This window comes from Glycine max, chromosome 12 (genome assembly GCF_000004515.6).
Source record: "Glycine max cultivar Williams 82 chromosome 12, Glycine_max_v4.0, whole genome shotgun sequence".
Classification (NCBI taxonomy): Eukaryota; Viridiplantae; Streptophyta; class Magnoliopsida; order Fabales; family Fabaceae; genus Glycine; species Glycine max.
This window is the reverse complement of record NC_038248.2, coordinates 23,351,028-23,423,116: the sequence shown is the minus strand read 5'-3', so window position 1 is coordinate 23,423,116 and position 72,089 is coordinate 23,351,028. Positions and strand designations below refer to the sequence as shown.

Below are 72,089 nucleotides of genomic sequence, written 5' to 3'. Positions count from 1 at the left end.
AGGCTTTGTGTCTTTTGTCTTTGAATTTATAATACAAGGATCTTTCTTCATCTGTTCCTGGTCTCTACCCATTCTCATTCATTTGCATGTTTACTTCTTTTTCTGAAACGGCAGATTCGATGACGAGTCCCCCGAAGGTACTAATACCTGGGACCCGTCTATCAACTTCGAGCAAGAAATGAACCAAATGGAAGATGAAGGAGATGAGGATGTGGGATTTCCTTCGGAACTAGAAAGAATGGTCGCCCATGAGGACCAAGAAATGGGGCCTCATCAAGAAGAAACAGAGCTAGTAGACTTAGGAATTGGCAGTGGAAAGAGGGAAGTAAAGATAGGTACAGGCATTACAGCACCTATCCGTGAAGAATTAATAATCCTGCTAAAAGACTACCAAGACATCTTTGCTTGGTCATACCAAGATATGCCCGGTTTGAGTTCTGACATTGTGCAGCACCGATTGCCTCTAAATCCCGGGTGTTCCCCAGTAAAACAGAAATTGAGGAGGATGAAACCCGAAACGTCCTTGAAGATAAAAGAAGAAGTGAAGAAGCAGTTTGACGCTGGATTTCTGGCCGTCGCTCGGTATCCAGAATGGGTTGCCAACATCGTACCAGTTCCTAAAAAGGGTGGGAAAGTACGAATGTGTGTAGATTACCGGGACCTGAATCGGGCCAGTCCCAAGGACAATTTTCCGTTACCACACATCGATATCCTCGTAGATAACACGGCCAATTTCGCTTTATTTTCCTTCATGGATGGTTTCTCTGGTTACAATCAGATAAAGATGGCGCCCGAGGATATGGAAAAGACTACTTTCGTCACCCTGTGGGGAACGTTCTGTTACAAGGTGATGTCCTTTGGACTCAAGAACGCCGGGGCAACTTATCAACGGGCCATGGTAGCTTTGTTCCATGATATGATGCATCAAGAGATCGAGGTCTACGTGGACGACATAATTGCTAAATCTAAATCTGAGGAAGAACACCTTGTCAACCTGCGGAAGTTGTTCGAAAGGCTTAAGAAATATCAATTAAGGTTGAACCCCGCTAAGTGTACCTTTGGGGTCAAATCAGGGAAATTGCTTGGTTTCGTTGTAAGCCAGAAAGGGATAGAGGTAGACCCCGAAAAAGTGAAGGCTATCCTTGAGATGCCAGAACCCCGTACAGAGAGGCAAGTCCGAGGTTTCCTGGGGCGCTTGAATTATATTGCCAGATTCATATCGCAGCTCACCGCCATTTGTGAGCCGTTGTTTAAACTCTTGCGCAAAAACCAAACTGATCGGTGGAATGAGGATTGCCAAGAGGCTTTTGGAAGGATCAAAAAGTGCCTAATGAATCCTCCTGTGCTTATGCCACCAGTACCTGGAAGGCCTCTCATTTTGTACATGACAATCTTGGACGAGTCAATGGGGTGTATGCTGGGGCAACATGACGAATCTGGGAAGAAAGAGCGCGCTGTTTACTACCTAAGTAAGAAGTTCACGACCTGTGAGATGAATTACTCCTTGCTCGAAAGAACGTGTTGTGCTTTAGTATGGGCGTCCCATCGCCTAAGGCAGTACATGCTGAGCCATACTACCTGGTTGATATCCAAAATGGACCCGGTTAAGTACATCTTTGAAAAGCCAGCTCTCACAGGACGAATCGCCCGGTGGCAAGTCTTGCTATCTGAGTTTGATATAGTCTACGTCACCCAAAAGGCGATAAAAGGAAGCGCTTTGGCAGATTATTTGGCTCAACAGCCTCTTAACGACTACCAGCCCATGCATCCGGAATTCCCGGATGAGGACATCATGGCCTTGTTCGAGGAAAAGTTGGACGAAGATCGGGACAAATGGACTGTATGGTTTGACGGAGCGTCAAACATTCTAGGTCATGGCGTTGGGGCAGTGTTGATCTCTCCGGACAATCAATGTGTACCTTTCACAGCCAGGCTAGGATTCGACTGCACCAACAACATGGCCGAATATGAAGCATGTGCCCTAGCCGTCCAGGCAGCAATTGACTCCGATGTCAAACTACTCAAGGTGTACGGCGACTCAGCGTTGGTAATCCATCAGCTGAGAGGGGAATGGGAAACTAGAGATCCCAAGCTGATACCCTACAAAGCCTACATCAAGGAATTGGCTAAGACTTTCGATGAGATCTCCTTCCATCATGTTCCCCGCGAGGAAAATCAAATGGCGGATGCACTTGCTACGTTGGCATCTATGTTCCAGCTAACACCGCACGGGGACCTACCCTACATTGAATTTCAGTGTCGTGGCAAACCCGCACATTGTTGCCAAGTGGAAGAGGAACGGGACGGAAAGCCCTGGTATTACGACATCAAGCGATATGTCGAAGGCAAAGAATACCCGCCAGAGATTGCCGACAACGATAAAAGGACATTGAGGAGGTTGGCAGCCAGTTTCTTCATGAGCGGAGGCACACTGTATAAGAGAAATCACGACATGACACTCCTGCGATGTGTGGATGCTAAGGAGGCAAATCACATGATCGAGGAAGTCCATGAGGGCTCGTTTGGAACGCACGCCAACGGGCATGCTATGGCCAGGAAGATCTTAAGAGCAGGTTATTACTGGCTTACCATGGAAAGTGATTGTTGTGTCCATGTGAGGAAGTGCCACAAATGTCAAGCATTCGCAGATAATGTTAATGCCCCACCACATCCTCTGAATGTCATGTCCGCCCCTTGGCCTTTCTCCATGTGGGGAATAGATGTCATCGGGGCCATTGAGCCCAAGGCCTCGAATGGTCATCGCTTCATCCTCGTAGCAATAGATTATTTCACCAAGTGGGTCGAGGCGGCTTCATATACCAATGTCACGAGGAATGTGGTGGTCAGGTTCATTAAGAAGGAGATCATCTGCCGATATGGTTTGCCAAGGAAGATTATCACGGATAACGGCACCAACCTGAATAACAAGATGATGGGGGAAATGTGCGAGGAGTTTAAAATCCAGCATCACAATTCCACGCCCTACCGGCCAAAGATGAATGGAGCCGTGGAAGCAGCCAATAAGAATATCAAAAAGATTATCCAAAAGATGACCGTGTCATACAAGGATTGGCACGAAATGCTCCCATTCGCGTTACACGGTTACCGGACTTCAGTACGAACGTCAACTGGGGAAACGCCGTTCTCATTGGTATATGGGATGGAGGCTGTGTTACCGTTTGAGGTAGAAGTCCCGTCATTAAGGATCTTGGCAGAATCCGGGTTAAAGGAATCAGAGTGGGCTCAAACACGCTACGATCAGCTCAACCTCATTGAGGGTAAGCGCTTAACGGCCATGAGTCATGGGCGCTTATACCAGCAAAGAATGAAGAGTGCATTCGACAAGAAAGTACGCTTACGCAAGTTCCATGAGGGAGACCTTGTGCTAAAGAAAATGTCCCATGCTGTCAAGGACCATCGAGGGAAATGGGCCCCGAACTACGAAGGGCCTTTTGTCGTGAAGAGGGCTTTTTCCGGAGGAGCTTTGGTGCTTACCAACATGGATGGCGAAGAGCTACCTTCACCCGTGAACTCTGATGTCGTCAAACAATATTATGCTTAGAAGCTGGGGCAATTAAGGATGTCGCTGCATGTTCTTTATCTTTGGGCGTTTTCTGGATTTCCCCCAGGGATTTCCTGTCTGTTGTATCTCTCGTTACAATCTTTCAAAGAAATGAACGTGGATTCGAGGCTTTTAGTCCTCACGTTAGTTTCACACCTTGCATTAATCTGTGATCACCTGAGCCCTTCCGCTCAGTTCATGGGATCCCCCAAGCGCTTAATTAGAATTGAACCTGAACCAACTTTCCCTAAATTTTCTGCGTTTGAAAACATTCATGCATACGCATACGCATACGCATGTATATTGTTGTGGTAAAACAGGGGCAGGATCACCTTGGGCTACCTTCTGGAATGGAGACAAAACATGAACGGCAGAAACCAATCAAGGTAGGGTAATGATGCGGTCAAGATTGGCCATACCTGGTTGTTTATTAATTGCAGGTACTTAAGGATGAACGCAACCGGGGATGGGGTCACGACCGACCGATCGTTGCCCTTCTCTGTGCGAAAAAAGCAGGGAATGTCGCTGCAAGGCAGCCCCGTATCCTTTCTATTTTGCAGCTTTCTTTTACTATTTGTTTGTTTTAAAAAGGAAAAGAGTAATAATAAGATAAGTAATCAACGCCTGATTTTAACCTAAGTAAGTTCAAGTTAGGCAAAATGCTAATCCATGAGAAGGGAGGGGACATGGTTAATGTTCCCCTCAAAAAAAAAAAAAAAAAAAAAAAAAGTGCAGGTTAGCTCGCCTGGGCGAGCTGGGCTCGCCTGGGCGAGCCACCTCTGCACCAAAATATAAAAATGACGAAAGGGGGGGACGTTTTTTCATTCAAAAAACTTCCTTTCCCCCTTTCAAAAGCCATACCCACGGGATTTACGAGTTTGCAGTCCTAGGGTCATCATTTTTCGCATTTTTTGATTCCGTTTCGCGCTTTTGTTCATCACCATCAAGTAAGTATTCCATCCCTAAGCTTTCTAGCTTTTCATTGGTGTATTTTGATCTCCTTTTGGTGCTCTAAATTGTGGGAATGTACTCAAATATGTGGGGCAATTTTGATTTGTTTTCTTGCTTGATTAGGTTGAATTAGGGGTTTGTATGAGATGGCCCTAGGCCTATAATGCATTTTGAAGTAATGGGGCATGCCACATTGTCCCCGTTCTCTTGCTATTGACGCCTAAACGCGCGCCCACCAAGTGTTCGGTGAAATGCCTCAATGGCATTAGCGCGTGATTTTTGTAGGGAAACAACCCATGGGGCGATTTGGTTTGCACATATTTTTGGGACATGCATTCATTTTCGAAAGAGCTAGAGTAATTGCCCCACATATGTCCTAGGCCTAGGAACCAAAGTTTTTATGCAAAAGTACACAAAAGGAGGTGCATATTGGGTAAAGTTACCCTCTTTTGGGCCAGCAATCAGCTATGGGCCATACTATAATATTTTCCCTACGCCTAGATGTCTAGGAATTGTGCTCGTCATGAATGCGTAGGTTTAGAATAGGTAGCAAGATACCTTTGGCAATTTGCACTTTGGGTATGAATAGCGAAATACTTGAATGTATGTATATATAATTTTTGGTAGTCAAAATGTCTCACAAAAAAAATATATATAAATATGTTGAATGTTGTATGAAAAAAACATATTCCAAAATATATATATATAATTTGAATACAATTTTAGTCAGCAAAGGAAAATATGCTTAAATTTGCATGCGGCTTTAGGTAGCAAAAACTTGAAAAAAAGGGCATGAAATGTAGCACCTTATTGTGTAGATAGTCAAGATTCATCATGAAGTTTGTGTATGTATAGGTATTAGAAATACCAAGATGTACACATGTGCAATTTTTGGTACCCCAAAATGCTTGGAGTATGCATGTATGTGAATTTAGCCAAGGAGATGTGTGTGATGTAAGTAACAAATACACCTTGGAAGTACGTGTAAATAATCTAGGTAACAAAGCTGCCTTGATTGTATATGGGTGCATTTTTTCGGTTAATAGAATGTCTTCCGCAAGTGAACGTTCGTAAGGAAACATGCGCATAAGCTTGCTCTAAATTTACATTGATGTTTGTATTTATGGGAGGAGGTTATATGCCATTTTTGCTTTAAGAGTAATGTCCCACTAAAACTAACTTTCCAAATGATTGCCTTCGCAGGAATGGCACCGAGGAAGCTTGCCTCAAAGAGGTCCAGGAAGGACAAGGCGGCCGAAGGAACTAGTTCCGCCCCGGAGTACGACAGTCACCGCTTTAGGAGCGTTGTACACCAGCAGCGTTTCGAAGCCATCAAGGGATGGTCGTTTCTCCGGGAGCGACGCGTCCAGCTCAGGGACGACGAGTATACTGATTTCCAGGAGGAAATAGGGCGCCGGCGGTGGGCACCACTGGTTACTCCCATGGCCAAATTTGATCCAGAAATAGTCCTTGAGTTTTACGCCAATGCTTGGCCAACAGAGGAAGGCGTGCGTGACATGAGATCCTGGGTTAGGGGTCAGTGGATCCCGTTTGATGCCGACGCTATCAGCCAGCTCCTGGGATATCCGATGGTATTGGAAGAGGGCCAGGAATGCGAGTATGGCCAGAGGAGGAACCGGTCTGATGGGTTCGATGAGGAGGCCATCGCCCAGCTGTTATGTATACCGGGGCAGGATTTTGCCCGGACTGCTGCAGGGAGGCGAGTGCGAATCATGCGCACCAATATGACCACCCTGACCCAGATATGGATGACGTTGCTCCTCAGCAACATCCTACCCACCGATCATAATTCCGACCTCCCCATGCCTAAGTGCCAGCTGGTGTACGCCATCCTGACACGGATGAGCATCCATGTGGCTCAGTTGATCGCTGATGCCATATATATTTTTGCAGGTATGGCGCCCACTAGGCACCCTTTGGACCCAGATAAGTCCAACAGGGCCCTGGGATTCCCCGCACTGATCACAGGACTCTGCCAGTCGTTCGGAGTCCCCGTTGCACCTACCAAGGTGATTCGGCCGCCCATCACCCGGGCTTTTATTGAGAAGTACTGTACCCAGAGACAGGCTCAGGGTGATGCTCCACAGGCCGCAGGCGCGCCCCCACCACCTCATCAGGCTGGCCAGGCTGGGGCATTTGACATGGAGCAGTATTTACGGCATTTGGTTCGCCAGCAGGCAGCCAACCACCGAGCACATGTACGGACCCATGATTGTCTGTACCAGATGAGCCTTAGCATGCAGAGCCAGGGCTTCGCTCCTTTTTCATGCCCTACTCCAGACCAGTTCAGGGCAGAGGTTGCATGGCCCGGAGATTGGCCCGAGGCCCAAGCGGGAGAGGCACCCCCAGAAGCTCCCGGCGATGGAGAAGAAGCCCACGAGGATGAGGAGATGGCTGATTTGCTTGACTTCTTGGGAGGGAGTGGAGACACGTGACTGGGAGATCCCCAGATTCATGTTTTCTTTCATATTTCTTTTGTCATTTTTTTTTTTTATTATTCTATGTTATTGTTTTGACTTGAGAGACTAACGTTTGATTGTCATTTGTACAGCGCATGCATTTTTGTTTAGATTGGTGCGTTAGTATTTATATATCATTACTATCGATGATGTTTGAAATTTTGGAATCGTGTAGAGTTCTTCGTTTAGGAACATCGTCCAAAGTATATATGTAAAATAAACAAAAAATCATGATAAAAATAAAAATAGGGAAGGAAAGAAAATGAAATAGAAAAGGAAAGAAAATGAAATAGAAAAGAAAAGAAAATGAAATAGAAAAGAAAAGAAAGGAAAAAGGTAGAAAAAAGGAAAAAATAGGTTGTCTAGCTAAAAAACAACATGCTTTTGAAAAGAGACGATTTCCAACTTTTCTTTGAAAAAAATTCATTGATCATAACCAATTTTTGGAAAATGTGTCTACACCTGAAGGGTGAATGCTGTGAAATTTCCCCGGACGCCCGAAATGGACTCGGATGAATGCACAAATTGATAAAAGAACATATTTTGAAAACATTGGGTTGATTAAAATAGAGGAAACGAATCCTGAGCCCTAGCATCACATGACCATAAAAATTTGACACTTGAGTGTCCGCATAGGTGCATGCATGACCAGTTTTGCATAAAGTTTCCAAATCATCATTTTTGCATTTGTGTCATGGAAATAATGTGGGGCATCCCTTTTATCCTTGAACCAAACCAAACCCTGACATGTATCATGTCTAGCCATTCTACAAGCTTTGAGCCAAAATCCTGACTCACCATAAACCTTGACCCAGGGTGAGAATGCCAATCCTTACCCTCGGAAGCAAAAAAAGAATAGAGGGGAAATTTCCAATCAAAGAAAAAGAGAAGGAAAATTTCCAATGAAAGCAAAAAAAGAAATGAAGGAAAATTCCCCAATCAAAGAGTGGGAGAAAGCAAAAAAAAGGAAAAGAAGGAAAATTCCCCAATCAAAGAGTGGGAGAAAGCAAAAAGAAAAGAAAGGAAAATTCCCAATCAAAGAATGGGAGAAAGTAAAAAAGGAAGAAGAAGAAGGAAAGAAAGCTCCTGATCAAGGATCGAAAGAAAACAGAAGAAATGTGCAGAGAGGTCTTTGGACCGGACAATATCTGAACAATACAGAATTGTCACCAAATGAACAAAAAAGGAGGGAAAGGAAACCACGACCTAAAATGGTCTCCTCCCTTTAATTACCAACCAAAATTCCGTGCGCTAGCGACCCTTTTTTCTCGCCCCGCACTAAACAAAAAAAACAGAAAAAGAAGAAGCCAGGAAAATCAAAAGCCAAAAACACACAAAAGCCGAAAGAAGAAACCACCAAAAGAACCCATTCCCAAGGGAAGCCCTATTGATCCATGATCACGCATGTAATTTTTGATTTGATAGGAAATAATTTGCAAAGTCAAGTCATGACATATCTATGGTTCGGAATTAGGATGAAACACTTACCTGTGCGAGATTGATACACTTTGAGTGGATTTCTTCTATTTTTGTCGAACCCAGTGTTTCCTCTAAATGGTCATTTAGAAACGAAATGCTAACATCCAAGATCTCATTTATGGTTATGGGGGATCCCATCAGCAGACTCTCCTTCCCTGGTAGGCGCATTGTTTGTCACTCAAAAAGGCATATGCTGCTCTAAATCAGTTGGAATATTTGTCTCTCTGCTAAAGCATGTTTGCATTTTAGTGGAGAAAACAACGAGACTTTTTCAAGTCTCACAAGTTATCCAGAACTACGTAGGTCTGAGTTCCTCATTGGAGGATACGTAGGAGCAAGAGCCTCGCTTTTGTCGACCACACCGCCTTTTGTTGCCATAACTCAAGAGCCGGTAGCCCGCGGAGACACCTTACGGTTATCCGCACCTCGTCATTCAGTAACCCCAAGTGTGATTGACGAGCAGAGGCCAATGTGGTCATCTGCGCCCTTTCCGGAGATGTCAGCATTTTCCGATGGAGACTTTTCAAGTCTCACAAGTTATCCAGAACTACGTAGGTCTGAGTTCCTCATTGGAGGATACGTAGGAGCAAGAGCTTTGCTTTTGTCGGCCGCCCCATAATCTTTGTCATACTGACCCTGAGGTCATGTGACGCGCACCCTTTTTGTCATCCAGAGGCGGCGGGCCCGATGACAAGCAGAGACCAAGTTTGGTCATTCTGCACCCATGATACGCGGAGATACCTTACGGTTATCCGCACCCTTTTGTCATCCAGAGGCGGCGGGCCCGATGACAAGCAGAGACCAAGTTTGGTCATTCTGCACCCATGATACGCGGAGATACCTTACGGTTATCCGCACCCTTTTGTCATCCAGAGGCGGCGGGCCCGATGACAAGCAGAGACCAAGTTTGGTCATTCTGCACCCATGATACGCGGAGATACCTTACGGTTATCCGCACCCTTTTGTCATCCAGAGGCGGCGGGCCCGATGACAAGCAGAGACCAAGTTTGGTCATTCTGCACCCATGATACGCGGAGATACCTTACGGTTATCCGCACCCTTTTGTCATCCAGAGGCGGCGGGCCCGATGACAAGCAGAGACCAAGTTTGGTCATTCTGCACCCATGATACGCGGAGATACCTTATGGTTATTCGCACCCATTCTTTTGCTATCTGTAAGACAGAACGCTTGATAGCATGCAGGGGCTGACACAGCCTTCTGCACCTTTTGTTCCTCCGGGAACAACAAAGTCATTTACATGCGGAAATTTCATGGTCGCCCGCGACTCTCGTCAACCGAGAGGAGCGAAATTAGTGTCATACACTGATTTTCGGGGACCTTTGCTTGATGACATGCGACCATTCTTTGGTCCTTGTGAGGTGCTTGGCACCCATCATTAGGCAATTTGTGAAATTTTGGGAACAACAAGTCATTTGCATGTGGAGATTTTATGGTCACCCGCGACTCTCGCCAAGTCGAGAGGAACGAAATTAGTGTCTTATCTTTACTTTCCTTTTATCTCCAATAAAAGACAAGTAAAGAGGGGCAACTGTCATACCCTAATTTCGTCCGGGGACCTTTGCTCGATGACGTGCGACCATTCTTTGGTCCTCGTGAGGTGCTTGGCACCCATCATTAGGCAATTTATGAAATTCCAGGACATGCCGAAAAACCAAAAAATGTTGATGCACAATCCGTAAGTTTCCGTGACACATCGGAAATCAAATGGAAGCATCGTTGCATAATTAAGTGAGGTTCCGTAACATTCCGTAAGTCAAAAAGGGGATGATTATGTAATCCGCAAGGTTCCGTAACATTACGGAAAGAAAACAAGTATCGTTGCGAAATTCGTAAGTTTCCGTAACTTTACGAAAAAAGAATCACCAAAAAACAGCAGAGGGGGGTGTACTTAGTAAAAATGGGGGTGCAAATAGCACCCAGGCCCATTTGGGCCCTCCAGAAGATTCCTCCAGAAGGCGGTTGCTTCTGGAGGAAGCAACCCTGCTCGCCTGGGCGAGCTGGGCGGCAACCACCTCCCCTATTTTGCTATAAATAGGGGAGGAATGCAAGAAGAAAAGGGTCCAGCCCCTTAGGCACTTCTCTCTCTTTCGAATTTGCTTGGAAAAATTGTTTCCGTGAAGAAAATCTAAGCCGAGGCGCTTCCGAAACGTTTCCGTAACGTTTTCCGTGAGGAATCTCGCAAAGGTTTCAACCGTTCTTCGACGTTCTTCATTCGTTCTTCATCGTTCTTCGATCTTCAACGGGTAAGTACCTCGAACCAAGCTTTTCGATTCATTCTATGTACCCGTAGTGGTCCACATTGTGTTTCGTGCATTTTTATTCTCGTTTTGTTTACTTTTTATACCCCCTCTTGACGTGCTTAAGCCGTTTTACTTAAGTCATTTCTCGCTTAACTTAAAAATAAAATAAATTTCCACCGAACGTTTGAATTGTATTATCCATTAACTTCGGTTAAAATAAATTCCGACCGTTCGGTCGTGCCGTAACCACGTTGGAAATCAAAAAGAGGTAAAAAATAATATAATAATCAAAAAGATATCTTTTTAGTAAAATAAAGCGGAAAATCAATCGGACGTTTTCTCTTTGGGATTTCTCATTCTTAATCGAATTGATTAATAACTAAAGTGAAGCTAAGGCTAAAATCAACTCGCCTAGTCAAGCTCGTCCACAAAAATAGGCTTTTGAAGTTTGTCATTTCAATTTCTCACTAAGTAAAATGGATCATTTTTAAGGTCCAACGCCTTAAAATGATCACCACTTAAATAAAAAAGAATCACTTGATAAGCAAGAACTACGTAGGTCTGAGTTCCTCATTGAGGATACGTAGGAGCAAAAGCCCCGCTTTTGTCGACCACCCCAAGAGATCGTTAATGGTCCAATGCCTTAACGTTTCTCTCCTTTCAAAAACAAGAGATCGTTAATGGTCCAATGCCTTAACGTTTCTCCCCTTTTAAAATCAAAAGACCGTTTAATGGTCCAACACCTTAAATGACCTTTTGTTCAAAAAAAACATATTTTGCAAAAAGACAAAAATAATTTAAACCAAACACTTTGTTCCAAAAGAACTACGTAGGTCTGATTTTCTCATCCCAAATTGAGGAATACGTAGGAGCAAAGGGAAAAACCCTTGTCGACCACAAAAAAGGAAAAAATATAAAAAGGGTATAAAGGATATAAGAACATAAAAGGGAACATAAAAATCAAAGTCATGTTTGCACATTCGATTAAAGGCTGCCGTCCCTTGGGACGGGCGTGTGGGGTGCTAATACCTTCCCCGTGTGTAAATACAACTCCCGAACCTTTCACTAAAAAGTTCGTAGATCGCGTCTTTTCCGGTTTTTCCGACGTTTTCCTCAAATAAACGTTGGTGGCGACTCCGCGCGTATTCCTTTCGTGGAACACGCATCCCGCGAGTCACGCGTCGCCCTCCCGCCGAAGGGTAGGTTGCGACAAGAGGTTTAGAGGTTTATTGAGAAAGACTCCCACCCATGGGTTCTCTGAGCCAAATCAATTGAATATGTTTATAGATGGGCTGAGACCACAAACCAAGCAACTGTTCGATGCTTCACTAGGGGGAAAAATAAAGTTGAAAACCCATGAAGAGGCAACTGAGCTAATTGAGAATATGTCAGCCAGCAATCATGCCATTCTGCATGACAGAGTTCATCAATCCACAAAGAAAAGCTTGTTAGAACTATCATCACATGACGCTTTATTGGCACAGAATAAGTTGCTTTCTAGGCAACTTGAGATTTTAATAGAAACACTTGGTAAGTTGCCAACTAAACTTTCTATTGGTCAACCTACACATTCTTCTGTTTTTCAGGTTACAGGTTGTACCATCTGTGGTGAGGCTCATGAAACAGGCCAATGTATTCCCATTGAAGAAAACACTCAAGAAGTTCACTATATGGGAAATCAATAGAGACAAGGATATACTCAAGGAGGATTTTCAGGCTTCCAGTAGGGTCCTTATAACCAACAAGGACAGTGGAGATCACACCCTGACAATCAATTCATCAAGGACCAGGGTGGACCTTCCTACAGGCCAATTCAACAAGGGCCTAACATCTTTCAGAGGACTACTGAGCCGGACGAGACTTTGAATCAGTTTATGTAAGTAATAATGTCAAATCATAAAAGCACTAAGTCAGCACTGAAAAACCTTGAGGTCCAGGTGGGACAACTGACCAAGCAAATAGCTGACAAGTCATCCAACAGTTTTGTGCCAAATACAGAAAAGAATCCCAAGGAGGAATGTAAAGCTGTGACGACAAGGAGTAAGAGGTTTGTGGAGGCGGAGAATGAGGATAGTGTTGTATCCAAGAAGAAAGTTGCTGAAAAGAAAGGTACTGATGAAAAGAAAGATGATGTGAGAGGTGAAAGAAATCAGGAAAAAGAAAAACAAATAATGATCAAGAAAAGAAATTAAATGACCAAGAAAAAGAAAAAGAAGTAGAAAAAGAAAAGAAAATGAAAAAAATGAAAAAAGAAGAAAAAAATGAGAATGAAGAGAGGAGTAGAAGTGAACAAGCTAGAGAGAAGAAAAAGAGAAAAAGTTGTGAATGAAGGTGCGAAAGTACCATATCATGTGGTACTTTCCAAGATGGAGAAGGATCGCCATTTGGCGAGATTTTTAGATATTTTCAAGAAACTAGAAATAACCATGCCCTTTGGAGAAGCTAGAGCTGGGCTTTGAAGATCAGAAAATTGATTTTTATTTATTTGTTGAAGACAAGCCTGCTCCAGAACAAAATGTTTGCTTATTAGTAATGGAAGTGGGTAAGGAGGTTCTAGAAGTAAACACCAAAACGTGATCACCCATTGAGGTAAAAGCGTCAAGCTAATGACGTTAAAAAAGCGCTTCCTGGGAGGCAACCCAGTTCTAATTTATGCCTTCCTATTCTTTTATGCATTGCTTAATGTGGAACTTGCTTCATAATCAGTACATTGGGGTATATCAGCTTATTTTTGAATGATAGATATAAGGGTTTCAATTTCTTGAGGAAGGGACTGAAAAATAACTCAGAAATTTTTTCTGAAAAACAGTCCTTTCGCTAAGCACAAGCCTCACGCTAAGCGCATCTTTGGTCATGCACTAAGCTGAGAGTCTCTAGCACTTAGCGCTCAACCCTTGCATCTCAGGCTGATTTGGCCCGCTAAGCTAGCCAAGGCTGAGCTAAGCCTCTTTCAATTCAATCTGAATTCAGCTAAGCGATGGCCTGATTGCTAAGCGCATTGTATTCAATGGCTAAGCATGACATGTCATCACTAAGCTCAATTCTTTGTAGCCTAAACTGGTTTTCATCGAGCTAATCGTGCCACTCATGCCAGCTAAGCCCAAATCCTTGCGGCAATGTCGACGCTAAGCGATCCCTCAACCGCTAAGCGCCTATCCCTCTGTAATCAAGATGCATTATTTTAGCTAAGTCGGCCTAGAACCAAGCTTAGCGAGAGTTGGAGGTATTTTGATCTGTAGAACTCGCTAAATGGCCCATCTGCGTGCTAAGCCAAGCCCTTTATGTGTTCAAAAAAGAATTTTGAATTTTGAATTTCAAACATGGGTTAAGCGCACGACTGCTAAGCGAAGCACTTTGAGAAACCAAATTTTCTCTCTGGCTCACTTAGAGCTTTGGCTCGCTAAGAGAGAGGCTCGAAAATTGCTTAAGTGAGTGTAACATCAGTTACACTCACATTTGCCCAGATTTCGCAAACAATTTCCCTGCAATCTCTCTCTCCCATAATTTGTGCACCTTGCATTTGTGCTTTCTATTTGCATTGTCTACTTATCTTCACAAAGCATCAATGATACAAGTAAGTTCCTTACTCCCTTTATTCTTTTATTTTGTTGAACCTTAGGGTAGAAAACCATAGATTTTAGCTTTCAATCTTTAGGTTTTTCATGATATTTGATTTGGTAAAAATTAGGACTTTGTGAATGATTATACTATGTAGATAGTTTTCACTAGTTTGCATGTTTGATCTGCCTTTTAGAGGCTTGAAAAATGGAAGAAAACGAACTGTGTTTTCTGCATTTTTTCTAGAAAACGAACTGTGTTGCGCTAAGCGAGTTCATCAAAATTCATTGAATATATGCGTTTCCAGAAAAGCTCACTAAGCGCGCCTACCGGGCTAAGCAAGTCCATCTTGTGAGGATGAACACTCATCCTCCTGTTGAGATACCTGTGGCTAAACGAGGCTGAATCGCTAAGCCCAGGTAACTTAGTCAAAAAAAAATTTGTTGAAAGCCCCGCACTAAGCCGAGTCTCTCTTAGCTAAGCTCATTTCATTGCGGCAGCCATTGGGCTAAGCGAGGCTTGCTCACTAAGCCCCCATACTTAGTGAATTTTCTGAATCTCATGGTGCCGCTAAGCGCAACCCTATTGAGCTTAGTGCACATCTGTTGCGGCAATCATTAGGCTTAGCGGGCAAATGCCAGCTAAACCAATTTTGCAGAAGCAGAATTTTTTGCAACATCCGCTAAGCAGCCCCACGTGTCGCTAAGTGGTAGTGTGTATTTTGTGAAGGCAAGCTAAGCGGACCATGTCTTGCTAAGCCGCCAATGCCTTTTTTCAGTTTTATTTTTCAGTTTTTGAATTTGAATAACTTGTGTCCTAATTAACTGTTTGGTCCCTTTATTTGCAGATGACCGCTAGGAAATGCAAGAGTATCGATTCAAGACCCACGGTTCAATATGATACAAGGATATTTCACTCCTTAGATGCATGGAACCGATACACGGATAATGTATTGGGGAGAAACATCTTGCAAGAGAGGAAGGTGGAGCTCTACCACACTGAGTTTGATGATTTTAAGACTGAGTTGAAAAGGTGTAATCTCCATAAACGCCTTACCAATTTGGTTGATGGGAGCATAGATGTGGCTTTGGTGAAAGAGTTCTATGCAAACTTATACAACTCCGAGGGTCCTTCACCAAAGCAAGCCAGGGTCAGAGGCCATCTAGTGAAGATTAATGCTGACAGCCTCAACACATTCCTAGAGACACCTGTGGTGTTGGCAGAGGGTGAGACTTTGTCCACATACTCCAGATACTGCAGGTTGCTTCAAATCCTAGGGAGATTGAGGCTGCTCTATGCATACCAGGCCGAGGGTTCATCTTGAACCCTAAGGGCCATCTTGGGAGGATCCTGAGGAAGGACTTGACGACTTTAGCCCAGGTGTGGAGTGTTCTCTCATACTCCAACCTAGCCCCCACATCTCACACCTCTAACCTGACAGTGGACAGAGCTAGGTTGATCTTTGGCCTAGTCTCTCACATGGATATGAACATAGGAGCTCTCATTTCTGGCCAGATGACTTTTATAGCCCAATCTAACTCTTCTAGACTTGTGTTTCCTGCTCTGATCACCGCCCTATGTCGAGTGTCAATCGATGAATACGACTAACTTTTGTGTATAAAACTTGTGTAAATTGTATCAAACTCCTCCAATTCATGGTTATTTTGTAGTGTTATAATTTCTTTTGAGTAAAGATAGGTAAGAAATACTTAGTACTTCCATTTTGTGTGTTTAATAATCATTTTCTCTTAATTTCAGGTTAATTAGGCAAGTTTTGAAGTGTTGATTTTCACCCTCTCGCTAAGCCAACAAATTGGCTTAGCGAGCCAACCGCTGAGCGCAATAATCCTCGGCTAAGCGCGAGGAAGAATCTGGAAGAAGGATGAGTTGTGCATGTTCCTTGAGCGAAGGGTCATCCTGCTAAGCGCACTGCTTCAATCCATCCGCTGAGTGAGAAAAGCCGCGCTAAGCCGAAATTCACTAATGCGCGCTAAGCAGTTCAGAATTGCACTAAGCGCACGAGCATGAACAAAGCCACATATTTAAGCCTGAAATCAGATTTTGGAAGGGAGTTTGCCCTTTTCTTGAAGCTTCTGCATGTCTCAAGAGTTCTAGAGAGAGAAAGGTCCAAGTTCCAGAGAGTTTAAGAGATTTTGGTGTGTGAAGATTTGCAAAGAAAAAAGCTAGAAGAGGAAGCCGTCCTGAGAGCTTGAGATGAGTTTGTGAGTGATACAGAGGTCCTAGAGGTGGAGAAGACATCCCCACTACTTGTATTTCTGTAATCTTTCCTCTTTCTCATCTCTTTGTTGTAAAGGAAACTTCCCAATTATGGAAAGCTAAATCCTCTGTTGGATCTTCCTTGTAGGTACTTGATGTAAATATCTTTTTTATCTATTTAATGATGTTTTGTGTGTTCACTGTGCTATCAGAACTTCATTCTACCATGCTTTTGCCTTGATCACGTGGATGCATGTGTTTTTAGGATCATTCAATAGTGGAAACTGGTCTAATTCTTAGAACTTGATAAGACGGGGCTAGTTTGTCGTATTATCACAAGGGATCGGGATACGGTAACCTAGTTGTTGTATGTTTGTCTTAATGCGGTCCTGGCCGAGTTTAGTCCAACAAGAGGACTTTGCGGACGATGTTTGATCAGGATTAGGCTAGACTATCATAAGGAATCGGGGTTTAGCATTTCAGGAGACACCATAGAACACATAAGCATTGTTAAGTAGAGAATATCCTTTTAACATCAGGCACCCATTAGGAAGTGTCATACCCTAATTTCGTCTGGGGACCATTGCTTGATAGCATGCGACCCTCGCTTGACTACTTTGAGGTACTTAACACCCATCGTTAGGCAATCAATGGAGTTCCGCGACATGTCGGAAGTCGAAGGGAAGCATTGTTGCGCAATCTGTAGAGTTCCGCAACATCCAGAGTCAAAGAAGGGATTGTTGCGTAGTCCGTAAAGTTTCATAACATTACGAAATACGTAATTCACGAAGTTCCGTAACGTTACAGAAAAAGATTAAGCAAAAAAAGAAAAAGGGGTGCATTTAGTAAACGGGGGTGTGCAAATAGCAATCAGGCCCACTTGGGCCTTCCAGGATGTTCCAACAAAAGGCGGTGCCTTCTGGTGGAAGCAACCCAGCTCGCCTGGGCAAGCTGGGTGGTAACCACCTCCCTCTTTTCCCCTATAAATAGGGGAAGGAGGGCAGAACAAATTCGTTCAACGCTCCTGGTATCTGAGATTCACTTAAAATTGTTTCCGTCAAGAAGATCCAAGCCGAGGCACTTCGGTAACGCTTCCGAGACATTTCCGTTAGCGATTTTGTGAAGATTTTCCACCGTTCTTCATCGTTCTTCGTTCATTCTTCATCGATCTTCGGTTTTCAACCGCGTTTTGTCATCACCAAAAAAACCATTTTGAGGTCCAACGCCTTGAAATGGTCTTCTTTGCTTTTATCAAACGTAGATATAACTTTGTCACCTCTTTCAAAAAACCAAGAGATCATTAAGGGTCCAATGCCCTAATGTTTTCTCTCCTTTCAATAAGTCAAAAGATCATTTAATGGTCCAACGCCTTAAATGGCCCTTTTGTTCAAATCAGAATATATCTTGCAAAAAGATAAAAACAACTTAACCAACGTTTAGTTCTCAAAGGACTACGTAGGTTTGATTTCCTTATCACAATTGAGGAATACGTAAGAGCAAGGGAATCCCCCTTGTCGACCACAAAAAAACAAAAAAAAAGCATAAAAAGACATAAAGAACGTAAAAAAGGAAAATAAAAATTGAAGCCATATTTACACACTTGATTAAAAGTTGTTGTCCCTTGTGACGGACGCATGGGGTGCTAATACCTTCCCCGTGCATAAATACAACTCCCGAACCTTTCACACTTAAAGTTCGTAGACCACGTCTTTTCCGTTTTTAGTGTTAGGCCAATCAATCAGTGTGCTATACTTACCATGACTTCCCTTTTGTTTTTTTTCTTTGTCTTTTTCCTTATGTTCTTATATATGTAAACTCTTTTGATGCTTTTTAGTGTGTGTTTTAAAATGTGTGCATGAGGTAGATATTTATTCATTTGATGCACACAAACAACAACACTATTTGCACACACGGTGAGTTGAAAAGGGGCCCTATACCCGGGTCCGTGGGAAGATAAGGAGTAGAGGTGAATCTGTGGTCATGCTAGGTCTCCGACTTGGTTGATAACAGTGAACCCTCATCTAGAGTTTTTTTCTTTGATAACATATTGTTGCTAGTAGTCCCTATTGCCGCAATATGCTCTTCAAAGGGGATGATACCTCTGGAGACCATCAAAAGAGATATGACCACCTTGGGAATTATCGCTAAAAGCCCTTTTAGTTTCCTTCCATGTAGGTCCCTAAAATAGGGGCATGGAGCAAACACGCTACGTGCCATTTTTAACACTGCCATGCATGTAGTCCTAAATGTCATGTATGCCTTTGCTTATGTTTGTTTGTGGATACTGTCGTGCTATGTACATCCCCGTGTTGTGCCTTTCGCATATGTATCATGCACGGATTCTGTCTTGATCCCTTCAATTTTTTCAAACTGACGGAGAGTCCGTACCACCTTCTTAAATACATACGTCGGGCGCCATGCTGCCCAAATGTGTATCTAAGAAGGGGACGATTTCCCGGGCTCCCGTATTCACAAATTGCATCTGTGTCATATGCATTTCTTCATGCATTCATCCACCCATAATAGATGTCGGGGTTTTGATTCGCACTGGGTTTTGTTTCACTTTAGTAAAACATGGGATCGAGCCAAGCGCCTTCGCTTAAAAAGAGGTTCTATCAAGTCAAGGTCAAGAGCCTAAGAATCACCAGTCTAAAAGAGTTAGGGCAGTTGATGGGTCAGCTTCAGCGACAAGCATTTCGCAAAGCTTACGGTAAAATCTGGGACCTAGCCATGGCATAAGTCTCCACAGAGGCCATTGCCTCCCTCGCCCTGTCTTATGACCAGCCGTTGAGGTGCTTCACTTTTGGGGACTTCCAGCTATCACCCATGGTGGAAGAATTTGAAGAGATCCTAGGATGCCCTCTAGGGGGTAGGAAACCATACCTCTTCTTAGGATTCTATCCCTCTTTAGCTAAAATTTCTAAGATAGTCCAAATCTCGGCGCAAGAATTAGACCACAGAAAGCAAGTCGAAAATGGGGTGGTTGGAGTACCGAGAAGATGTTTGGAGGCAAAGGCAAGGATCTTAGCAGGTAGAGGCGAATGGGCCCCGCTCATAGACATCCTTGCACTTTTGATCTTCGGAGGAGTCCTCTTTCCAAATGTGGATGGTTGGTGGACCTAGCAGCGATCGACGCTTTTCTTGCCTATCACGACCCCAAGGAAAGCTCGGTTGTCGCTATACTAGCCGATCTATATGACACCTTCGACCGAAGATGTGAGAAGAGCAGTGCAAGGATTGTTTGCTGTACTCTGGCCCTCTATGTATGGTTGGTTTCACACCTTTTTTGCCAAGAGGTGAGGCATGACTGCCCCCTAGAAAGCCACCGTTCATGCACAGAGAAAAGAGGGGCAAATTAGGACCGACTCTTAGCAAGCAAAGAAGGAGCATTTGTCAACTGGTTCCCTCGTTGGAAAGAAGGAAAAACCGGGGTTCTTATTTTGTGCAGAGGATTTCCAAATGTTCCCTTGATGGGGACAAGGGGTTGCATCAGTTACAATCCCATTCTTGCTATAAGACAACTTGGCTACCCTATGAGAGGGGCACCACTAGAGGAAGAGCTCACACTTACTATTGCATGGGGTTTCAATAACACCAATGTGAAGGTGCTTCAAAAGGTCCGCAAGGCGTGGGAGATGGTGCAAAAGAAGGACAAGGAACTCAGAGGCAATAACAACGGGCCCATCAGCGGCTACCATAAGTGGTTGAAAGCCCGCATGCAAGGTTTGGATTGGCCCGAGTTTGAGAACCACTAAAGGGGTGGAAGTTGAGGCTTCGGAGGAAGATGAAGAGGTGCAGGCCCTTAGGGCAGAACTCGAGCAAGCTCAATCAGTCAAAGAAAGGTTCAAATCAGCAGCTCTTAAGATCCGAAAAGGAGAATGCCGAACTGAGAGACGTAAATACAGCTACCACCAAGACCTTGGAACAAGAGACCAAAAGGGCTCGTAGGGAAGAACACGGCCGAAACAAACTCTGAGGGGCTCTGTGGGGCAGTAACAGCGAGCTTGAGCTCCGGAGAGAGGAAAGGGACCAATCACGAGTAGACAGTTTGATCTTTAAGGATGAGCTAAAGGTTTGCCTAAGGTCCAAGAAAAGCTTGTCTCAGCGTTTATGCGAGACAGAGACCAACATGTTAGCCATCATCAGCAAGTACCAAGAAGAATTAAATCTAGCCATGACCCATGAGCACAAAGTGGCAGACGAGTATGCCCGAGTGTACACGGAAAAGGAGGCTAGGGGAAGGGTGATCGACTCGTTACATCAAGAGGCAACAATGTGGATGGACCGATTTGCTCTTACTTTGAACGGGAGTCAAGAACTTCCCTGATTACTAGCTAAGGCCAAAGCAATGGCGGACACCTACTCTGCCCCCGAGGAGATCAATAGACTTCTCAGCTATTGTCAGCATATGATAGACTTAATGGCGTATATAATTAGGAACTACTAGGAATTTTGTATTGTCACTCAGATCTTGACTAGTTATAACTTTCTGAATAAAATGAGTTTATCCCACGTTTTTACTCCAAAAGTCAGTGCGATTCAAATCACTCCCACATTTTATCTCTAGCATGCATTCATTTTTCTTTACGTACTCCTCACATTTGGTTTTTTAGGACAAATGCCATAACTAAACACGCCCAAAGGCATCCCTATCGCACCAGATCCAAATCTAGGACGATGGGTGAACAAGAGGAGATATAGGAACAGATGAAAGCCGACATGTCGGCTTTGAAAGAACAAATGGCTCCCATGATGGATGGCATGCTAGGAATGAGGCAACTTATGGAGAATAACGTGGCCACCACTGTCGTTGTTAGTTCGGCTGCTGAAGCAGACCTAACTCTCCTAGCTACCGCACACCATCCTCACCCAAACGTGGCAGAACGAGAAAGAAGCACACTGGGGCACCTCAGCAACCTCCATCGGGGATACAACCGAGTGGCTTACCCTTATGGATTACCACCTAATTACACGCCACCAGTCATGCGTGATGTCGCGGATCATGTCCCTTCCCCCATCCTTGAAGTGGAGCCTCCTTGACAGTCCGATGAGGTTCACGAGGATCGTAGAGAGTATGCCCAAGGAGACATCGATTTCTACCCCCGGTCCCCGTCGAGGGGCCGACGCCCAACACGCTACCTCAGCCCAACCTCACGGGAGAACCTCGAAGCCTCCCGGCACAGCCAGTACTCTTGTCCGCAGAAGGACCACCCCCGGCAGCGGAAGAAAAAAGGAAACTCGATCTCATCGAAGAGAGATTGAGAGCAGTTGAAGGCTTTGGCAACTATTCGTTTGCAAACATCGTCATCCCCCCAAAATTCAAGGTGCTTGATTTCGATAGGTACAAAGGGACGACTTGTCCTAAGAACCATTTCAAGATGTATTGTCGCAAGATGGGAGCATATTCTAGGGATGAAAAGTTGTTGATGCACTTTTTCCAAGATAGCTTGGCTGCAGCTGCGATCGTCTGGTACTCTAATCTGGAAGCTTCCTGCATCCGCACTTGGAAGGATCTGATTACTGCCTTCCTTAGGAAATATCAGTACAATTCTGATATGGCTCCCGACCGGACTCAGTTGTTGAACATGGTTAAAAAGGAAAGCGAGTCCTTTAAGAAGTATGCTTAGCGTTGGAGAGACCTCACAGCCCAAGTGGCCCCTCCCATGGTTGAAAGGGAAATGATTACCATGATGGTAGATACCTTGCCAGTGTTTTACTAGGAGAAATTTGTGGGCTACATGCCCTCCAACTTTGCAGACTTGGTATTCGCCGGGGAAAGAATCATAGTGGGTTTGAAGAGAAGGAAGTTCGATTACATCTCCTCCACAAATACCAACGCTAGGAGGATCGGAGCAACTGGGGCAAAAAGGAAGGAAGGAGATACTCATGTCGTCACTTCAGCACCCGCATGGATCAAACCATCACAGACCTCTCATGGTACCCATCAGTACGCACAACATCACCCAAGCTTCTCAGCTCGCGCCGGGGACCCGTCCAATTCGGCACCCGTACAAGCTAGGGCGCCTGCACCCATCCAGAGGGAGACCCCCCAAGCTACAGCTCTAACCCCGACTCGCCCGGCTGGCAATGCCCACTTTGGCGTCAGTTCCAACGCGATAAGGAACTTTCCTCCAAGGCGAATCCAAGACTTCACCATGATCCCCATGACGTATGAAGACCTCTTACCTCGTCGCCAACCAGATGGTTGTGATATCTCTCGGAAAGATTTACCAGCCTCCTTTCCCAAAGTGGTATAACCCTGACGCAACCGAACAGTGCATGGCATTGAAACGCAAGGTCCAAAGTTTGATAGAAGCCGGATGGATGACGTTTCTAGAGGACCAGCCAAACATAAAGACAAACCCGCTTGCCAATCATGGAAGGGGAGCGGTTAATGTCGTCTAGTCGGATAAGCTGCACAGGTCCAAACCTTTGAGAGACATGACGACTCCCAGAAGGTTTATCTACGAGGCCCTACAAAAGGGGGGCGTAATTCCCCCCAGTGGGCACAAGGAAGATTCCTGTTTGATGCATCCCAACGAGCAACATAACATGGAAGCATGTTTAGCAGTAGAAGACCTGTTGCAATAGGTAATAGACCAAGGCCGTTTGGAAATCGGCAATGAGGGGGGTGAAGAGCCGCACATATGCATGCAGTGCACAGATAAGGCGGGTCTTAGAAAGCTTAAACCTTTGGTGATATATTTCACCAGAGACGCAACTCCTCAAACGCCCCAGTACCCCTCAGTAGTTAGGCCTGTTCCATTCCCTTACAAAAACAGTCACGCAGTTTTGTGGAGTTATGTGCCTCCAAGCGAAAGGGAGGAAGAAGACACCAACATCAGCTCGTTTTCGGCCAAGATAACCAATATCACGGGGCCGAGCGGTGTAACCCGCAGTGGTTGCGTGTTCGCACCCCCCGATCTGCTAGCACCACCCGCAAATGTTAAAGGGAAGGCGAAGGTAGCGGAAGAACAAAGTGACAAAGTGATCCCCACTCCGAGCGAGGATATTCTAGTAAAAAGTCTTTCGCGTAAAAAGGATGGTTGTGGTAAGAAAGAAGTATCGCTAGAGGAGGCAAATGAATTCCTCCACATTATTCAGCAAAGCGAGTTCAAGGTCATTGAGCAACTCAACAAAACCCCGGACAGAGTCTCTCTCTTGGAACTACTCATGAGCTCTGAGCCTCATCGGGCTTTGCTAGTGAAGGTTTTGAACGAAGCTCATGTAGCCCAAGACATCTCCATAGAAGGCTTTGGAGGACTCGTCAATAACATCACCGCCAACAATTATCTCGCCTTCGCTGAAGAAGAAATCCCCGCCGAGGGGAGGGGGCATAACAGGGCTTTGCATGTGTTAGTCAAATGCATGGACCACGTCGTGGCCAAGATACTCATCGATAACAGATTCAGTTTAAACGTAATGCCCAAAAGCACATTGGAGAAATTTCCATTTAACGCTTCCCATCTAAGGCCAAGTTCCATGGTGGTCCATGCCTTCGACGGCATCTGCTGAGAGGTGAGGGGAGAGATCGACCTCCCTGTGTAGATAGGCCCCCATACCTGTCAGGTTACGTTCCAAGTAATGGATATTAACTTGGCTTACAGTTGTCTTTGGGGATGCCCGTGGATCCACTCGGTGGGAGTCGTTCCCTCTACACTTCACCAAAAACTGAAGTTCGTAGTGGAAGGGCATTTGGTCATTGGATCGGGGGAGGAGGACATCTTGGTAAGTTGCTTGTCCTCTATGCCATATGTGGAAGCCGCGGAGGAGTCATTGGAAACGGCCTTCCAATCCTTTGAGGTAGTAAGCATTGCCTCCGTAGATTCCCTCTCTGGGTAGTCTTGCCTATCCGATATAGCAATGATGGTGGCCCGGGTAAAGTTGGGGTATGGCTACGAGCCCGAAATGGGTTTAGGCAAGAACAGCGGCGACAGAACCAGTCTGGTAAGCACCAGAGGAAACCACGGGAAGTTTGGATTAGGCTATAAACCCACGCAAGCAGACATAAGGAAAAGTGTCGCGGAAAGGAAGGGCAAAGGCCAAAGTTCGCAATTGGGTCGACAAGTCGAAGGGGTCCCGCCCTGCCACATCAGTAGAAGCTTTACAGGTGCGGGTCTAGGACACGAAGGCCAAGTCATCACGATATGCGAGGATGACTCCCCGAGCAAGTTGGATTTGGTATGACCATGCCCTCCTGGTTTCTGACTAGGAAATTGGCGAGTGGAGGAGCGCCCAGACATTTACGCGACAAGCATAATGTAACCCTTTGTGGCTTTTAAACTCTACGGTGGGGCCTAGGCTTTAGAGTTTCCTTTTGTTATGGCATTATGTCTTTTGTTCTTGAATTTATAAATATAAAGATCTTTCTTCATCTGTTCCTGCACCTCTACCCATTCTCATTCATTTGCATGTTTATTTCTTTACGCTTAAAACACTAGATCCAACAACGAGTCCCTCGAAGGTACTAATACCTGGGACCCGGCCATCGATTCAAGCAAGAAGCGGGTCAGACAGAGAGTGAAGAGGACGAGGATGTGGGACTTCCCCCAGAGTTGGAGAAGATAGTCACTCAGGAGGACCGAGAGATGGGGCCTCACCAAGAAGAGACTGAACTAGTAGACTTAGGAACCGGCAGTGGGAAAAAGGAAGTAAAGATAGGCACGGGTATGACCGCACCCATCCGTGAAGAATTGATGGCCCTACTAAAAAACTACCAAGACATCTTTGCCTGGTCATACCAAGATATGCCCGGTTTAAGTTCTGACATCATACAATACATATTACCTCTAAATCCTGAGTGTTCCCCGGTAAAACAAAAACTGAGGAGGATGAAGCCCGAGACATCCTTGAAAATAAAAGAAGAGGTAAAGAAACAATTTGACGCAGGTTTTTTGGCTGTCGCTCGATACCCGGAATGGGTTGCCAACATTGTACCAGCCCCTAAGAAGGATGGGAAGGTGCGAATGTGTGTGGATTATCGGGAATCGAGCCAGTCCCAAGGACAATTTTCCTCTGCCGCACATCGATATCCTCGTGGATAATACGGCGAATTTCGCTTTGTTTTCCTTCATGGATGGGTTCTCCGGTTACAATCAGATAAAAATGGCACCAGAGGATATGGAAAAGACTACCTTCATCACCATGTGGGGGACATTCTGTTATAAGGTGATGTCCTTTGGACTCAAGAACGTCGGGGCAACTTATCAACGGGCTATGGTGGCTTTGTTCCATGATATGATGCATCGAGAAATTGAGGTCTATGTAGACGACATGATTGCCAAGTCTAAACCGAGGAGGAACACCTTGTCAACTTGCGAAAGTTGTTCGAAAGGCTTAGGAAATTTCGATTGAGGTTAAACCCCGATAAGTGCACCTTCGGGGTCAAGTCAGGGAAATTACTGGGTTTCATCGTAAGCCAGAAAGGGATAGAGGTGGACCCCGAAAAGGTGAAATCCATCCTTGAGATGCCAGAACTGCGCACCGAGAGGCAGGTCCGAGGCTTCCTAGGGCGTTTGTACTACATTGCCAGATTCATATCACAGCTTACCACTATCTGTGAACCGTTGTTCAAACTCTTACAAAACAACCAATCCATCCGCTGGAACGAGGATTGTCAAGAGGCGTTCAGAAGGATCAAACAGTGCCTCATGAACCCTCCCGTGCTTATGCCCCCGGTGCTCGAAAGACCTCTCATCTTGTATATGACAATTTTGGACGAGTTAATCGGGTGTATGCTGGGGCAACATGACGTGTCCGAGAAAAGAGAATGCGTTTTCTACAACTTGAGTAAGAAGTTCACGGTCTGTGAAATGAACTACTCCCTGCTAGAAAGAACGTGTTGTGCTTTAGTCTGGGTGTCCCACCGTCTAAGACAATACATGTTGAGCCATACCACCTGGCTAATATCCAAAATGGACCTGGTCAAGTACATCTTTGAGAAGTCTGCTCTCACAGGGCGGATCGCTCGGTGGCAGGTGTTGCTATCCAAGTTCGATATAATCTACGTCACCCAGAAGGCGATAAAGGGAAGCACCTTGGCGAATTATTTGGCTCAGCAGCCTCTCAACGACTATCAACCCATGCATCCCGAGTTCCCGGATGAGGACATCATGGCCTTGTTAGAGGAAAAACTAGACAAGGACTGGGACAAGTGGATCGTGTGGTTTGATGGAGCGCCAAACGCTCTAGGCCATGGCGTTGGGGCAGCATTGGTCTCTCCGGACAATCAATGTATACCTTTCATAGTCAGGCTGGGGTTCGACTGCACCAACAACATGGCTGAGTATGAAGCGTGCGCCCTGGCTGTCCAGGCAGCAATTGACTTCAATATCAAACTACTCAAGGTGTACGGGGACTCAGCACTGGTGATTCACCAGCTGAGAGGGGCATGGGAGACTAGAGACCACAAGCTGATACCCTACCAAGCCTATATCAAGGAATTAGCTGGTTTCTTTGATGAGATCTCCTTCCATCATGTTCCCCAAAAGAAAAATCAAATGGCAGATGCGCTTGCCACTTTAGCGTCCATGTTCCAGCTAACACCGCACGGGGACCTACCATACATTGAGTTCAGGTGTCGTGGCAAACCCGCACATTGCTGTCTGGTGGAAGAGGAACGGGATGGTAAGCCTTGGTATTTCGATATCAAGCGGCACGTTGAAAGCAAAGAGTAGCCACCGAAGGCTTCCGACAACGACAAAAGGACATTGAGGAGATTGGCGGTCGGCTTCTTCATGAGCGGAAGCATACTATACAAGAGAAACCATGACATGGTTCTGCTACACTGCGTGAATGCTAAAGAAGCTGAAAACATGCTGGGGGAGGTCCATGAGGGCTCTTTTGGTACGCACGCTAATGGGCACGCCATGGCTAGAAAGATCTTAAGGGCGGGTTACTATTTACTCACCATGGAAAGCCATTGTTGTCTCCATGTGAGGAAATGTCACAAATGCCAGACATTCACAGACAATGTCAATGCTCCGCCCTTGCCTCTGAATGTCTTTGCCGCACCGTGGCCGTTTTCCATGTGGGGAATAGATGTGATTGGGGCCATAGAGCCCAAAGCTAAAAATGGACATCGTTTCATCCTAGTAGCGATCGATTACTTCACTAAGTGGGTCGAAGCCGTGTCATACGCTAGCGTTACCAGGAGTGTGGTGGTCAGGTTCAATAAGAGGGAAATCATCTGCCGATATGGTTTGCTGAGGAAGATTATCACGGACAATGGCACCAACTTGAATAACAAGATGATGGGGGAGATGTGCAAGGAGTTTAAGATCCAACATCACAATTCCACACCCTACCGACCGAAGATGAACGAAGCCGTGGAGGCAGCCAATAAGAATATCAAGAAGATTATCCAGAAGATGACCATGTCATACAAAGATTGGCACGAAATGCTCCCATTCGCGTTACACAGTTACCGAACCTCAGTGCGCATGTCAATCGGGGCAACGCTGTTCTCATTGGTATATGGAATGGAAGTTGTGCTACCATTTGAGGTGGAAGTCCCGTCATTAAGAATCTTGGCAGAATCCGGATTAAAGGAATCGGAATAGGCCCAAGCACGTTTCGATCAGCTTAATCTCATAGAAGGCAAGTGTTTGGTCGACATGAGTCATGGGCGTTTATACCAGAAACGAGTGAAGAATGCTTTTGACAAGAAGGTACGCACGCGCCGGTTCAGCGAAGGGGACTTGGTGCTAAAGAAAGTCTCCCAAGCTCTGAAAGACAATAGAGGGAAGTGGGCCCCAAACTACGAAGGGCCTTTCATTGTAAAAAGGGCTTTCTCCGGAGGGGCCCTAGTGCTCACCAATATGGATGGCGAAGAGCTACCTTCACCCGTGAACTCCGATGTTGTCAAGCGATACTACGCTTAAGGACTTGGGGCATTTGAGGAAGTCACTGCATGTTCTTTTATTTTTGTGTGTTCTTCTTGGTTTCCCCCAAGGATTCCTATCATCTGTAATTTTCTCATCTGTATATACAAGCCAATTGACCAAAAAGCTTACCTTGAATTATAATTGTATCCTTTGCACCCTTTGTGAGCTGAATTAGATTTTCAAAATTGAACCCTGAACTTGAATGAATACCTCCAGATACCTTGTTTAGATTCTAGGAGAGCAGATAGTTCAAGGCAAATTACCCCAAAATTTGGGGGAGTTGATTGGGATGTAAAGTAAAAGGTAAAGCATCAGCACAGACGATAAATAAGTTGTGTGTTAAAAAAAAAAAGAGCAATCAAAGAAAATGTGTGTTGTTGTAATAAGGTCAAAGACAAATTAAAGTGAAAGGCTGGTAAGAAAGCTAATTGTATTGAAAGAAATATTTGGATGAGTCTAGGATTTGTGCTCTCTTAGAATCTAAGCGTTTGAATCCTAGAAAAACCAATTATTTTTGTAGCCAAACCTCACTACAAGCCTATAAAAGTCCTTCTGATTCTATTTATGCATTTCTGACTTGATGACATGAGATGAAGTTCAAAGATTGGACCTCTTGCTAGTTGTTATTAATGAATAGCTTAAACACTTGTGCTTGAGTGAAACATAAACCGTGAAACTATGGTTTAAGCTGCTTTCCTTGATATCTGTCTTATGCCTAACTTCATCTAATTGTATAGGTTACATTTTATTCTTATCTTTGAATAACTGCATGCTTTGTGAAAGACAAGTGATGAGGGCATTTTGCTTCATTCTTTTATCATGCAATCAATAACTTTTGCGCATACACCTTTGTACATAGTCACTACATGTTTTTGTCACTTGGAGGACCAGTGAGTTGTTCTTTATTTGCTTGAGGACAAGCAAAACTGTAAATTTGGGGGAGTTGTTAGTCGATGAATACGACTAACTTTTGTGTATAAAACCTGTGTAAAGTGTATCAAACTCCTCCAATTTATGGTTATTTTGTAGTGTTGTAATTACTTTTTGATTAAAGATAGGTAATAAATATTTAGTACTCCCATTTTGTGTATTTAATAATCATTTCCTCTCAATTGGTTAATTAGGCAAGTTTATGAAGTGCTGATTTTTATCTGCTCGCTAAGCCAATCTGTTGGCTTAGCGAGCCATCCGCTGAGCGCACCATTCCCTTGGCTAAGCGCGAGGAAGAATCTGAAAGAAGGATGAGTTGTGCATGTTCGCTGAGCGAGGGTTCATCCCGCTAAACGCACTGCTTGAGTCCATCCACTAAGTCAGAAGACGCGCACTAAGCCGAAATTCACTAATGTGCGCTAAGCGGTTCAAAGTTGCACTAAGCGTGCAAGCTCCAAAAAGGCCACCTATTTAAGCCTGAAATCAGAAATAGGAGAGGATTTTGGCCATTTTCTCGAAGAGCTTCTGCATGTGAGAGATTCTAAAGAGAGAAGGGTCTGAATCCCGAGAGTTTTGAGAGATTTTGTTGTGCGAAGACCTGTAGAGAATGGAGCTTGAAGAGGAAGTCGTCCTGAGAGCTTGAGATGAGTTTGTGAGTGATTGTGAGGTTCTAAAGGTGGAGGAGACATCCTCACCGCTTGTATTTCTTCAATCCTTCATTTTTTTTCTTCTCTTTGTTGTAAAGGAAGCTTCTAGTTATGAAGAGCTAAATCCTATGTTGGTTCTTCTTTCTAGGTACTTGATGTAAATACCTGTATATCTATTTAATGATGTTTTATGTGTTCTCTGTGCTATCAATATGTCATTTCAATGTGTTTTTGCCTTAATCACATAGATGCATGCTTTGTTAGGATCATTCAACAGTGGAAACTGGTCTGATTCTTAGAACTTGATAGGACATGGCTAGTTTATCGTATTATCACGAGGGATCGGGGTACGGTAACCTAGTTGTTTGTATGTTTGTCGTAATGTGGTATTGTTAGGTAGAGAATACATATCATGAGGATTAGGCTAGACTATCATGAGGAATCAGGAGGATTAGGCTAGACTATCATGAGGATTAGGCTAGACTATCATGAGGAATCAGGATTAGTCCACCAAGATGAATCTGAGGATGATGCTTGATCAAGATTAGGCTAGACTATCATGAGGAATCAAGGTTTAGCTTTTCAGGAGACACCATAGAACACATGTGCATTGTTAGGTAGAGAATATCCTTTAACATCAGGCACCTAATAGGAAGACCAACGTGTTGTCTACTTGTCTTTACACAGCATTACTCATGTGATTTTCCTTTTAATAGTTAGTTTACATACTTGTTCATAGTCAACACATCTCCTTTCATACTAGACACCTATTCACTTAATATAGCTTTACCAAGTAACACAAGTTTTCCAAGAGTTTGATACTCAGTTCTTACCATTTTATACTACTTGCGTGATCCGGTGCACTTGCCGGTTTGAACAAGTTTTTGGCGCCATTGCTGAGGAACACATAAAACATCATTCAATAGATATACAGGACGTGTAGCCCTCTTAAGTCAAGAACGTGTAGTCCTCTGAAGTCGAGGACGTGTAGCCCTCCAAAGGCGAGGACGTGTAGCCCTCTGAAGACGAGGGCGTGCAGCCTTCTAAAGGCGAGGACGTGTAGCCCTCTGAAGTCAAGGACGAGTAGTCCTCTGAAGGCAAGGGCGTCCAGCCCTCTTAAGGCGAGGACGTGCAATCCTCTGAAGTCAATAGGTACTAGTACCCATGGGTCCACCCTTATGAGAAAGCAAGAGATTGACTCATCGAGAGGGCCGGTCATCCCAAAATCAAATGATTGGACAGTAGATGTAGGAAATCTATGCAGTTAACATGATTTGTAGGGATGCAGATGCATGCAACCTTTGTCTTGAAATGTGGTAAATGCGGACTTTGTATGCAACAATGCAATGTCATGGAAAGTTGTACAATGTTCATGATATTCTTTCCCTATTTTGTGATTTTGATTTGATTTGATTTTTTTTAAAAGAGGTGATAATTCATGCAACCTCATCCTATCTTTTGCAAATCTCTTTGGGAACTCCCTCAGAGTGTATGTCCTGTTTGATTTACTCACTTGACAATTTTGGAGTGACGGCAATGGATCCGTTTAATCAATCCACTGAAATCCCAAGGTTTGTCACTCCCCCTTTGTTTTGTTTAAAAACATCGATGGGTGAGAACTTTTGACCTGCCCCTAGGTTCGCCTAAGGCTCATGCACGGTGCCCCTTATTTCCCTAGTGTAGGGCTTTGAGGTATCAATCGTTTTTTTTTCACAACCTTGTAGCAAGGAAGAATGAAAGAAGCAGTTGATTCTCAAAAAGGATTTTCAATGACGAGAAACAGTTGAAGGATTTTTCAGTTGACGGATTAAGTCAAATGACTCCTATTCTTGATAACTCACTTCTCTCTCAGAAAGACAAACTTTTAGGAATGATAAAATGAGGTCACATGAATGTCTATATTTTTACTTGAAAACACAGTCAATCAAATGCTTTTTTCCTTTTTCTTTTTTGAACTTTTCTGCTTTACTCATTGTTTACGGCACCCTCACAAATGTGTAGCATGTGTAATTTCTTATTGAACGGTCTTGGAAGTCCAAGCTTAGGAGCGCAGATCGCTTGAGCAAACAAACCAATGGCTTGCCCTCACATTCCAGTGGAAGTTGAATAAGCAAAGATGTAATTGTGAGAGGATAAGAGAGACAAGGATGTCAAACTTATCCATATTATTTAGCATTGTAACTGTGGTTTACAATAATGGCATAAACTTGAAAATCCTAATGAGTCATTAGAGACATCTAGCAACAACCTTCAAATTGCCCCATGTTTGGCATCTCTTGTGAATGTCAGGATTCACAAGCGATTCTCCTCAAATTTCAGCCAGCCCGCATCAATTAGACCTTGCACCTTATGCTTCAGAGTCCTACAATGCTCAATGGAATGCCCCGAGGCCCCTCCATGATAAGCACATATTGCGTTCGAGTCGTATCCTCGAAAATATGGAGGTTGAGGAACCTTGGCTGGGGTTATGGCAACCATTGAATTATCGAGTAGATATAGGAGCAAGTCAGCATAGGACACCGGAATTGGGGTGAATTCTACAGGCTTTTTCGCTGCCAAATTCATTTCTTGATTGGTGTTTTGGTTTGCTCTTGGCATTGGATGTGCGGCCAGCAAACTTTGTGGATGATTTAGGGATGGCCTTTGTGGATGACTGGGTGGTGGGTAATGAGAAGGGCCGATATTGGCTGAGCGATGACATTGTTGGGCTAGTGGGAAGTTTGGCCATGTAGGAATGGCAGCCACAACATGGGTTCGTTTCTCATTCTCATCCTCTTCATTCGCCCCAATTTTATCATTCATCAAAGCAGGACAATCAAATTTGCCTCTTTTCAGACCCGCTTCGATCCTTTCCCCGGCGAAGACCAAATCCGCAAAGCTTGAAGGTGCGTACCCCACCATTTTTTCATAGTAAAACACTGGTAATGTGTCTACTATTATTGTGATCATCTCTTTCTCCGTCATCGGAGGTGCCACTTTAGCTGCCAGGTCTCTCCACCTTTGGGCGTATTCTTTGAAAGATTCATGCTCCATTTAGCATATGTTTTGTAGTTGCATCCTATTCAGAGCCATATCAGAATTGTACTGATACCGCCTAACGAAGGCAACCATTAGGTCCTTCCAAGAATGGACTCGGGAAGGTTCCAAGTTAGTGTACCAGGTAACAGCTACCCCAATAAGACTTTCTTGGAAGAAATGTATTAGCAGTTCCTCATCTTTTGCGTATGTCCCCATCTTTCGACAATACATCTTTAGATGGTTCTTGGGGCAAGTAGTCCCCTTGTACTTGTCAAAGTCCGGCACCTTGAACTTGGGAGGGGTGATGATATTGGGTACTAGGAACAACTCTTCTAGGTTAGCAAAGGCATAATCTCTGCCTCCTTCAATGGCCCTGAGCCTTTCCTCTAGATGATCCAACTTTCCCATTTCTTCCAAAGCATGAGGGTTTTTACCCGCTGTGGAATGCATGGGGTGTGGTTGTGGGTGATACTGAGGGCCCTCCAAAGTTTTTTGCAGGGGTATACCACCAACTGCTTGCCCTTCAGTGGCATATCCGAGGCAAGGCTCAAAGTCAGCTAGATTGTGGTGGGGCATTTCATGTGTCTCCCCCATGGGTTGAGAGACATGTGCATGATCAGATTGAGGTTGTTGGCTCTCAATGAGTATAGGAGTGGAATTATTGACATTCTCATTGGTTGGAGTATAGTTCGGAGGCAAACCATATGGCGGGAAAACCTGCTTGTTCTGGACTAGCACAAAATGGGGGTCACCTGTATCCGCGGTTGGATGATTTATTAGGTTGAGGCCAGATGAGGGAGTCGGGTCCACCCCAGAAATAGCGCTGACAATGGCAACTGCAACCGCATTGACCTCCATTATTTTCTTCATGCTCATTATGGCCTCCATCATTGTGACCATCTGTTCTTTCATGGCCTCCATGTCGACCTTCATCCGCTCTTGCACCTCGTCTACTTCAGCCATTACTCCAGCTCTAGCATGCATTCGGTAAGGGTGTCATAAAGTGCATTCTTCCCTTTTGATAACAATGATTAAATTTTGGTTTTCAAGGAAAGAATGCAATGAGCAATGCAACCAATGAAAAGCATGGATGTATACGAATGATGCATTGTTCGAGCTTTATCGTGACTTTCTTTGTTTTGCAGAGAAAAATGCAAGGATCATGCATGAGCGAACATGAAAATAAAAGGTGTGCAAAAAACATGTTAGATGCAAATGCATGGTGAAGAAATGACTTATTCAAAATGCAATGCATGAAATGATAAGTGACAAATGCAGGAACGATATGTCCATTACGATGCCATGAAGAGATGCATATGCGATGCATGATATGAATGCATTTATGGACACGAGATCCTGGAAAATCATCTCTTCTTACTTGTGCATTTGGGGGCGCAGTGCCCCATGTGTGCAGTTAAGAAGGTGATATGGACCTTTCGGCTTCCTGTGAGAAAAGACGAGACCAACATAAAACGCGTGTGTGACGACATGATGCAGACGCGCAAAAGCTCAACACAAGGATGTACACAGTATGGCAATATACACAAATAATCATACAGCAAAGGCGTACATGACATTTAGGTTATATGCATGGCAGTGTTTAAAAGCACGGAGCGTGTTTGCTTCGTGCCCTTATTTTAGGGACCTAAACGGGAGGAACTAAAAGGCTTTTAGTGATAATTCCCAAGGTGGTCATATCTCCCTAAACGGTTTCTAGAGATATTATTCCCTTGATATCAACACTGTGGCGGTAGGGACTACCAGCGAAAATATATCATCGAAGAGAAAAACTCTAGATGAGGTTTCACTGTCATCAAGCAAGTCAGAGACTTAGAATGGCCACAGATTTACCTCCACTTCCTATGTTCCCATGGACTCAGGTGTACGACCCCCCCCCCCCCTTTTTTTTTTCAACTCCTCGTGTGTGCAAATAGTGTTGGTGTTTGTGTGCATCAAATGAATAAATATCTATCTCATGCATACATTTCAAAAACACACTAAAAAGCATCAAAGAGTTATATACAAGAACGTAAGAGAAATAAAAGGAAACCGACAAAAGAGGAAGTCATGATATTGCACGAGACTAGAAGGCCTAACTATCTAAAAAACAGTCCCCAGTGGAGTCGCCAACTGTAGCAACCTACCCTTCGGCGGGAGGGCGACGCGGGGCTCACGGGTGCGTCTTCCAAGGAAGGAATGCGTGCGGAGTTGCCACCAACGTTTATTCGAGGAAAACGTCAGAAAAACCGAAACGTGTGGTCTACGAACTTTAAGTATGAAAGGTTCAGGAGTTGTTTTTACGCACGGGGAAGGTATTAGCACCCCACGCGTTCGTCACAAAGGACGGCAACCTTTAATCAAATGTGCAATATGACTTTCAAAACTACGTATTTTCCCATTTTTTCTATTTTTATGTTGTTTTTGCTTTTTATGGCCATTTTTGTATTTTTTATCTTTTTGTGGTCGACAAGGGTGTTTCCCTTGCTCCTATGTATTCCTCAATTGCAATGAGGAAATCAGACCTGTGTAGTTCTTTCAGAAGTAAACACTTGTTAAGTTGTTTTTATCTTTTTTTGCAAGATAAATTTTAATTGAACAAAAGTCATTTAAGGCGTTGGACCATTAAATGATTTTTTGATTTTGAAAGGAGAGAAACGTTAAGGCATTGGACCATTAACAATCTCTTGCTTTTGAAAGGAGAGAAACGTTAAGGCATTAATGATCTCTTGGTTTTTTTAAAGGAGTGAAACGTTAAGGCATTGGACCATTAACGATCTCTTGGTTGTGAAAGAAGAGAAACGTTAAGGCATTGGACCATTAACGATCTCTTGGTTTGTTTGAAAAGGGGTGGTCGATAAAAGCAGGGCTTTTGCTCCTACGTATCCTCAATTTGTGGTAAGGAACTCAGACCTACGTAGTTCTTGCAAAAGCAATAAAGTTATGTGTTGATTTTAAGCTTTGAATGGTCCATTTTAACCAATAAAAGCAAAGAGGGTCATTTTAAGGCGTTGGACCTTAAAACGGTTTTGAGTGACTTTTGCGGATAAAGCTTGATTTGTGAGTTGATTTTAGCCTTAGTTTTACTTTGATTATTAGTCAATTCATTCAAGGAAACTTTCAAAAAAAAACATCCGATTGATTTTTATTTTATTTTATTATTATTTTTTCTAGATATTTTGATTATTTTATTATTATTTTTTCAAAGATATTTTGATTATTTTATTATATTTTTTTCAAAGATATTTTGATTATTTTATTATTAATTTTGCCTTTTTTATTTAACTTAGCTTACAGCGTGAACGATTGGTTGGATTTTATTTTAATAGTGATTAAACAAGATTACAACACAAATGATCGATTGAAATTCATTTTGTCAGTTAATTGGCAAGATAACGGCTTAAATAAACGGTAAAAAGCTCGTTAAAAACGGAAGAAAAGAAAATCGAAAGTGAATGAGATGAAGATGAAAGCAAACAAAACAAGAAATTAATTGAAAGTCTCAGATTCGAACACTTACCGGTTGAAGACCGAAGAACGGACGAAGAACGATGGAAAATCTTCATGGATTTGTTCACGGAAACGTCTCGGAAGCGTTACGGAAGCACCTCGGCTTGAAATGCATAGCATAGGGGTTAGGGATCCTTGAAATGCATAGCATACGGGAGGTGCTTGCCGCCCAGAGGCTTCTTGAGGAAGATTTCTGAGCGCACCCTTAATTACTAAGTTCACCCCCCTTTTCGTACTTTACGGAAAAGTTAAGAAAGCCTTACAGAAGCGTTTCGGACTTGATTTTCCTCTATTTTCTCTTCCCTTTCACCAATATTAAGTGAAATATGCTTACCCAATGTTTTTAGAAATTTTACGGAAGCATTACGGAAGCCCTGGATGCCCCGGATGCCATTTTTTAACAAAATGGATGTGGTTGCCGCCCAAAGGCTTCTTGAGGAAGATTCCGGAGTGCACCCCATACTTGATAAGTTCACCCCACCTTCCAATGTATTGTAGATGAAGTTTCTTGAGTGCACCCCCCATGTTTGATAAGTTCACCCCCTGCTTTTGTGTTTTTTGGCTGTTTTCTTTTCGAAACGTCCTAGAACTTTACGGATTCCATGGCAATGGGTATTAAAAATTTTGAAGTGGTGAAATGAAGGTATGGTCCCCGAACAAAATTAGGATATGATAGTTTATTTACACACACCCCACTTTGCTAAATACAGTCCTATTTTCGTGTTTTTGGCCGGTTTCTCCCCGAAACATCCTGAAACTTTATGGATTCCTTGGCGATGGGTGTTAAACATTTTAAAGTGGTCAAACAAAGATCGCATGTCGACAAACAATGGTGTTCGGACGAAATTAGGGTATGACACATGTTTACATGGATAAGTATCATTTCAACAAGTAAATTAAAAAAAATGGATCTCACAGCATGACAAAATAATTTATGAATCGAATTTCCATAGTTCAAAATATGAAATACAGCCTCAACAATCAGCTTAGCTTTGGTCTTCAATTGCTAAATTATATTAGTCATGTATTAATACTTCAATTATTTTGCATTTGTGTGGTATAAGCACAAAAATTTTAAAACAACTTAATACAACGGCTAAATTTATATGTAATTTGTATATGGAAGCTTAAATTCAATGTAATATATCAAATATCAAATGAAATAACAACAAGATCATGGTACTTGTATTCCATGCAAGATTTCTGGCATTGGAAATTCAGCAAAATGTGCAATATCAACAAACCAATCCTCCTCGACCTTTTTAGTAGCACCCTCAGTTTGTAAATAGAGAAAGTTTATAACAAGAAATGGTATTCTATATAGCTGCAATACAAATGTATCGAAAAAGCTTGTTTTTGAAACAGGATTAGTAGTCTCAGATGCAACACAACAATAAAATATAAAATCATTCTTTCCTAAAATTGAATCGTATAAAAATTATAGTTTGTTGTAGTCTACAATTAATCAGTTTGCCCATGCATTGCACAGGCACTAATAATAATTTAAATAATAATTTAAAATTCTAATCTAAATAATAATTTAAAATTCACAATATAAAATCATGGACTAAGATGACATGCATGATAAGATTTTTTATTTTTATAATAATCAGTTTAAAATGACATGCAGTGCTAATAAAGTTAATCCAGAAAGAAACCCTTCACATTTCATTGCACCATATATGTCAAAATGGCCCGCATAGAGCACTTAATTATCATTTTAGTTCTTTGGTCTTCAAGGAAATCTCAATGTCATTCGCCTCTAATTATGAGTTTCACAGTGTGCGAGAAGAGTGACTACTTTTCACTCATTTGGACAAGAGAGAAAAAAATACTGGTTCTAATTGCTCTACATTTTGCTATCACATTTGATTGCTTGGAGCCAGGTGTTAGGAAGATTGAAAGTTTAACCCCACACCATTGGCAACCATATGAATAAGTTAATTAGGACTCAATAATTAGCATTAATTAGTGGTCCATAGATCTAATATGTTATTATTTAGCCTAATTAACTAGCTATTTTCCCCCCTCCCTTAATCAGGCTGGACATACTATTAGACAACAAATAAGTAGTTATATCATTGAAATGATAACTTTTCAAGCACTTGACTTCTTGATTCAGAAACTACTCACAAGATATTATGCATTTCCAGTTAACATCTCTATAATTTATATTACAGTCAATTTACATATCAAGCACAAGCCAAAGCTTCCCATCATATATCCTTTGGTCTCCTTGTGAAATATGGCAGCAAAAAGTCCCATCTTATGACCAAAGTAAAGCACCAAAGGCATGGGTATGCCTAAACATATCCTAATTTTGCAAAGTTCACCTATTTCTCTTCAATTACTTTTGTTTGATTCTATTACACATCACAGATAATTCAACTAAAAAGTAATCCAAATTCATGGTCATGGAGAGTAAAAGTACAAGTACACAAACAACTTGAATTGAACTGATTATGGATACATTCAACCAAAGAAGTTATTCATTTAGGAAAAAATGAAAACTTAGTATTTAGTGTATTCATTTTCTATTAGATCAATAGCTTGCTGGGGCAATAAGCCCAGGAACAGAACTTGTACAATGCAGAAATTCCTATTCTAACTCCATGAAAATTAAAAGAACTTGCAAATCAAACATGTACTTACATCATTTAGTGGCATGTTGTTGCAGTAAGAACCAAAGTTAGGTGAAATTTGCAACTAAATAATAAGATAGTAGTTCATACAGAGAAGAGTAATTTTGTGAGAGGAGACAACAAAATTGAAGGAAATCATTATTGAATCAAGACAACTTACATCATCTTAGAAATCTACTTAGCCACTAACTAAAATATAAATACATCACATTGTAAAACTAAAAATTCATAACATAATCAAATATTAATTAAATAGATGTTTGAGTATATCTAAATTATGCAAAGCATGCATTCTTACAGCCTCAGAGAAAAAAAACATATCATAATACCTTCAAAAACATATTAGATCTATGAGCTATGCGAGATTATGATTATTTTATAAGATTAGCAACAACAATTATTTAGGCTAATTAACTAGCCATGTAAAGGACGACCTCGTCAATAGCAGGAAATTTGCTCCTTAATTTCTAGTAACAACTTATTTGTTGTTCCCTTAAGCTTGAGCAATGTAATTTTGTCACAAATAACATTCAAGAAACCCTTCTATTTCCTCCACTCTACTTGAATCCCATTGTTTACATCCCCTTCTATTTCTTCATCGTGTTTTGTATGATTGACCCAACATACTTAAACCATGTGACTTGTGGTAAGGTATGGTTTCTACTTTTCACCTGTACGTTATGATTGATGCACTTGCTAAAGTTACATTCCATATAATCCATCCTACTATTACTTAAGCCATTTGCTTCCATAGCTTGTCTCCACATCTAACTTGCCATTTATTTCCTTTCTTGACTTTCTGCTGGACTTCCCCTGTGGTTACTTTTTGTTCCACTTTTTCTTCCTACAAATATATTCAAGGGAAATCTGGTTTTTCGGAAAGCACACCGGATCGTCAAGTATTTAAAAATTAAAACAGATGAATTCGAGTATCAAACTCAGGGAAACTAGTCTAAGACCGGGTTAAATTCAGAAATAAGGCATTGTTGAAAGAAACATTGATAATTGATGATTTAAAACATAATTAAACTAGGTCTAGGATAAAAACAGTAAAAATGCAAGTAAGTAAAATTAAGAGCAGTAGGTAGAAGTGTTGGGTCTTTCTAACAGACCAGCTGATGCATATAAGGATGTTTCTCTAATCAATCATGCTTTTGTGTTCTATGTTGTAGCCTAAATTACTAAACCTCGATCCCAAGTTGGACTGAATCAATCCAAGCTTCGTCCTCAGATTCCTCTTATTGGACTAGGCTCAATTTAGACAGCCCTCCTAGGTTTAGACTAACTTAAACTAAGCTTCATCCTCAGATCCCTCTTGTTGCACTAGACTTAGCTTAAATAGCTTACAAAAGTTTAGGCTAATTTAGCCTAAGCTTTGTCCTCAGATCCCTCTTGTTGGACTAGACTTAGACCAAACAACATTATTGTAACAACATACTTAAAACCAAAACTTAATCTGCAGATCCCTCTTGTAAGACTAAGTTTCAATTCTGCTTCATTCAAGTTCTAAGGAAACAATACATTTCCCAATGTTAAAATCACCTAACTAGGCACACAAATGGTTGATCAGACCAAGAGCATACAAAATTTAAGCACTGGAAGAAGCATTGAACACAAGAAACAAAATCAATTAGATATGAAAATAATTACATCGACTGTTCATTAGAAATCCCCAACAAGGGTATTTAGCCAACCATTACAGACGAAACCCTAACAATAATAAGCTTACAATACCTAGGAATTTTATTGATATGATTTTTAAAGTAAATACAAGAATTAAGAAACTTACCTAAGAATTAGCAAATTAAAAATCATACTATATATGAAGGCATGTATTAACTATAGCTTGGCAGAGAGGATTCAGGAACATTTTTGTTTACTCCAATTCTTTGGTAGCAATCAACCTGTTGACAAATGTGTTACACATTCTTGCTTATCGCTGATACAAGAAATTCATAGTGTTCATAACTATGAAGGCAGAATATATTGGAGATACATTTTGAGGGAATCAAATCAAGTTGTTGATCTTCTTGCAGATCATGAGATGTATTTGGCTACTCGTTTTCATATTTTTGAATTTGCTCCGCAACTCATTTGTAATGCTCTAATAGTAGATTTTGCTGGTATTTGCTTTCCCTCCTAGAGTTTTCTAGATTTGCTTGTTAATAATAATATTCATTCAACAAAAAAAATATTAAAAAATATATTACTCCTTATTGTGCATGAACAAAATAGTTAGACCGACTTTTTGTTAAAAGTTTCAACAAACACCCATTTCAATTATTCAATTAATATCACTCCGAACTATTGAAGATTAAATTAAATTAAAGCTAATTCCCTTTAAAATACCAAAATAATATTGTTCTCTATAATTAAAAGAAAAAAAAAACTAAGGAACTATTTGATTATTTTCCATTCTTTTTTGTTATTCAAAACTATTTTGTAAAATTATTACCTTCAAAAAAATTTCTAACAGAGAATATTTTTGTTTTTTGCATGGTAACACTTTTAAAAATAGTTCTCAAACAAGCCCTAAATCCACGTCTATTTTCTTTCAAAAAAATGAAATTACTATCTATTCACCCATGAAAATGTCAAAGCAAGGGAGATCTTCTGATTGCACCTTCTGAACATTTCTTTGCGGTAAAGATTGTAGCAGCCATTGCACTTTTCTCCTCAACAATACATAATTTAAAATTAAAACGCTTCAAACAAACTACTAAAATATACATGGCACAACTTGATTTCTTAATGGAATGACTATATGAACAAACAATTATCAACTAGCCCGGCCATTTCATGTGCAGGCTCCCCAACATAACCAATGAAACACATAAGCCAGATTAAAAATGAGCAGGGATCTTATGCCCTCCTATGGATTAAACATATTCATCTGCAATTATATACAGTATTTCAAGATAAAGGGCAGACATTATTCAAGAGAATATAATCTATGATGAGTTCAATATAACATGAAACATATGTTTTAAGCCTGTATAAACTAAATGCAATTAATATAAGCCTTTATCAAGTCTCAACATTTGGTTGATCAAGGAATTGCTGCAGCAGCAACAAGCATTTCATCGGACGCATTTCCCACTGCTGCCACCATTTCACCTGACATATTTCCCACTGCTGTCAGCTTTACACCGGATGGATTTCCCACTGTTTTTAGCATTTCATTGGACGAATTTCCCACAGCAGTTAATGGAAAGACTTTGTCACAATCCTTAGCTCCAACTTGTGTAAACTCATTAACAAGCATATTCACAAATGCAGCTAAAGATGTCCTAAACTGGACTGAGCTGCTACTGCCACCTTGATCAACATCTTGTGCCCCACCTTTGACCACACAACCAACTTGAGCACCATCAATGTATGCCTTGCATGCCACCAGAATATCATGAGCTCGGCTGCAAAAGTTCCCAGCAACAAAGTCCTTGAAATTCTGAAACCAAAAAAAAAAAAACACCTAAATGGTCAATTTTTTTTACCCCAAAAGAACAGAAGTTACAAATAATTTACAAAAATACATACACACACAAATAAAGAAATTCACGGCTTCCTATTTACTATTCATTTATTTCCAAGGATTTGCATGATAAATTAATACTTCATTCATAACAGCAGTAAATATATCTTACCACATAATTATAAGAAAATCTTAGGTGAAAAACTGAGGAGAGTAGAAGGATATAAGATAAACTAGAGTGTCAACATACAGATGACAAGAAACATTTAGCATGCAATTTTGAATTGATACATATCATACACTGATGCTCCATATTCTTTCCAAATAACCATGGAATAAACTGATGCAATGCATGAAATATGGCTTCACTACATGATAAGATATTCCAACAGTGTGCAATAAGGTATGAGTGAATATGACAAAGAACACTATTTCAAACAATATACTTTGTTTGGTAGTTCAAGAATCAAACCTTTGGAGGCCTTCTCATTATGTATATCATTGTCCTCAATGATAGGATGAATGTGTCCTCATTGTACTTCAAAGAACTAATTTCACCATATTGTGAATTGCTTAAATGTGCATATCCAGGCTCATTAAAGAAAGGCTTCGCAACCAAGATTAGACCCTGTATAAAGACCAGAACCTGTAAAATTGTTGAAACACCTGGAATCCACTGCTCATTTTGATGGCCGGTCCAGGTGTTAAGAAGACTAAGACAAACTTTTCCACTACTATATAAATTTGGGTTGAGCCTAAGCCCGCCAGAATGGTAGTGAACTTGCTGCATTAAAAAATGACCCTTGAGTTAGACTTGAAAAAAAAAAGCATAGTGAACATGAAAATAATTAATGTTCAATTCAGATATAGTATCCTCAACCACATACTGGAGGTACATGCGAATAGCCACTCGGGAAGAAAACATCAAAAAAGAAAAGGCCATCATGATAAGGTGTTCCCTCTGCTCCAATAATCACGGCCCTTAGAAGATCTATTCTCGATTCATAAACTCTGACAAATATTGAATCTGTTCAAGATAAAATTAGGTCTCAAAGCAACAAGGGATTTCTCGAAAAGCCTGTTGCACATTGCTCATTATGATATTCAAAACATAATTTACAGCCATTTCTAACTTCTAGTTTCAGACCAAGTATCTTGACTCCACAAAGGGAATGATTCATGAACATTGTTTCATATGGATATATATTAAAAATAATGCATCCATAGCTAGTCTTTTGGTAGTATCCCCTTAGCATATTAATAACAATCATGGATACAATCATACAGTACAGATCTATTGGCTTGAAAAAGAAATCAATTTAATCAAATACAAAAAGTGAGACGGATAAGGAAAATATTTTAGCCAATTTATAACATGAATACTAATCAAACTAACTCTCACCTGGTAAATCCTTCTCCAATGACTTCCACTCTCCCTGGATTCTTTTAGCCCAATGCTTTGAATGTTATTCAGGAAATAAATTAACAGTAAACCTAAATAATTAAGATCAAAACTGGAGGAAAAAAACTGCATTAAAAGGTTACCTGTTCCATGGAAGAGTTGGCATGAACAAAGTGATGGTCTGAAACGTCTTCAATAACGTCAAATTGTTTAAAGCTTCGAAATTTCCTCAAAATTTCCCCTCTAGCTTCATCAGATATTGTAGCAATAGTATTATTGGCAGTTGCCTCATTATTTCCATCTCCCACAGAATTATAAACCCAAGAGTTATGAATCAATGGCCCAGGTGGGACATGAAAATGATGAGCAAAGGGAGCTGTATAATTATAATCATATGGATAATAATAATTATAATTAGGGAATGCCTGCAAATTATAAGCATTCGTCGACCACATCTGATTAATAGATTTAGATCCTGGATGATGATATGCAGGTCCAACAAAATTTGAATGATATGGATTGTAAATTGTCATCATTGAAACTCTAGCTTGTCCTCAATTTGGTGCCCCACCTGCAAGCGGTGTCCCGCCTACACCACTTGCAGGTGACAGTCCCCAATGTGGTGTTCCACTTATATGTGACAATCCCCATTCTGGTGCCCCACCTGCAGGTGGTGTCACGTCTACACCACTTGCATGTAACAGTCCCCAATGTTGTGTTCCACCTACATGTGATAATTCCCATTTTGGTGTCCCACCCCCAGCAGGTGGCAGTCCCCAATGTGATGTTCCACCTATATGCGGTAATCCCCATTCTGGTGCCCCACTCCTTACAGGTTGTAGTCCCCAATGTGGTGTTCCACCTACATGCGACAATCCCCATTCTGATGTTCCACCCCCTGCAGGCGGTAGTCCCCATTGTGGTGTCTCAAGAGGAGTCCCACCTATACCACCTGCAGGTGGTAGTCCCCAATGTGATGTTCCACCTATATGCGATAATCCCCATTTTGGTGCCCTACTCCCTGCAGGTTGTAGTCCCCAATGTGGTGTTCCACCTACATGCGACAATCTCCATTTTGGTGTTCCGCCCCCTGCAGGCGACAGTCCCCATTGTGGTGTCTCAAGCGGAGTCCCGCTTGCACCACCTGCAGGAAGCAGTCCCCAATATGGTATTCCACCCACATGTGAAAATTCCCATTCTGGTGCCCCACCAACAAACAACAATCCCTTATCCGGTGCCCCATCTGCAGGTGGCAGTCCCCAATGTGGTGTTCCACCTGCAAGCGGCAGTTTCTTGGCCTCAAAATTGTTTACAAATTCATGGTTAGAAGAATAACAAATGTTAGGCTTCTTCTCACTCTCAAAAGATTTAGATGACCCCATTTCCCATGGCAACTTTAACTTCCGCCTCCTTTGTTGTGAGCCATTTGATTTCTTCTTACTCAGGGGAGTTTGAGAGTATTGTACTCCAGAAGGGTCCTTAATAGTAGGCTCTAATGAAAATGAAGGCTGAGATGTCATATAATCTTTTGAAAAAAAATCAAAGCAATTGTCATCATTTTCTTCATCATTTGAGCTCTCAGAACTAGAACTATGACCATAAGTCCATCTAGATTTACCCATCACATCCTCACACACTTCCTGAAAATGATTTTAGGCAAAATGTTACAGTCTTTTAATATGATCGAAAAGATAAAATCAACAATCTGTATGAAACAATAGATCGTTTACCATGTTTTGATGGGTGGTCTGAATCGCTTTCCCCTTGCCAACTTTCTGACCAAATAATATTAACTTGGTAGAATCATTGTCTTTGTCTGTGTTGATCACCCCATGATGAAAAATGGCCTACAAAAGTATAATACAATTAATATACAAGTCTGAGCAAGAAAAACATAAAGCTCCCGGAGACATCATTTGAAATGTAATGATGTAATCCAATCAATTGAGTTAATCTGAATTATCTCCCAGCCAAAATTAAGAAAGCAAGCAGCACTTATCAAAATTATGTTGAAGACCAAAAACCATTAATAAGCAATTCAACAAAACAACACATTCCCAGCAATGATACAATTGGAGAAGAAACACTACACGATTAGAAATTACAAACACGAGATATTAACAACTAATTAGTGTTAAGCCTACTTAGTGTTACCAACTTAAAACAACCCAATTTTAAATATAATTTTATTTTGTAAAATTAATTGACATGCTTGTCAATTCTTGAATTGTTGAGGATCCAAACCACTTTATTCCTTCCAACAATAGCATAATTCTGTCAAAATTCTTGCGATTTTTGTTTTTCGGACACATAACCAAAAATAAACTTGAAAAGATATGATCACGACTACAATGATATGATACCCAATCATAGCTAACTCGCCAACCAATGTACCAAAAATTCCGAAACTTGGTAACAACAGTGTAATCATTTTAAAAGATCCGAAGTTAATATATCAAAAGGATATTAAATAATTTTTTTAAAAAAATGGAAAAAATACAAGTGTTTTCTTAACTTATTTTTTTGGTTAAATTAATTTTTTTTTATCATGTAATTGATTGCTTAGTTTCAATTTGATACTCTAATTTTTTCAGGTTCATCAATTTGATCCTTTAATTTTTAAAATCAATTCAATTTAGTATTGTCGTCAAAATTAAACCACATAGCGGCGACTTTAAAACTTCACAAAATACAATTTCTTAATACTGTAGAACTAAATTGAATTAATTTTAAAAATTAAAGGACAAAATTAAACCCAAATAAAAAAATTAATTTAAGGAGAAAAATCTAATTTAAACTTTTTTTTTAGACCAAATTAATCCTCTCATCGATTTATTACACTAAGTTGACGACTTGCATGGACATGTCACATGTTTGCCACAACCCAAATCAACACTGTTAGTGTAAAATCTAACGAAATGACCAATTTAGTCTATCAGATACAATTTAAAAGACCAGTGCAAATTTGTTTTATGAAACTAGAAAAAAGTGAGGGACAAAAATGCAACTTTGAATTTTTTTTTTACAATGTTGCAATGAAAATGCTATCCCCTTAGTGAATTTCCGATCACTTTTAATCCCTCACCTAAAAACACCAACCCAGAAAATTAAGCTCATAACTTGCAAATCCTGAAACCTCAAACTCCACAAATGCATGCCATGATGACATAAAAAAAGCCTTTAAAAAAACAAAAAATTAACCAAAATCCAAATTGATCAATCAAAACACAATCATCCCCCAGACCACAAATTAAAACAAAAAAAAAAAACAAAAGGTTTAAAAACAAAAAAAATCAATCAAAACTCAACTTGAAAAAAGAAAATATTGAATTAAAAAAAGATTAATGAGGTGAGGATAGTGAGATATATACCTCTTTTTGTTTAATTGAATTACAAGTGTTGTTATTGTTTGCAGTCGGAGGTGGAATCTCAATGACGTTCGGATCCATTTCCTAGTGAGAATTGCTTCCATTGAAACAAATTGTACTCCTGCAAAAAAAATAGCATTTCAATGCAGAGATTGAAAGAGTTTTAGAATTGGAGAGAGTGAAACAAAGAGAAAGCAAGTAATCACTTAAAATGTTGTTGGAGCTCGATGGGCAAAGTCATGGCAAAGAAGAAGAAGAAGAAGAAGAAGAAACAAAGAGAATGGTGCGTTTTAGAGAGCAAAAGAAAACGAGAGAGTGCAAGAGAAAGTGAAGAAGCAATGAGGGAGATTTTTATGGTAGGGGGTCACGGCTTGTCATGAACACCATCATGGCTTGCAACGATGCCATTTGAGTGTGTATTTCTTTTCTCGCTTTGTTTCGTCTTGTTTTCTAAAAGGACAGTGTTTTGGGTTAAATTTATGTAGCTACCACTAGGGTTTGAATGAGGTCATAAGGGTGTGTCAGTGAGAGACGTTTCTCTACATTTGAGTTTAGCTGCACTTGTCTTGCATTTGCCAATAAAACAAAAAAATTGCTTTGTTTGGTAGTCTAGTTATTATATTGGTTAAATAAGTATTTTAGTTCTCTAATTTATTATTTAGGTTCAATTTTGTACTCTTATTTTTTGTTTAATTTGGTTATTTAATTTTTAAAATTGATTCATTTTTTAGAAAATATATATTTTGTAACGGTTTTAAACCATTTAGTGACGGTTTTGAACCATTACAAAATGTGATATATAATTTACACCGAAGAACCAAACTTAATCCATTTAAAAAATTAAAAGATCAAATTAAATCTAAAAAGTTAAATGATCAAATTCAACCTAAATAATAAAATAGAGAAACAAAATACTAATTTAACCTATTATATTTAACAGTATTTATTATACTGTGTGGAATGATAATAAATGTGAAATTTGAGAAGTAAATTACCGACTGCTTGCATTAACTAATATATGATGTAATAATAAATAAATACTTTTGACTCTAATTATAATAATAGTTTTGTTAAATACTTAAAAGAAAATAATTTTATCTTTTATAATAATTATATTATCATAGTATGATAATTTTATTTGGTTGATTAGAATTACTACTTCCTTAACTACTTTTATATACTCATAAAAAATAGTACTTGATGGCTAAAAACATGACATTCGTTATATTTAATGTAATATTAATGCATTTGTATATTGAATAAATATATATTACATATTAATATGTGATTAGTTTTATATTTAAATTTTATATGCAAAAAATTCTTGATGGAGACATGATTTTACCATGTTATAAATGTTTAAAATTTGAATATTTTTCATAATATATATATATATATATATATATATATATATATAATGAAAAGTAAAATTTAAACTTAAGAATTAGGCCGACCTTAATATTATATCTCATAAAATATATTTATGATACTAAATGAAAAACAATGTAATTATTGTATTTTGAAAATCTGTTCAAAGATGTATATTAATAACATTCCATTTATTGTTATAAAGGATCGATATTGATGTGAAAACAGTAATGGTTGATAAATATTTAATTTATATTATTAATTATTTCTAATTAGTCAAGTATTTGATAATTAATCATTTTTGTATTTGAAATTAATTAACATTTGGTATTTTTTATATATCAGTTGCCATTTTCTATTGTAAACGTTTTGAAAAATTGTTACACTTTGTAAGTGGCTCATGAGTTGTGACTCTTGGCTCAACAAAATCTAATCTTTCCGAAATAACTATCCTAATGCAGCAACTTTTTTTTTTTCAAAAAGAAAGACCGACTTAAATAAATATTTAGACAGTTCTATTGGTTTCAAAAATTGTATTCTTGCATTATCTTCCACCTCTAGATAACTACTATAAAGAGTTTTAGGCTGTTTTTTTTTAAAAAAAAGAAATTAAAAAAATGCTTTAAATGTTTTCAATTCTTAATATTAAAATCAAATCATACAAATCATAAACTCTTTCCTTTGATATCCTGTTTACAAAATTTATATAACTATAACCATCAAATACAAACAAAAAAATAGTGTAAGCTTTTTTTAAATTAGAATAATTAATTGATACTTATATACTTTTTTATTCAATTCATACTTATATATGAAAATTGAGACCTCGACTTTACTTTTTTCTTCTTATCTCTGTCTCCTCCACCGACATTATAAAAGGAGTCAGATGAAAGTGGAAATTTCATTCAAGACAGTTTGTTTTTTTTTACAAGGCATTTAAGACAATTATTCAATGTAATTTGTCTCTTTAGCTATATGTAATTTACTTTCCCACTTTGAAAAGTTGAGCATATTCAGGGGACGGTTGAAATTGTTTGAATGATCTTGACGAAGAGAGAGGTAAAGATTTAGCTACGCTTGTTAAAAACCGGATTCTGAGTTAAGATTTACTAAGCCCATGTTTTAGTGTTGACCATAATCATTAGTCAACAGCCGTTGATTAAAACATGAACGGTGGAGATTAAAACTACGATGGGGCATGGTGGTATACCGAGTCTACTAGAATAGAACCTAGAAACTAAAAGTGTATTTGTTTTCTCTTTTGGAGCAAAAGTAGTATAATGAATTAATGTTTCTTAAATGATTTAATTAATGTTCTATTTTGGAAGCTTGGTAGTACATTTTGAACTTTGGTCAGTAAAACATATCAGAAAGTGGAAGTGGAACCCCATAAATGCGAGATATGAGAAGTGGAAAATTGAAACTATAATAAAGGATGATAATAAATTAGTTTTGGATTTTTCTTGCTTTCTTTTATCAAACGTAACTGAAGACGCGAAGACGGTGTGGGATTCATGAGAAAAGAGAGGAACCATAATAATAAATCTTGACTTTTTCTTTGCTTTCTTTTGTCCAATGTAATGCAAGCTGAAAATGCGAAGATGGTAGAAGAAAGAGAAAAAAAAAAGACAAACAAAAAGAGGTGAAATCATTCGTCAAAACAAAAATTAATTTTAATTCATTTTTGTCATAAAAAAATGAGTAAATTGCCTTAACTATCCGTGGTTTCGAAAAATTATATAAACAATCAGCTTTTTTTAATCACCATAATAATTTTCTTTGTAAGAAGTGTTAGTTTAATCTATAAAGAGGTCTAAGAGTAATATTTTCAAGCATCAAAAGAGAGTTTTAGTGTAACATAAAAGAGAATTTCAACCTAATATTTTTAAATATAGGATTAGTATAGGGATTGAAAAAAGAGTGATGTTATATGTAATTTGAAAAAAGTCCAGAGAGTGTGAGTATTGAAATTAATTATATTAAGATTTTATTTGAATCTACTTTGACTTCAAAAGAAATTAATTTACTTTCAATATAAACTTTTTATTCATTATTAATCATATTATTAAAAAAATATTCAAGAAGTATTGTTTATTATATGAGAAGTATTAATTATTTTAATAAAACACAATATTAGATGATAATATAGACAAATTTATACTAATAGTAAACTAAATTCAAATTAAACTGGTCATAAATCAATAGACATTACTTTTATGTATATTTAGAAATTGTATATTTATACAAATTAAATACAAAAAATACTTGTTCAGATCATGCCTTGCATAGGATTACATAGGTTGGTCTAACATGGGGGATTTGAATAATTTACTCAAAATCCTATTTTCAAATTTCATTGTTATAGTCATTAAAAAAAACACCATACATAAGTACTTTAGGTTCAATAAAAAAGTACGTTAGGTAAAAAAAATTAAAAATAAATGTGAAATTTGACTAAACTTATGTATGTATTAATACGAAAATATCTAAATAATTACTAAATCACCAATAAATGAGAAATTACATGAAATAATTACTTAAAAAACTTACAGTAGAATTTAAATTTTTTATAAATTCACATTTTTATTGTGTATCTTGTGTATGATTATTGTTTTGTGTGTACACTAAGCTAAGAATTTAGGACTAACATGTTGAAGTATTGAAATGGTCAAAACGAATTTTATTCTCTCAATAAAACTTTTTTATATTACAGTCAAGAATCAAATCTTAATTAACTTATTTAAGGAATCCAATTATATCATCATCATTTAATAACTATTAAATATGATAAAATGATTAATTTTAATACATAGTCAATATAACAAAAAATAAATTATTAATCATTTTGAAATTATCCAAAAATATTTATTTAATTATATTTTTAAATACTTTATGACAATGGTTTGTGTGTAAATTGTATATGTTTATGTATTTATATGTTTTTTTTCTTTTTTTTAGTTTAACAGGCTTTATAATATAATATTATTTTTTTTAATTGAAACTCAATAGTGTAGACCCTTTGCTATGCCAAAACACGATTGCCCAACCTCCAGCTCTCATTTAGGGTTCGAAGTTCTTCATACGAAATATGGTCTTGCATTTTTGGTTTAGTGTTCATCGCTCTTTTGTTGGGATTTTCAATAAACCTTATAAAATACCAAATGAGCACCATAACACATTATGTCAGATTATCAAGAGGTTTTAAGGAATACATGGATCCATGGAGCTTGATTAACACGCAGCGGAATCTGACAGTGGTCACAAATAACTGGTTTAATGACCTTCCTCAACCAAATCACCTTCTTCCTTATGGGACCTTCGTTTTCTCTTCAGATGGGGAGAGGAAAAACTATTTATTGATTTGGTGTATTAGGGACCATAACCATGCCTTATGTTTTAAACCTATTAGAGTTCCCATTATCCCCTAATGGGCCAAACTAGTTTCCGCTCATTAAGCCTATATCAATTTTCTGGTAGTCTAATGGGCTCACTTAAATAGATCACTTTATATTGAACCCATTTAAATGTAAATAACTAATATAAATGTTATAATATAATATGCTGCCCATATTAATTAATTAGGAATTATCAAATTCCTAACAATCTCCCACTTGAGCTTCATATTAACCTTAGACATTTATATCACAAAATTCTTTAGGCACGCAACCGTATGTTATTTACTTTTAGACTCCTTTTATACAATCTGGTCCATCTCATATAGCAACAGGAAACCACTGCAGTTTTCATCACAATTTAGCTTGACTAAGTGACAATGATCACCCCTGTTACTCATACTCGATGACATAGATCAAATATAGATAAGCGGCATGGAAATTACATACAATGTGATCTTAATCATGTCTATTTCCAACTAGTCCAAACTTTATTATTTATAGAGATCAATCCAAAATGCAATACAAATATTGCACACAAACAAACTTATAATGAAATGATAAACTTCAACTTAATTTCTGCAGAAAATACAAATAACAAAATGTTTGCAAACCGTAAGATATAGAACATGAGTAAGACTCCCACTAAACTAAGGTACTGTCAGGAATTATACCCATATGAGCAGTGTGCTTGTGAAAAAAAAAACATTAGTGTCATACCTTTAGTAAGTGGATCAACTAAGATGGAATGAGTTCCTATATGTTCTATGCAAATCTATATTTTCTGGATTCTTTATTTAACAACCAAATACTTTATGTCAACAAATTTTTATTTGGTCGAATCCTTAATAAGGCTGCTAAGATATTGTCTCAATAAACACCTGATGGCTACTTGATGTTGGTGACAACAGGCAAACCGGTTACAATAATTTAGAAATCATAAATTCTAGTATGATGTCTCATAGCAAAATATTAACTCCACCAACATGGTTAAATGTGCATCCTTATGTAGAGTGATTGTTATTAAGACATTCTGAAAAATCGAAGTCAGAATACCCAATGATCTCTAAACTTCTAGACTTTCGATATGAAAACATGTAGTTTCTTGTTCTATTCAATTAACGCGTAATGCATTTTACTACTTCTAGTTTTACATATCAAGATTACTCATATATCACCTTAGGACTCCCTTTTCAAACTCAAAATTTTACACATGCAGATTTGGGATTCATATAATATGAGTAATTTAAACCATAGTAGTAACAACAACAATAATTAAAGAAGAGAACAACAAACATGCAATGCAAAAATAATCTTTATGGTAAATTTCAAGACCCAAACAAGATACCTAGTGCACCATTAATCCTCAATCTTTGGATTGAAAAAGACTAACTACAAGTGGTACTCTTAATGCATTGATCAAACATCGGTGATAAATCCTGTCAAACAAAGGTTACATTTGGACACTCCATTGCTCACATGGAAAACTTATATGATAATTATTCCGGTCAAATAATGATTGTCTTTGAACATTTCATTATTCACATGGAAAATCAAACTATTTATAATCACCACATGTTTACCATTTCAAGCATGTAATTATTTTGTCAAATTGTGTCTTCCTTTGGACCAAGCACAAATTACATGAATAATTTCATGCAACATCTATGTAAATTCAATCAAATAAATTTATGCAATAGAGGTTACTTTGACAACATGTTGTTTCAATCAATTTAACCAAAAATACAAGATAATTTAATACAATAAATGGGAGGTCTTAAAATTACACAAAATTACACAATTTAACCAAAAGAATCCTTTAAAGATACTAGAGAAAAGGTTTCTTTATAGTCAATGCCTTCCTTCTGAGTAAAGCCTTTAGCAACTAAACGAGCCTTATATCTCTTGATATTATCCTTTGAATCCTTCTCGGTTTTAAATATCCATTTACAACCAATAGGTTTCACACCTTCAGGCAATTCGACTAGATTCCAAAATTCATTATCATTCATAGACTTCATCTCATCCTTCATTGAATCAATCCAATTTTGAGAGTTAGAACTGTGCATAGCTTGACAGAAGTTGATTGGATCATCCTCTGTTAAACCAACATCATCCTTATGTTCTTGGAGAAATCACTACTAAAAAAATAGCATTTTACGACAGGGATTCTACGACGGTTATTTGGGAACCGCCTTAGAAAGTTGTGCGGTGAAATTTTTGTAATTATTTTAACAATAAGAGCATTTTACGACATTCATTCTAAGACGGTTAATGAAAACCACCTTAGAATGTTTTATATAATTAAATTTACCACATGTTTTATAAAAAAACTGTCTTAAGTCATTTGGAATAATAAAACAAAATGCGTAACTCGGTGTCCCCTTTCTCGCTGAAACTCTACCCCTAACCTCAATCAACATCGTTTCGCCTTCCACGACTCCAGAGTATTTTCACCACTCCACTCTCTCTCTTTCCTCGCCACTCCTCTCTCTTTCTTTCTTCTTCTCTCTTAGTGCGTAAACCATGGCTTTAATGGTGGAGAAAACCACACAAGTGGTCACAAATACAAGGTCAATGACCTTTCCTAGGGCCACGTCGATGCTCCTGCTGCATCTTCTCCACCCAAGACCACGTCGCAACCACTATTGCATAGAGCATGCCCTCGATTGGGGCCTCGATGGAGGACCCAACCTCATCGTCGATGACGATGGTCACACTACCTTCCTTATCCATGAAGGCATCAAGATCGAGGAACTTTATGAGAAGACCGATGAACTCCTCGACCCCAACTCCACTGACAACGTTGAGTTCCAGATCGTGCTTACCATCATCAGAGATGGGTTGAAGACCAATCCCACCAGGTACCGCAAGATGAAGAGCGTCTTGTAGGGTTTCTGAGGAAACCACCACTGGAGTTAAGAGGCTCTATCAAATGCAACTGAATGGCACTTTTCTCTTCCCTACTATTAATGTCAATGACTTTGTCACCAACAACAAGGTAATGTCTCTTTTTCCCCCAGATCTAGTGCCTTTTTGTGTTAAAATGTAGGATTGAGTTCATATATGTTGTTTTTGGATGGGTTTTGTGGCATTAGTGAAATGGGGTTTTGAACCTGTCAACTGCTTGACTAATGTCCTCTAAGAAGTCTGGATTGGTATTGGGTGCTATTTTAATGTGTTTGGATCTGTGTTTTGAAAAAGCTTGACTAATTATCTTGTCGTTAACCCATAGATGACTGATTATGATGAGTATGGCACGCCTGTGGATCGAGAAACATTTATGAAAGAGCTTGAGACTTTCTACAGACAGCGATCCTTCGAATTTAAGCCTCTTAAGTTTTATAGAGAGCCACTCAATTGTCTTAAGTACGTATAATATCCCCTGTGATGCATTCATGGAATTTAAGCCTCTTAAGTTTTATACTATAGTTGTGCTTTTAGTACTACTGTTTGTTATGCTTTCCCTATGTTTGATGGCCTAGGTAGTGTTTATATACTCAAGAGCTACACAAACGATTGCAGACACTAGTTGTAGGCTATAGCACAAAGAGAACTAATGTCGTGGAAGTCAAGCATTTTTTGACTTTGTCCTCAGTCCTCTTGTCAACTTTACAAAGATCCTATCATTTAGTATTTGTCATTCATCTAATAAATCCTTTTTGAATTTCGAAAGATATGGTAGGGCTATGTTCAAATAGTTGTTGTCTGACTTGTGGAGACCTGGTAACTGTTCAACCTATGTGATTTGGTCTTGTACTTTCCTTATAGTAGGTTCATGAGCCACAACCCAGATTCTTTTTTTTTTACCTGTAACTTTATTTTGATTAACAGACAATTTATTTATAAATTTTGGAATAGAATATATCATTACATTTTTAGTTTATTTGACATTTGGGTTGCCTCTTGTTAGGCTCTAGATATCATGTTGAGAATGAAAGAGAATGAGAGACACGATGACTTGTGTCAGAATTACACAGCGGAGCATATATTTATATTAGGAGTCAAGGGGTCTTAAATACAATAATATTTACAAGAATATACAGTCACTCTAGAAGACATAATTGCATAACATATATACTAGCTAGAAAAAAATATATAATATACCATATTTACAAGTATTACTATGATTACATAATTTCCATCAAGTTTTGGGCCCTTTGCCAGTTATTGATTACCAATAAGTAATAAAGTTGATCTTATTGATTGATTATATCTGGGTAACTGGATCCAAGTTGTGGCGGCAAGTAGGAGAGTCTTTACATTTTAGCATTATTCCTTTTCTATTTTATTGTTGAGAGAATAGCCAATGATTGGCTCAGAAGTTAGTTATATAAATATCTGAATGACTGGCTCAGAAATTAGTCATATATGAGCCAAAAAATTTAAGCCAAGTTTGTTGCTTTACCTTCCCACTTGTGTTATCTTGCCATTGTCATGGTTTAAGTAATTCATACTATATGATTCAACAAAACTCTGTAAACGAAAGTGACAACATATAAATATATTTTTCCTCAAGTTTATACTGTATAATCTTACATTTTTTCTTTTTAATTTTGTTTTATTAATATCTTAAACTAATTTGCTTCTTGGCAGCTACAATTTGAAGATTTTTAAACATTGATGCTATTATGTTTTATTAATATCTTAAATTGGTAATTCTGTTTATGGGTCATTATTTAGTCTTCAGCTTCACAAGAAAATATAAGTTATATCTTTTTGTAGCATGCGTCTACTTGGTTATCATTACATTGTTAAGTGAAAGAAACTAACATTGGTATCACCAGAAATACACTTCAACCCACAAAGAGCATTTCTAGTAAAGGTGTTATAGTACTATTATCATTTGGCTTATGAGCACGGGCTCTATCTACTCAACTGTTAAGGTGTGTTTGGATTTCCATTTCAAGCTTCCAAACATCAGTTTGACAGAAGGAACTCTTGTATTGAATTTAAAGAGAATGTTGTCGGTTATGTTGGATGTAACTTTTTCCCAAACACATTAAATTAATCTTGACTATTGCAATCTCTATTTGCAAACCTAAATTTTCTCTTTTCTTAAAGGGGATGAAAATACTAGACATTTTTTTTTAAAAAAAAGAAGAAAAACTTACTTGGCACTTTATAGAGAAGTCATTAGTCTTAAAAGCCAAAGCTATATGAGGAAGGGAGAGCCTCTACTACAAATGAGGGGTTAGTGTATCACAGGTCATGGCCCTATGGTTTGATCCAAAATCTATACAATATCAATTAGGATTTATCAGCTAATAAATGATAATTCATATTCGAAGTTGGGAGAAAATTGCAGCCAATTATAACTAATATCAGTTGCTATTTTTTCTGGTATAAATTAGGATTTATTGACCTGTGTAGTAGTTAAACAGAATCACCCTTTAGGAGGCATTTGTTTCAACGTATATCTTTACAAGAATACTATGACAACGAGTGTTATTTCTTTGTAAATTCAAAACATGTTTGGTTATGATTTAATCTTTTTGGTAATATTTTCCAAAATTATAATGTTTCAACGTTGCTATTGATGCCTTTTCTATGTTTCATGCAGCATCTATGCTTAATTGGACTTTGATATCTTTGCTTGATTTGATGGCATTTCTTCTCATTCAGTACACTGCTTGTAGAAAGGGTGAGAAGCTTGCTCTTATCCTTGTTTAACTCGCGTTGTTGCATTATGGGCTGAGGCACTTTTGATGTTTCCTTTTACCATTTTGGGTTTTGTAATAAAGCCTTTACAATTGGAAGGTGACCATTTTCTTCTGTTTGATGTGTTTCATAATAGCTTTAATTTAGTTTTTTATTCAGTCATTTAAATAAAAAATTTAAATTATATATCATTCTTAAAAATAAGACAATTCTTTAATGTATTATTCTTCACCTAATTATATGTTTTCTTCATTTTACGAGACACATCTTTTAACTTGTTAAATTAAATCAGATTGATACTTATTTATTAATTAAATATTCAATCAAATCATATATTTACTTCTTTTTTTAATTAAATTAAACTGAACCAGAAATTTTCAATTTTTTATTTGAACAATTAGACTAATTATGATAATAATTAAAGTTTTATTTACAAAAAAAATATTATTTTATATTTAAAATTATATTTTTTTATACTTAAAATTAATAAATATATATCAATTAAATTTATTTTTAACATTAAACTTTTATACGATCGGCTAAAGCAGGTGTGGAGATGACATGTAGAAGCCTTAGTAAGGAGAGTAGGTAGAGGCAGAGGCAGATTGAGAAAACTGTAGGCTAAAGCATTAAGGGAAACCGAGAAAAACAACAGTCAAAACCATTAAACTGAGAAAGGAATTGCATTGGAAGTTTTATACTTACGCTAGGATTCTGATACCAATTTATCTTCATATTTTTGCCATGGTAACTTGATCCATCTTGCTTTTGAAGGTAGATTAGTTGTTGCTTTGGTTGTCACATTGTTACATAAGCCATATTTTTAATATGGTAAAATATGGAGGTTACTAAAAAAAAGAGCTTAAACATATATTTCTGAAAATAATAAAATACAAAGCTGGTCGGCAAGGACACAAAATGCAACTTCTAATAGTATGTTGGATATCCAAGTGAGTTAATTTATGTTCTGAAAGATACTATACTATCATATTGCCTTCTTTAATCTACTTGGTTAGGATGTTAACTTGCTCCAATAATTGTACAGGACCTTTTAATGAAATCAACATTGGATTCAATTTTACAAGTTGCATTTGGAACTGAACTTGATAACATGTGTGGATCAAGTCAATAAGAATGGAAGATTTTTGCAGATGCTTTTGATACTTCCAGTGCCTAAAGGTCAGGTATATATGTCTTGTTTCTCATTGGGCTCCATCTCTTTTATTTTAAATCCGGTCCACTTTGTCTTGTATTTCATTTGCTGAGGTGGAATGAACAAAGATATCACTCCTTGCATTGGCTTCAGACCCAATGTCTTTGTCACTGAGGCCTTTAGACAAATTGGCATGGTCATCATAAACTACTCCTTACAGTAGGGCAGGTTGTGTTCACTGCTGATGATGTTGAAGAATGGCATGCACAACGAAAGAGTGTCATCTTGGTATTCCATGTTTTGCTTTATAATCAGTTTTCTATGCTGAAGATTGGAGTTTAAATTCTAATTCTCTCTTTTTTTTTAATATGAAAAATATGAAATCTTACTTAAAAATTATTAATATGAAATATATATGTTGAAATTTATTTATGTCTCTGGGCAAAAGGAAATAAAAATCTAGTGTTGCTTAATAGGTTGAAGATGGAAATATTTCTTATATTTTATAAGATCTGGCTCAGAATCTAGAGATAGAAATGGAAATCTTTATTGAAAGGTGGAAATCGCTACGAGTTTGAGAATTCAGACCCTCCCCTTTCACCAACTTACTTCCCCAAAATGTGTCCTCTCTCTTCCACTCTTCTCTTTATTCTATTATTCAATTCCATCCCCCTGTAACCTCCTATTTCTTATTCCAACATATTACTTATGGAAATTAAGGCAGCTCTTCCAGTAGCCTTAAAGGTGATTCTGAGAGAGACTTCTTCGTTGAATTAAAAAAAATTCACAGATTAATGGTGAGTTAAAAAAATTTCACTATTTTAGTTTTCTAAACTGTATTATGTTACAATATTCCAAAAATCCCTTGAGTTTAAATTGAATCTTGGATTCACTTTTGGAATGGGAATGAAGAAGAAGCAAACAAGGTGAACAAAAAGGTTGATAAGGGTTGGCTGGTCCCGGGCCTAGGGGTGATAACCCAGGGCCCACAAATTTAAGGGGCCAAAAAAATTATATAAATTTTTGGTAATTTTTTTATATTATTAATTTATGCTATTTTTATAAATACATTGAAATAATTGTAAAAAATCACTAGTGATATATTTAAAAAGATTAATTAAAATAAAAAGGCCAAAATTAATAAATTGAAATATAAAATAATTTGAAAAGTAATATGTTAAAAATAAATTATAAGTGTCTAAGTAAATTAAATTTTTTATAAAAATAGAGACACCTATTTAAACACCCCCAAAAGTACGGATTTGGAAATTTGATTAGCCATAGTTTTACCAAAGACACCTGTTTGAAGATAGTCACATATAGTGTATTCGTATATGTCTGCTTCCCTGAAGAATTATTTTGAATTTTGTTTCGTTTTCACTATAAATGGTGGTATTGAATCCCCCCCCCCCCCCCCCATTATGCAATTTACATAAGATTCTGAATCAAGATGTGTTCTGGTCTTTGTTGCCACTGAACATTCATTATTCATATATGTCATTATTTGTTCATGAGTTGAGGAGGGTATGGATAATATATTTGAGGCATGCTTATCTTAATTGCTTGAAACTAGAGGCCAGATACAAAATCACCCTCTAGTTTTTTGTTGTATTATATTTTTTTTGTTTGTTTTGAATTTGAATTTTGATGCAACAGGTTTGGTATGTTCCTATCTTTTGTAAATTTGTAGATTTTTTCTGCTAATGTAATATTTTGTTACTTCCTACAAGATTGAACTGAAAACTACACCTGCTGATTTTCGTTTTCCTAAAACAAATCAAACCAGACATTGTTTCACAGGTGGAATTCCTGACATTGGCTATTTTGTTCTGTGAAAATGTTATCTAGAATCTTTTACTTAATATTCATTTTAATTACAGATGCTTGGTAGCAAAGGGTGAAAACTCAGGTGAATGAGAGAGATTTTCTAAATATTACCGCTCCCTTTGCCCGGGTGAATGGGTAAGTAGCCCCTAGAATCTTTTACTTAATATTCATTTTTATTGCTGTGTTTACACTGTGTGTTGTTGAATTGAGGATAGTTTGGATAATAAACTTGTATACTTTTACTCCACTAAGTGTTCGGGGGCATGGATCCTTTTCATTTTGTAAGCTTTTTGGGCTAATAAATAAAATGGAGAGGATCTTTTCTTAGGTGTTCAATTATTTGAATTTTTAAGAAATGACACCGAATTTGATATACTTTGCTCTTAATATAAATTGACAAGTAATTAATTAAGATATGTATGAGATTGTCATGTATTACATGTTTCCGAATGCATTAATATTATTACATGTACCCCAAAAGTTGACTTAATTATTTTTCTCTTGTAAATTGTATTTTTTATTCACTTGGTTTGTAACCATCATGTATATAAATCCCTTAAGGTTGAGTGCATTTTTTACTCACCTAACAATTGTTAAAATATTATTATCTCCTTTGATCTCAAGTTGGCAGCATCTCTATTTTGCATCCTTATTTAAGCCATTGTCAAGGCTGAAAATGGAGTATTTTGTCTTGGGTTCTTCTAAACCAAGTCCAACCCAATCGTCTCTATTTCAGCACTGTTCATGCAAAATATTCATCACTGATAGTGACCATTGTTTATGTATAGAAAATGCTTAGCCTGTTATGAATTTAAAAAATGCAGATATAAATCTATCACCACTGGTCTTTCTTGCTATCCTATTTTACCAACTATATATCAGTGCATGGAAAAGATATGCCTAATTTTCTATTCATTCAGTCTTTATTTTCAAATTGCAGCCATATGATGACTAAAATTCACTTATCTCAATGATATATTGGAATGAGATTTTCTAAAATCTAAATCACTTTTTTTTTTGTAATTGATGTCCTGTGTTATGCTATTTTGTATCTCTTTACTCTAAATATGTCAAATTCTTATTTATTTTTTTGACGGTTTAATTACTGGAAATCTGCATATTAAATGGATGTCAAATAATTTGTAATGGCGGACAAAAGAGTTAATGAAAGATGTCTTGTTCCTTATTTAAAATCTACTGATTTTCATTTATTCTATACTTACTCTTGGTGTATATGTGGCAGTGTTGTTTTCGCCATTGGAGTCACTCTAATTTTCAGCCATGAGATGATATATGATACCTAGATGATTTTGAATGGTGAGTGAATTTATATATGTAATGATTGGTTTATTTTTCTATATGTTAAGGTTGACTGCTTCGACCTAGCCTGTTTTGAACTTCACTTTGTCCACTTTCTTGTATTGTTTCATGCATGGAGTTTTTAAATTATGACTTGTCATCAAACCCATAATTTTATTTTAATGTTTGATAATTTTAGTACGTACAAAGTTGGATATCAATTTTAATGTCTGATAATTTGTCACTTTCGATGTCCTTTCTAAGATGGTTATTACGAAATAACCGTCTTTGGAAGGTTTTCATTTTGACATTCAGAGACGGTTACTACGAAATAATCGTCTATGAAAGTTTATACTTTTGACATTCAAAGACGGTTATTATGAAATAACCGTCTTTGAAAGTTTCTTCCGTTTGACATTTGAAGACGGTTATTTCATAATAACTGTCTTTGAAAAGTTTTTGGTTTTTATATTCAAAGACGGTTATTACGTAATAACCGTCTTTTTTTAAGGTTTCTTTGTTTGACATTTAAAGATGGTTATTTCATAATAACCGTCTTTGAAAGGTTTTTGGTTTTTACATTCAAAGATGGTTATTAAGAAATAATCGTCTTTGAATGTAAACGCTGACACAACATATAAAGACGGTTATTAGCTAATAACCGTCTTTGAAATGTTCTTAGATTCAAAGATGATTATTATAATAAACGTTGTAAAAACCGATTTCGTTTTAAGGATGTTTTAAACAAGGATGGTTGATAACCGTAATTAAATGCACTTATTAACCGTTGTAAAAAGCCCTTTTTTTAGTAGTTAATATAATATAATCACTTGAGATTGCATTTCTCCTCTCTCTAATGGATCTCCTTAATGAAACTTCTTGAGGTTGTTGAGGTTGCTCTAAAGATATTTGAGGGAGAACCTCATTGTTGTCTTGTTTTGGAGTAATGTCAATAGTTTGAACATTGTCTTCTATTACTCGAGTTGTGTTTTGAACAGTAATAGGTATGAGGACTTGATCGCTGTAAATAACAGGTTTTTCCTCAAAGACAACACTTCTTATGTTCTCTTCCTTCCCAAACTCAACTTCCTCAAGAAATCTCGCATTTCTTGTATTGAAAAAAGATCTTAAGGTGGGATTGTAAAATTTATAGCCCTGAGAGCGTTCAGCATAGCCAACAAAATAACAACTAATTATTTTTGAGTCCAACTTTATTTCATATGGCTTATAAGGCCGTGCCTCAGCTGGACAACCCCAAATGTGCAAATGTTTAATGCTTGGCCTTTCCAAGAAGTTGTAGGAAAATGACCGCAAATGAAATATTGTTGTCCATTCCAAGAAGTTGTAGGAAAAGGACCACAAATGTCTGTATGCACTAGTTCCAAGACGTCTTTAGCTCTTTCAGTACCTAATTTCCTTATGTTTGTTTGTTTTCCGTTTATGCATTCAATATAGACCTCAAAGTCTGATAAATCCAAAGGGTCAAGAATTTCATCCAACACAAGTCTTTGAATTCTTTGTTTAGAGATATGGCCCAAACGCTTATGCCATAAGGTGGTTGAATTCTCATTCAATTTTTCTTTTTGTACCATGTGAACTTATTTGCAGTATTTCATTATAGGAACTAACAACATCAAGCATGTAAAGATTATCAATTAAAGAACCAGAACCAACTATATTTGAATTTTGGTAGAGACTAACTTTATTATTTCCAAATGAACAAAAAAATCCAAATTTGTCCAAACTAGAAATAGAAATGAAATTCCGTTTAAGAGACGGTACAACAAAAGTCTCAAACAAATCCAAATAAAATCTAGTTTTTAAATGTAATCTAAAAGTTCCAATAGCTTCCACTGCAACCTTATTGCCATCACCCACAAAGATGAATCTTTCATCATCACTTGGTGGTCAGCTCCACAGGCAACCTTGCACAGTCATACTTATGTGAGTAGTAGCACCAGAATCTGCCCACCAAGTATCTTTAGGTACAAAAGCCAAATTAACTTCTGAACAAACTAGAGTAAGAAATTTACCTTTCTTCACACGCCATGCGACATACTTGGGACACTCTTTCTTCATGTGTCCCGACTCCTTGCAGAAGTAACAGGCAAATTCCTCATCCTTATTTTGTTTCTTTTGCTGAGAAGTCCCTTCTGCAGCATCCTTAGTCTTCTTCCTTTTCTTATTCTGAAAGGTTGAAGTCAAGTGAGCACTTTCAGTCCTATCTCTCTATAGCCTCTCCTCCTCTTGCACACAGTGAGATATAAGCTCATTGAGGGACCATTTGTCCTTCTGAGTGTTATAACTCACTTTGAATTGCCCAAAGTGTGCAGGAAGCGAGATCAAAACCAAGTGCACGAGCAGGTCTTCACCAAGCTCTAACTTAAGTGACTTGAGTTTTGATGCGAGATTGGACATCTCCATAATGTACTCCCTTATGTTCCATTTGCCTTTATACTTCATGGAGATGAGTTTAGCCAAAAGATTACTCGTCTCCGCCTTTTCATTTTTGGCAAACTATTGCTCAATTTCCTCAAGGAATTTCTTAGCACTTTGACCCTCAGAAATAGAGCCCCGAAACGCCTCTGGAATAGTGTGCTTCATGATCATAAGGCACATTCGGTTGGACCGATCCCACTTCTCAATTTTTTACCTCATTAGAGGTTTCCGGAGTAGAAATGGGTCGTTCCGTCCTCAATGCCAAGTCCAAATTCATACAGCCAAGAACAATTTCTATGGCTTCCTTCCAGACCTTAAAATTTGTCCCATTCAGCATTGGGATTCACTTGGGCAGTAACATTGGTAGCACTGGTAATATTAACTAAACAGAGAAAAAAAAAACATGTTCACAAATAATCAAGCAAGTCATATAAAGTATATATAACAAGACATGCAAATATTTACCATAACATATCCATCACAAGATTCCTAGCACAACATTAATTCTAGTCTTTGGACAGAGAAATTAATTTGTAATTGGTACTCTCAACGCAATGATCAAATATTGACAATTAGTTCTGACAAATAATAGTCTTTCTTTGGACCGAGTATTATTCTCATGAAAAAAAAACTTAATAATTGTCACATAATTTTCATTGCAGGTATGTTATTATTTGGCCAAATTGTGTCTTCCTTTGGGCCGAGCACAATTCGCATAAATAATTCCATACTAACATCCATGCAATTTAATTAAATTAATTTACGCAATAGAGGTTATTTTGGCAACATAATGGTTCAATCAATTTAATTAAAATTACAGGACACACAAATAAATGAAAAAGATCTGTAATGGTTAAATTTGCACCAAATTGTGATAGCAGTAAATGTTTGAAAATTACATCATGGTAAACTAATTACGCACCCGAAACAAACATATCACGATACTATCACAAATTTATACCAACCACATGAATAACATAAATTATCAGCTTATCACCATTTCATAAAAAAAAGGTTGGCCAAAAAAAATTATTCATATAAGACAAAAAACCATTGTCTTATTACTGATTCATATAAACAAAAAAAATATATATTTATGAAATTGTGTCACGTACTAAATGCCAACACCAGATACGTAGAACCTTTATCCCAAATAGAATAATATGCCAACAAATGCAACACAAAAAAAAAATTGTGCAACCCTGTAAATCAAATGTAGAGGCCTTTTATTAATTCTAAAGAGGAGAAAAAATTTATGGCCATAACACATAAATTTAGGGGTTTAACAATTTTATTCATCAAAATAGTTTCTCCCCGAAATAAAATTAGGATTCGTATAACTAAAAGGATCCATATATGATACATATTAAACAAAGCTTTAAATCCCAATAATCTAACAGTAATGGTGGCTTTGATACCACTTGTTGGGATTTTCAATAAACCTTATAAAATACCAAATGAGCACCATAACACATTATGTCAGATTATCAAGAGGTTTTAAGGAATACATGGATCCATGGAGCTTGATTAACACGCAGCGGAATCTGACAGTGGTCACGAACAATTGGTTTAATGACCTTCCTCAACCAAATCACTTTCTTCCCTATGGGACCTTCATTTTCTCTTCAGATGGGGAGAGGAGAAACTGTTTATTGATTTGGTGTATTGGAGACCATAACCATGCCTTATGTTTTAAACCTATTAGGGTTCCCATTATCCCCTAATGGGCCAAACTGGTTTCCACTCATTAAGCCCATATCAATTTTCTGGCAGTCTAATGGGCTCACTTAAATAGATCACTTTATATTGAACCCATTTAAATGTAAATAAATAATATAAATGTTATAATATAATATGCAGCCCATATTAATTAATTAGGAATTATCAAATTCCTAACATCTTTTCTATTCTCAATTCGATTTACAAACTCTAATATAGTCTTGTGCCCAAAACACTCATATTCTCTTTCTCACAAATCTAGAATCGTTGATGCAACACTTTTTCTCCCAGATCTGGAAGTGTTCATGCAACTCTCTCTCTTATGGATCTGGTAATGTTCACACAACTCTGTTTTGTTTCATCGCATATTCTATTGCGTAGTCTCTTATCTCTGTTTTGTTAAGATATGTTTTCCTCACAGTATCAATAAGTATAGTTGTCTTCCTTTCCTATTATACATTATGATGTTTTGGGTCCTAATCATATGTCCTCTATAATCGAAGATTATCGTTTTTGCACTATTCTTCTTAATTAGTAATTCACATGTTGCTGCTATTTTCTTTCATAAATGATTATTATCATCAACTTGACGAGCCTACATTGTTGTCTGCCACACATTGGTTTAGAGTTTAATGCTTCTTAATAAATTGGTTAATTTGGAGAAAGTTTGGTTTTCAATGAATGATGTTGTGGTCATAATTTAAAAACTCCATGCATGAAACAATACAAGAAAGTGGACAAAGTGAAGTTCAAAATAGGCTAGGTCGAAGCAATCAACCTTAACATATAGAAAAATAAGCCAATCATTACATATATAAATTCACTCACCATTCAAAATCATCTAGGTATCATATATCATCTCATGGCTGAAAATTAGAGTGACTCCAATGGTGAAAACAACACTGCCACATATACACCAAGAGTAAGTATAGAATAAATGAAAATCAGTAGATTTTAAATAAGGAACAAGACATCTTTCATTAACTCTTTTGTCCGCCATTACAAATTATTTGACATCCATTTAATATGCAGATTTCCAGTAACTAAACCATCAAAAAAATAAATAAGAATTTGACATATTTAGAGTAAAGAGATACAAAATAGCATAACACAGGACATCAATTACAAAAAAAAAAAAGTGATTTAGATTTTAGAAAATCTCATTCCAATATATCATTGAGATAAGTGAATTTTAGTCATCATATGGCTGCAATTTGAAAATAAAGGCTGAATGAATAGAAAATTAGGCATATCTTTTCCATGCACTGATATATAGTTGGTAAAATAGGATAGCAAGAAAGACTAGTGGTGATAGATTTATATCTGCATTTTTGAAATTCATAACAGGCTAAGCATTTTCTATACATAAACAATGGTCACTATCAGTGATGAATATTTTGCATGAACAGTGCTGAAATAGAGACGACTGGGTTGGACTTGGTTTAGAAGAACCCAAGACAAAATACTCCATTTTCAGCCTTGACAATGGCTTAAATAAGGATGCAAAATAGAGATGCTACCAACTTGAGATCAAAGGAGATAATAATATTTTAACAATTGTTAGGTGAGTAAAAAATGCACTCAACCTTAAGGGATTTATATACATGATGGTTACAAACCAAGTGAATAAAAAATACAATTTACAAGAGAAAAATAATTAAGTCAACTTTTGGGGTACATGTAATAATATTAATGCATTCGGAAACATGTAATATATGACAATCTCATACATATCTTAATTAATTACTTGTCAATTTATATTAAGAGCAGAGTATATCAAATTCGGTGTCATTTCTTAAAAATTCAAATAATTGAACACCTAAGAAAAGATCCTCTCCATTTTATTTATTAGCCCAAAAAGCTTACAAAATGAAAAGGATCCATGCCCCCGAACACTTAGTGGAGTAAAAGTATACAAGTTTATTATCCAAACTATCCTCAATTCAACAACACACAGTGTAAACACAACAATAAAAATGAATATTAAGTAAAAGATTCTAGGGGCTACTTACCCATTCACCCGGGCAAAGGGAGCGGTAATATTTAGAAAATCTCTCAGATTCACCAGAGTTTTCACCCTTTGCTGCCATGCATCTGTAATTAAAATGAATATTAAGTAAAAGATTCTAGATAACATTTTCACAAAACAAGATAGCCAATGTCAGGAATTCCACCTGTGAAACAATGTCTGGTTTGATTTGTTGTAGGAAAACGAAAATCAGCAGGTGTAGTTTTCAGTTCAATCTAGAAGGAAGTAACAAAATATTACGTTAGCAGAAAAAATCTACAAATTTACAAAAGATAGGAACATACCAAACCTGTTGCATCAAAATTCAAATTCAAAACAAACAAAAAAAATATAATACAGCAAAAAAAGTAGAGGGTGATTTTGTATCTGGCCTCTAGTTTCAAGCAATTAAGATAAGCATGCCTCAAATATATTATCCATACCCTCCTCAACTCATGAACAAATAGTGACTTATATGAATAATGAATGTCCAGTGGCAACAAAAACCAGAACACATCTTTGTAAATTGCATAATGGGGGGGGGGGATTCAATACCACCATTTATAGTGAAAACGAAACAAAATTCAAAATAATTCTTCAGGGAAGCAGACATATACGCATACACTATATGTGACTATTTTCAAACATGTGTCTCTGGTAAAACTATGGCTAATCAAATTTCTAAATCTGTACTTTTGGGGGTGTTTAAATAGGTGTCTCTATTGTTCAAATAGGTGTCTCTATTTTTAAAAAAATTTAATTTACTTAGACACTTATAATTTATTTTTAACATATTACTTTTCATATTATTTTATATTTCAATTTATTAATTTTGACCTTTTATTTTAATTAATCTTTTTAAATATATCACTAGTGACTTTTTACAATTATTTCAATGTATTTATAAAAATAGCATAAATTAATAATATAAAAAATTTACCAAAAATTTATATAATATTTTTGGCCCCTTAAAGTTGTGGGCCTTGGGTTATCACCCCTAGGCCCGGGACCAGCCAGCCCCTATCTACCTTTTTGTTCACCTCCTTTGCTTCTCCTTCATTCCCATTCCAAAAGTGAATCCAAGATTCAATTTAAACTCAAGGGATTTTTGAAATACTGTAACATAATACAGTTTAGAAAACTAAAATAGTGAAATTTTTTTAACTCACCATTAATCTGTGAATTTTTTTTAATTCAACGAAGAAGTCTCTCTCAGAATCACCTTTAAGGCTACTAGAAGAGCTGCCTGAATTTCCATAAGTAATATGTTGGAATAAGAAATAGGAGGTTTCAGGGGGATGGAATTGAATAATAGAATAAAGAGAAGAGCGGAAGAGAGAGGACACATTTTGGGGAAGTAAGTTGGTGAAAGGGGAGGGTCTGAATTCTCAAACTCATAGCGATTTCCACCTTTCAATAAAGATTTCCATTTCTATCTCTAGATTCTGAGCCAGATCTTATAAAATATAAGAAATATTTCCATCTTCAACCTATTAAGCAACACTAGATTTTTATTTCCTTTTGCCCAGAGACATAAATAAATTTTAACATATATATTTCATATTAATAATTTTTAAGTAAGATTGCATATTTTTCATATTAAAAAAAAGAGAGAATTAGCAGCATAGAAAACTGATTATAAAGCAAAAAATGGAATACCAAGATGACACTCTTTCGTTGTGCATGCCATTCTTCAACATCATCAGCAGTGAACACAACCTGCCCTACTGTAAGGAGTAGTTTATGATGACCATGCCAATTTGTCTAGAGGCCTCAGTGACGAAGACATTGGGTCTGAAGCCAATATGCAAGGAGTGATATCTTTATTCATTCCACCTCAGCAAATGAAATACAAGACAAAGTGGACTGGATTTAAAATAAAAGAGATGGAGCCCAATGAAAAACAAGACAAATATACCTGACTTTAGGCACTGGATGTATCAAAAGCATCTGCAAAAATCTTCCCTTCTTCTTGACTTTATCCACACATGTTGTCAAGTTCAGTTCCAAATGCATCTTGGAAAATTGAATCCAATGTTGATTTCATTAAAAGGTCCTTTACAATTATTGGAGCAAGTTAACATCCTAACCAAGTAGATTAAAGAAGGCAATATGATAGTATAGTATCTTTCAGAACATATATTAACTCACTTGGGTTTCCAACATACTATTAGAAGTTGCATTTTGTGCCCTTGCCGGCCAGCTTTGTATTTTATTATTTTCAGAAATATCTGTTTAAGCTCTTTTTTTTAGTAACCTCCATATTTTACCATATTAAAAATATGGCTTATGTGACACTGTGACAACCAAAGCAACAACTAATCTACCTTCAAAAGCAAGATGGATCAAGTTACCATGGCAAAAATATGAAGATAAATTGGTATCAGAATCCTAGCATAAGTATAAAACTTCCACAATTCTTTTCTCAGTTTAATGGTTTTGACTGTTGTTTTTTTTGGTTTCCCTTAATGCTTTAGCCTACAGTTTTCTCAATCTGCCTCTGCCTCTACCTACTCTCCTTACTAAGGCTTCTACATGTCATCTCCACACATGCTTTAGCCGATAGTATAAAAGTTTAATGTTAAAAATAAATTTAATTGATATATATTTATTAATTTTAAGTATAAAAAAATATAATTTTAAATATAAAATAATATTTTTTTTGTAAATAAAACTTTAATTATTATCATAATTAGTCTAATTGTTCAAATAAAAAATTGAAAATTTCTGGTTCAGTTTAATTTAATTAAAAAAATAAGTAAATATATGATTTGATTGAATATTTAATTAATAAATAAGTATTAATCTGATTTAATGTAACAAGTTAAAAGATGTGTCTCGTAAAATGAAGAAAACATATAATTAGGTGAAGAATAATACATTAAAGAATTGTCTTATTTTTAAGAATGATATATAATTTAAAATTGTTATTTAAAAGACTGAATAAAAAACTAAACTAAAGCTATTATGAAACACATCAAACAGAAGAAAATGGTCACCTTCCAATTGTAAAGGCTTTATTACAAAACCCAAAATGGTAAAAGGAAACATCAAAAGTGCCTCAGCCCATAATGCAACAACGCGAGTTAAACAAGGATAAGAGCAAGCTTCTCACCCTTTCTACAAGCATTGTACTGAATGAGAAGAAATGCCATCAAATCAAGCAAAGATATCAAAGTCCAGTTAAGCATAGATGCTGCATGAAACATAGAAAAGGCATCAATAGCAACGTTGAAACATTATAATTTTGGAAAATATTACCAAAAAGATTAAATCATAACCAAACATGTTTTGAATTTACAAAGAAATAACACTCATTTTCATAGTATTCTTGTAAAGATATACGTTGAAACAAATGCCTCCTAAAGGGTGATTCTGTTTAACTACTACACAGGTCAATAAAAAATTTCATAAAAAATTAATTAAAAAGTATTTCTAAGAAACCTCTTTTATGATGAATGTTATTTTTTTAAAATACATATCAAACATGAGAAATTAATTTTTTCAACCTATAATTTTTTAAAAATAAAATTTTGATCTCCTATCAAACATGCCCTAACATCATTCTAATATCATTGCCAAATACATTAATTTAAAATATAGTAGTAAATATTTATTTATTAATTTGAATATTTTTGTTCATTCATTTATAATAGTTTTAAAACTATTGATAAAAAAGAGAGCAATATTATGTTTAAATTATTAATCATCCTTATATCATCATTCAATAAAAGAGCTGCTTATTCTGCATGGAGTTTGTTGGAGTTTGGAGCCGAATTTAGCAGACATAGCTAGTGTAAGACTGTAAGTACATGCAGCTGAGTCATACCTCATGTGTAAAAG

At 38.0% G+C, this 72,089-nt stretch overlaps 2 protein-coding genes and 1 pseudogene across 2 annotated transcripts; 1 reads left to right on the top strand and 2 right to left on the bottom strand.

The window, feature by feature from the left end:
• Positions 1 to 41,954: 41,954 nt before the first annotated feature.
• On the bottom strand, positions 41,955 to 44,545 carry LOC121173159 (probable ubiquitin-conjugating enzyme E2 25). Its single transcript, XM_041007227.1, has 5 exons — positions 44,156 to 44,545; positions 44,013 to 44,067; positions 43,498 to 43,637; positions 43,083 to 43,394; positions 41,955 to 42,586 (listed from the first exon to the last, which is right to left on the bottom strand). Exons 1-5 carry the CDS (start codon positions 44,543 to 44,545, stop codon positions 42,188 to 42,190), a joined length of 1,296 nt encoding a protein of 431 aa, XP_040863161.1. The 3' UTR covers positions 41,955 to 42,187.
• On the bottom strand, positions 43,785 to 47,851 carry LOC121173118 (uncharacterized). The gene is made up of 3 exons (XM_041007143.1): positions 47,384 to 47,851; positions 45,743 to 45,859; positions 43,785 to 45,652 (listed from the first exon to the last, which is right to left on the bottom strand). The coding sequence occupies exons 1-3, from the start codon at positions 47,459 to 47,461 to the stop codon at positions 44,567 to 44,569; spliced, it is 1,281 nt and encodes a 426-aa protein (XP_040863077.1). The 5' UTR covers positions 47,462 to 47,851; the 3' UTR covers positions 43,785 to 44,566.
• Positions 47,852 to 54,666: 6,815 nt separating this feature from the next.
• Positions 54,667 to 55,192, top strand: LOC100801899 (adenosylhomocysteinase-like; annotated as a pseudogene).
• The last annotated feature ends 16,897 nt before the right edge of the window (positions 55,193 to 72,089 follow it).

What these genes read in the sequence shown, in the direction of transcription:
- LOC121173159 (XM_041007227.1), bottom strand. Translation starts at nt 44,545, where the DNA reads ATGACAATTTACAATCCATATCATTCAAATTTTGTTGGACCTGCATAT. An exon ending in ATTGGAGAAGGATTTACCAG is followed by an intron (nt 43,638 to 44,012) that starts GTGAGAGTTAGT and finishes TATCTTGAACAG; the next exon opens with ATTCAATATTTGTCAGAGTT. An exon ending in GCTATTCGCATGTACCTCCA is followed by an intron (nt 43,395 to 43,497) that starts GTATGTGGTTGA and finishes TTTTTAATGCAG; the next exon opens with CAAGTTCACTACCATTCTGG.
- LOC121173118 (XM_041007143.1), bottom strand. Translation starts at nt 47,461, where the DNA reads ATGGATCCGAACGTCATTGAGATTCCACCTCCGACTGCAAACAATAAC. An exon ending in ATTCAATTAAACAAAAAGAG is followed by an intron (nt 45,860 to 47,383) that starts GTATATATCTCA and finishes ATACTTTTGTAG; the next exon opens with GCCATTTTTCATCATGGGGT. An exon ending in AGACCACCCATCAAAACATG is followed by an intron (nt 45,653 to 45,742) that starts GTAAACGATCTA and finishes AATCATTTTCAG; the next exon opens with GAAGTGTGTGAGGATGTGAT.